Source organism: Pleurodeles waltl, chromosome 8 (genome assembly GCF_031143425.1).
Source record: "Pleurodeles waltl isolate 20211129_DDA chromosome 8, aPleWal1.hap1.20221129, whole genome shotgun sequence".
Lineage (NCBI taxonomy): Eukaryota > Metazoa > Chordata > Amphibia > Caudata > Salamandridae > Pleurodeles > Pleurodeles waltl.
The window spans coordinates 64,627,346-64,699,434 of NC_090447.1; positions in this window are offsets into that span (position 1 = coordinate 64,627,346).

Genomic DNA, 72,089 nt, shown 5'->3' on the forward strand with positions numbered 1-72,089 from the left:
ATTGTTAAATACTCATGGTGAGAATGGATCTAGGACTACCTTTTACTCACCCATAATTGCCAACTTCGTAATTAACAATTGAGAGTTTATCATTTCTAGAGGGCTCAATATAGTACTGTATTTTCCAAGATCATATATGCCTACAATAAATAATTATAATGACATGAATACGTTTAAATTTTTAGGCATAATCTTGTCTGAGGAAATGGAGCACAATACAAAGTTGACTATAGTCTCCTGTAAGGCTGGGAGGAGAAGGGTATCCCTCATAGGTCAGAATTCAACGTCTGAGTCTGTGGCGATCAGTCACGAGGGAAGTGGCTGGCATAAGCCCTATAAAAATGACAAGGGCTCTAGTCCTGCTCCCAGCAGGAAACCTTTTTAGTAATCAAACTAAAATTATTTACTGGAATTTAGTGGGCTGCTATAAAAGTATGAAGAATATGTTGAATCTTACCCCATTAAAACTCAGAAATAATACATATACAAGAGACATGGGTAACTGGTATACTCAGGGTGAAAGATTACGTTGTGATTAGCAGTCCTGCAAAAGGAAATAGGAAAGGGTAGGTTCACGGTGGTATAGCCTCATTGTTGAGTACCAACTATTCATGGTCCCATAAAGTATTCTATTATCCATCAAATCTACACCATTGTATATTGATTTGTAATAACAAGAGCACAGCATTTTCTATGTCTCATTTCACTCTGTCAAACATGTATATACCTTCTTGAAAGGTGAATGATGCCCTTCCTAAAGATTCTTTTCACTTGATTAAATCCATTGCTTAGCAGGTACAGACTATGACTATAATAGCCAATGATGACCTTAATGCTACTATTTCCAATTATTTTCTGAAAATGAATGGCAACTTTCCCATGAGGTTCCAGAGTAAATAAAAGAGGTTCTCATGGTTCATCGATAATTAATTATATCAAGGGCTCCTTTCTGGTTTTTTCCTTCCTAAAGGATGTGACAGTAACCAATAATACTTGGAGTGATCATAGCAATGTATCCTTTTCTATTGAGGGTAACCCTGAGACTATCTCTCAATGGCAGATTGATGAGGAGGAGGTGGTACATTTAAATGTTGTTAATGACAGGGTATCCTGGACCCCATCAAAAAAACTATCTCTATCTATCAATTTGGGAAGAGCTATAGAGGAAATTCCTGAACAAGGTTGGATTTTAGCAGCAGGATTATCCTTTGCATAAGATATGCAAAGATCTGTAAGGGTTAATTTGTTCTCACCAGTGAATATTTGCAGCAAAACAAAAAAGTGGGTGGAAAGCTCTAATAAGGGTTTTATTTTTAACAATTTGATTAATAAACTTTGAATGTGAGAATATATGTTTTACTCATTTAAGCGTAGTAAAATTATAAACTGTAAAAAAGCAAATAGGAGATGGGTAGAAATCGCTGAAGCTGTTAAACAAAAAAAGTATAGATCTTTCTGGAATATTATTGGGGAATGTAGTTATAGTACATGTAAGCCTAAAACTAATAAACTCTCTAGTGCAGAATGGTGCAACTACATCTCCTTCGAATAATTTGGAAAATAATTTAATGGGCTGTAGTCTATTGAATTCGAGACTTAGTGATACAGATTGTGCCACTCTTCCTTATCTGACTAGGTCACACATGAAGGAGATTCTACTGGGTCCCAGGTGTACAGGGGCAAGAGGTCCTGAACAGTTGCCTATTACAGCCATTAAGTTACAGGGTTAGTTTTTGGGCTATTTACTTGGCTGCTTTGTTTCTATTCTGCTACCTAATTCACAGAGATACCTGATTCCTGGAGGGGCAGTATTGTACTTCCACTCCATAAAAAGGGATCCTATTAACACTCACAGTAATTAGAGGCAAATCACACTCCTGGATGCAACTGGGAAAATCTTTGCAAAGAGTGTATTAAGTCAGCTACAGGACTAAGTAGAAAAAAGGCATACTGTGCCCTTAGAACAGACTGGCTTCTGACCAAGTTGTTCCACCCCGATAACATAACTGCATTGCACCTTATCATGGAAAAGTACAACCCCAAACTGGGTATGCTTATTTACGCTGCAGTTATTGATTCTTCTTCTACCTTTGACCTCGTTGACATACGTAACCTCTGGGGGAAAGTTAGGAATCTGGGTATTCCAGAAGGTCTACTAAAATTGATAATAGCTCTGAACACGGCCATGTGATGTTAGGTAATGCTGGGTGGTAATCGTGGCCTCACACTTCATACATGGAGAGTGCCCTGCCCTCACACAATGGACTGCCAAACCCCCTACTGGGACCCTGGCAGACAGGATTGTACTGAGAGGGGACCTTGTGCACTTCTAAGCCACTCTTTGAAATCGCCCAACACTTTAAAGGCACATTTGGGTATATAAACTGGGACCCTGACCATAACAACTTAGACACTTCTTGGGAAAACATTCTGCACCAGAACCTGCAACCTGCCAAGAGAAGTGGCCTGGCTGCCCAAAGGACTCACCTGGTCTGCTTTTCTGTAAAGGACTGCTTCCTTGATGTTGCCCTGTTGTTGCTCTGCTGCCTTGCTAGCCTCTGGCTCTGCTGTTTTCTGAAGTCTCAGGGCCAAAAAAGACTTCATCTCTGCAAAGAAACTCCTTGTGCGGTGAAAATCGATGCACAGCCTGCCAGAATTGAAGCACGGCCTCCCCTGTGGTGGGAAAATCACTGCATCACAGAACTGAATGATATTTCAGCGTGTACTTATCAAATCTTGATCTTTTTTACCTGCATTTAATCACATACATATTTTATATTTTTCTAAACCTGTGTGGTGTCTTTTTGGTAGTGTTCTCTCTGTGTTATTAGATGATTTGTTGCTCAAATACTTTACACATTGCCTTCTAAGTTAAGCCTGACTGCTCAGTGCCAAGCTACCAGAGGGTGGGCACAGGATAATTTGGATTGTGTGTGACTTACACTGACTAGGATTGTGGTCCCTACTTGGACAAAGGTGTATTCCTCTGCCAAATAGAGCCCCCATTTCTAACAATGTTCTATTTGTTTGCCCTGTTTTACAATCCCTCAGATGCTGTATCTTAAAAATCCATTTTTGTGAAATATGGTATTTAATCAGCGATAGCAGCCACTTAGTTGTTAAACAGCTCAGTTAATGAAGTGATGTGCTACTAAACACTTTTTTTTTCTAAAAGCTTTTTAAACTTTTAAACATGCATTGAATTTTGTATTGCATAGACTAATTGACCAAACACTGTTATAAATGTATCAACATTTAGGGCCAGATGTATCAAAAAACCCTTTTGCGATTCGGTAATAGCGATTTTTAAGAAATCGCTATTTCTGAGTCTCAAAATGGTATGTATCATATTTGCGATTCGGTAATAGCAATTTCCTAAAAATCGCAAATGCTAATACCAAATCGCAAATTGCGATACTGGCCCCATTCGCACCTATGGGCCTGTTGGAGCATATCTGCAAATTTTTTGCATTTCCAAAATTGCGATTTCTTAACCAGAAATCGCAATTTTGGAAATGCAAAACCTCACGGTGCTGGGGGCCTAAGGCCCCCTCTGCTGCACCCCAATCATTTTTTTGGGGACATGTAAGGCGCACACATGCCAAAAGGGCACGTGTGCTTTACATGCACATTTTAAAAGTGCATTTTAAATGCATTTTTAAATTTTGCACATGGTTACCACCAGGTTCAATAGCAATTCCTAAATGGCCAAATCGCATTTAGGAATGGCTTCATACATGTGCTAAGAAATCCTTATTTGAGATTTCTTATTTAGAGAGTCACAATTTGCGACTCTCTAAACAGGGTCGCAATTTTAAGGAATCGCTATTTTTGCGATTCCTTAAAATTGCGTTCAGAATGTCTTTCATACATTCTGAACTGGCTTTTTGCATTCACAAACGGGCATTCGCACCGTTTGCGAATGCAAAAAACCTTGATACATCTGGCCCTTAATGTATTACGTTTCTAACTCTTTTTTATTATTTTATTATTGATCTTTTCATAGATCTAAAACTTTAATACAAATCATGAAATCTTAAGGGCCTGATTTAAGAAAAGTGGCGCTGCACCCAGTGCAGCGCCCCTTTTCTTGCGCCCCTTAGTGTCCCCTAACACCACCATGTGTGCGCCTTGTGTAAGATGGCACCGTGGCGGTAGTTAGGTCAACTAGCATCAAAATCTTTTATGCTAGTTCCAAGCTTTGCAGGATTAGCGACAAAAAGTTTGAAGCTAATCCTGCAAAGCTCACTGAGGCGCATTGTAAACAAAGGTATGCCTCCTTTTAATACCTGCTCTGAGTAGGTCAGTCAGTCAGTCAGTCAGTCAGAGAACTGTATTCGGCAATTGCCATAAAAGTGCATACCAAAGACACATATTACGAATCTATAAATATTATAAAACACAATAAAAACTGTAAAACAAATTCTAAAAGCACCGTGTAAACATCCGGTCTAAATCCCCTTTCCATGTAACAGATAAATATACTAAAACATGATTAAAGATCACAAAACACAGGTTTACAGATATTGGCGGTCATTCTGACCGCGGCGGGCGGCGGTCGCCGCCCGCCATGCGGTCACCGCCGAATGACCGCCCCGCGGTGGCCATTCTGGCTTTCCCGTTGGGCCGGCGGGCGACCGCCAAAAGGCCGCCCGCCGGCCCAGCAGGAAAGACACAGCAACAATGAAGCAGGCTCCGAATGGGGCCGGCGGAGTTGCTGGGGTGCGACGGGTGCAGTGGCACCCGTTGCGATTTTCAGAGTCTGCAAAGCAGACACTGAAAATCTTTCTGTTAGGGGGCCCCACGACACCCGTTCCCGCCATCCTGTTCCTGGCGGTAAAAACCGCCAGGAACAGGCTGGCGGGAAGGGGGTCGGAATCCCCATGGCGGCGCTGCAAGCAGCCTGGGTTTCCCTGGGCTTTACCGCCGCGGTCAGAATGGCCCAGGAAGCACCGCCAGCCTGTTGGCGGTGCTTCCGCAGTCCCCGTCCATTGGCGGTCATGGACCGCCAAGGTCGGAATGACCCCCATTGTCTCAAAATAGAAATCTCTCACAAACATATAAAGATTAAAATAAAATAGACCTTTTCCTAATACTTAAAGAAACTGTAACAAAATTTAGTACATGGTAACAGGTTTGAATATCTGACAGTCTCTGAAAATATAATAAAGCTTCCTTATAATGGATAGGTCTAAGATGACATAAAATGGGTAAGATAAAAGTATTTCTAGGAGCAGCATATAAAGAGCAAAAGAGAAAAAAATGTAAAGTGCTCTGCTTTGACTTAGAATCACAGGGGCAGGGTTGTAGGTCCTTTTTCCAGATACATGGTTCGGGAAAGGCTACCTTAAAATGAATCAGATTAAATCTAAAAAAAGTTAGGAGAAAGGATTTTTTAGAACTTGAAAACCAGATCAAATAAGGTTCAAAACTTGGAACAGTTATAATCCGGTTATATGAATCAAAAGATTTCAAATTCAGGGAGCTATAAAATCTCAACTCTGATATGTGCTCACAATAAATTGACTTCAGGACAGACCTAGAGTTTGTGGTTAACAGATGGGGTTCCTCGAACATATACCTAAGCCCTAGCTTCTCAAAGGAGTTTCGCAGAATCACAATTCAGGGAATCCTATTTGAATTGTCCAATTGTAAGCAATCAGAGATACAATCTTGAACAAGTTTTGCCGCAGGATTCAGCCAGCATCTAATCCAGAGCAGTAGAGGAGCAATAGAGACCCTGTCCTCCAAAAAGCGTTGACCAGTTTCCTCATGGCTGATGATGTTTGCTATACATTTTGGAACCGTCAGTAGTCTACGTAGGAATTTATTTCCGACCCTTTGGAGAGAGGGTATTTTATTGTTGGTCTGTGACCTCATTTACTGGTAAAGCGAAAAATCGCTTCATTGTTCCTAGTCAACTGTTGGAACTTAAAATTAATGTGTGTCTTCCATGACAAAGAGGAACTCATGTACATAACTAAATAACAGAAGTCTTTTACCTTGTTTAAAGTATATCCTCCCATAATGAATTGTTTAGACTTTGTATTACGTGGGCCACATGTCATAACAAAAGTCTTAGGGTAGTTTACTTTCAAATCAAGGTTCAACATAAAATTATAAAATAGGTCCAAAAGTCCCTGTAAGCCATTTGCGGTACGGGCGATTAAAACTGCATCATCAGCATATAACAAAACTGGAATCGGTCTCTGGCCCATCTTTGGTACATCCTTCCCATGTTTTACCAGTGAATCGTAAAGCCCATTGATATATATCAGAAAACGAAATGGCACTAAGATACATCCCTGTCTTACGCCCCTTGTTGAAGGAATAGAAGGAGTTCTCTGACCATGTAAGCCAGTCTAAACTGAAACCGTTTAATCTGTATGTAGGCGTTTAATAAGCTTCAAAAGGGACGTATCACAACCTAAAGCTCCCAGAATTTGCCATAGCTTTGACCTATTAACCATATCAAAAGCACTAGTTAGATTGAATAATGCCATATGAATAGACTCTTTTTTGGCTGTCACGTATTTGCTAAGTATCAGATGCAGATTTAAAACTTGCTCAGTTGTGCCTACGCCGGGTCTAAAACCAAATTGAATTGGGGATAAAATCTGGGCCTCAGTCACCCAATCTTCTAGCCCGGATAAAATCACACTTCCTAAAATCTTTGCCGTTGAATCAATAAGAGAGATTGGTCTATAAAAGGAGGGATCTAGTATGTTCCCTTTTTTGAATATGGGAACAATGATAGCCGATTTGCATGAAATAAGTATATTACTATTTACCACACTATTCAACACATTTGTGACTAAAGGACACCAAAGGTCAATTTCAGATTTGAAAAGATCAGCGGGGACCCCGTCAGGGCCAGAAGCCTTTCCCTGCCTTAGCCGATTAATGGCGCTTAAGACCTCATAAAGATCAAAGGTAATGTCCAGGGCCTTGGTATTAGAGTCTGAAATGGAATGTGCAGTAAGATTATCTTCTGTATACAGGATATCATTGTCATCATTTCCTGGGCAAAATACTTTCCTAAAATGGGTCACCCATACGTCCTCTGTAATAAGACAATCATTGGCCTTAGTGTTGTTATCGGAAAAGTAAGGGTGATTTATCACCTTCCAGAATTTAGAGGTGTCCATCAGGTCAACGGCAACCAGAAGATCATCCCAAGCCTTAGACCTAATTTCTGATTTCCTTTTTTCGAGATCAGCCTTATACTCGGCTCTAGCAAGTTTAACTAATTGGCAGGAAGGGGGAACTGCTTTAAGAGCATCTTTAAGTTTTTTATGAGCAGAAGAGCACGCAAACCATCTATGGGCCACTGGCCCCTTCAAGGGCCTGTCCACCACCAAGGCAAGCGAGATATTAGTACTTAAAGATTCAAATTCATGAACTATGCACTCAGGTTCTAACTGCTGAGATAGACACTTATTAATAGAAAACAATGGTGTGCCTCCTTTTAATGCCTGCTCTGAGTAGGTGCTAAAAGTGCTGAAAAAAATTACACAAATAAATCCTTTAGATTTTTTGTGCCACTTTTTCATTCCCCCTAACGGGAGAACACATACATTTTGCCTGGTGCAGGTATTATGTAGCGCAAATGGGGTTACAAAGTGGTTCAATGCATGCATTACACCACTTTGTAAATTTGGGGCAGCGATTTTGGCCTTGTTGGGCCACATTAGCATAAAAAATAAATTATGCTAATGTGGAACAAGAAGGTGCAGGGGATCTTAAATCTGCCCCTAAATCTTGAATATCTCAGCCATGTGAAAGCAAAGCATTCTGTGAAAGAACATGAAATGATTGGAAAACAATTATGTTTTACAGCATAGCCATGATCACACAAAAGAAAAGAGGCAGCGATAAAAGAAACAATGACAACACCTCTGTACTATACAACTGAAAACTAAGGGCCCTTTTCCAAGTCTGGCTGTCACAAGACCGCCAGACTCGCGGTGGCAGACGGACCGCAGCAGCTGTGGTGGTCTGACGTCCACATTATGACCCTGGCTGTGGGACCGCCAAAAATCTGCAGTCTCCGCTAGCATCTTTCATCCCATTGGTTGAGATCAGCCACAGCAGTGCTAAAGTCAGTGCTGCCTGCTGGTTACAACCTTGTTCACTGCCAGCCTTTTCATTGAGGTTCAACCCCCATGAAAATTCTGGCAGATAACAAGTGCAAGGGTCCATGGGGGTCCCCTGCACTGCCCATGTGTGTGTCATGGGCAGTGTAGGGCCCCCCTCCCCAGCACCATAGGAATGCACTCTGTCCTCTGTACAGACAGTGTGCATTCCGAGAGTCCTAGGGAGGCCCCCTGTGCGACAGCATTCGACTCTGCTCCATGTCACCACACGTTGTCCACTGGTCTGACTAGCAGGAGCCCTGGAAAACATGTAATGGGGCTGATGGGGAACCCGCCAGCACTGTGGTGGTCTCCTCATCAAGAGTTTGCCAGTCGAGTTCCTCCGACTGCCAAACTCTTAATCAGCCCCATAAACATTTGTGATCAGAGTGGAAATAATTTCTTGCTTATCTCTGTTTTCAATCAGACAAATAGCAATAACATTATTATTTGTAATTATTCATATCTTTACAATGTTTTTTCTCTTCTGGACCCAGGAGAGGTCCGTCTGGCTCCGCCCCATGGTGTTAGGGGTTCAGGATATCCCTACCCTGCCACCTTATATATATATATATATATATATATATATATATATATATATATATATAAATAAAAATAAATCTTCAACAGATGGACTGATAGCCACCTGACGGCTGCACCGATCCCGTCGGATAAATCCCAGTTATCAAAATAGACTCATATCCAATAAGCTCGTATTCAGTTCACTGATTTATTTCTTTATGCAGGTAACACAGAGTCCTGAAATGCAATGTCAACGCGTTTCGGCAGAACGCCTTCTACTGGACAAATCTGGCTACAAAGCTGGCATCATTTAAATGCAAGTTAAAAATCCTTCATTTATTTCCATAACACCCTAGTGTGATCTAAAGCGGCGGCCATCTTAAAACATGCAAAGATCTATATTTAAATTCCACAATTGATAAAAGAATCACCTACATCCATGAAAATACTTTAAATAATTTAAATTCAAGAGACATAGATATCGTATATGTGTCACATAAAAAACCCAAATAGACAATACATATCATCGATTGATTCTGATATCGATCATAGATTAACTGTACAGTAACAGATAATACATGTTAATTCATCATTAAGACCACAGTTTATCAATTATTCTGGTCAGCCTATATTCGATCAGTTAATCAAATGTTATTTAAAGTATGTTTTTGAGTTAAGTTTCTATGAAATGTATTCTTCTCTACAGGTATATAAATATTTATTTATAGCTTTCTCAATTTGTAGACACCATCATCTAGTCACAGATTTTATAAGTATTACAAAAGGTTAAGAACTAGTATAAATGAATTATTATTGTACATGAATCAATCCTAAAAGTAGATAAATTGTAAAGAGTTAACTATAAACAATTAACTATAAAAGATTGTAAAAATTATTAAAGGATTATTAAATAATCAATAAGTTAATCATAGAAAACCCCAATTGATCATACATAGATTCCTCAATATAACATTTTTTCATATGTAACAACAATCAATTACATTGTATTCATATTCAAAACCTCTTCTATATCATCAATGCGACCTCATATTAATAATAAATTACAATAACTTTCAATAAATTATGATGTATGGTCTTGTGTTAAGATTACTCAATTAGACATGGGCCTACAATTTCCTTTTATTTTTTATTTGTTGTTTTTTATATATGTGTGGCCAGTTGGTGCCATACATCAAAATCATATTTGAATGTATTATGATACTTAAATATGTCTCTAATATCTGTATAATCTGGATTAATTCTTCTCTATCCTTATCTATATAGTGAGGGGCTCTATGGATGCATGTTAATAAACTGTATTTAAACAAGGCCTAGGCTTAAAGTGCATAGTGCTAAAAAATATATATATTAATAATATGTGCAAAAATGTGCATATAAAGTGCAACTAAGTGTTACAAAACTCTAATATTAATTAAAAAAATATTGTTTGTTTCTTTGTCTTTCATCCTATTTCATGTATATGTATATATATTGAATCATTTTTCTGCATTTTTTAGGTTACAAGGAGGTATGATTTTAAGACCAATAGCACAATGAGACATATATAGTCATGTAAATGACCCTTTTTCTACAAAGTTCATAAGACCTCAATTGGGGATAAGATAAATATAAATTCATAGATTATTACCCCTTTAAAAGTTTTTTTGAATTTTTTTTGATGATGGTTATAATCTTCTCATCTTCCCTCATAGACATGATAATTGTAAGTTGATATCGTATTCACAGTAGTATTTACAGAGATGAAGGGTATTCAGAATCTCTTTCTGAGTTCAAAATAGATACAATTGATGGTAATGGTGTCATCTGAGATGGACATATAACTCAGCATCAAGATTGTGCCCCCAAGGGGATTCAGAGCCTAATAGTAGAATCATCTTCGATTCCATTTGTCTGAGCTCTAATGTTCTATTTCCAGCTCTGGGATTGTTTTTAATGGATTTAATACCATAGAAAGATAATGTACTACAATCTCCTTTGTGTATGTCCCAGAAATGTTTAGCCAAAGGGTAGGTTCTATCTTGTTTTTTTATGGCTCTGAAGTGTTGTAAGAATCTGATTTTTAACTTGTGAATAGTACTTCCAATGTATTTTTTATGGCACCCACATTCAATGACATAGAACACAAATTCCGTGTCACATGTGATTCGATCTTTAATCTCACACTGGCGACCATCAAAAGTTTGATACTTATGCGTGTTATGAGCATAGTTACAAGCCTTACAATGGCCATATTTCCAAAATCCCAAACTTTTTTGGCTCAACCAGGATGTATTAGCTTTCAGCGAAAAATAGGTTCTGGTCAAATAGTCTCCCAGTGAACGCGCTTTGCGAAAAGTTATAGACGGATGTGCATCTATGTTTTCATTAATGATGGGATCATTCTGTAAGACATGCCAATTTTTTGGAAGTATGGTCCTTAGTGAATCATGTTGTTGATTGTACTGAAAGAATATTCTAGGTGATGATTGCTTAAGGTCACTGCTAGTCACTGTGTTGTTAAAGAGTAACTCATCTCTACTTTTGTTTTTGACCCTGTGTTGTGCATCCATCAAAATTTTGGGAGTATAACCTCTACTTAGAAATCTATCCACCATTGCCCTGGCTTCCAAGTCATATTTGTTCTCATCCGAACATATTCTGCGAGCCCGCAGTAACTGGCTGTAGGGTATACTCCATTTCATTGCCATGGGATGTCCACTATTGGCATGTAATATGGAGTTGCAGGCCGTGGGCTTGCGATATATAGTTGTCTCTAGATGATCGTTTTCTACTTTCAGTAGAACATCTAAGAATGAAATAGTGTCTCTACTGAAAGTGGCTTCCAAATAGATGTTAAATTTATATGTGTTTTTTTAATTTTTTTATTCAGTGCAGGGGACTAAGTCCTAGACTCTTGTAATGGTTGCAAGTAACATTTTTCTCATGGCAGTCAATGATTGCGCTCACACTTGCAGGAGCCTGACTTCCATGTGAGCAAGATTGCCCAAGGGAAAAAGCTTCCTATGCCAATCAGAATGCTCTATTTTTTAAAATTTGGGTTTTGGAGACTTTCAAAAGAATCCATTGAACCCAACCATCAAGATATACAAATATGTTTGGCACTGAATATTTCCAAAACTACTGAACAAATCTATACCAAGCCACAATGGGCACAATCTGAAACCAAGATATAAAATCCTGTCAAATTTGATGTGATTTCATTCAGCAGTTTTTGCAGTAGCACTGTCTAAAAAGTATATGGAAAATGCATGGGGATTTTGCATTTTGGTATCCCATTTTTCTCTGTATCTTCTTGACGGAGCTCCCCAAAATTAAACTAGGCAAAAAGGAGCACTTGTTTCGAAAGTTCACTGAGATTTGTCAAATGCTGCCAAAGTTATTAGCAATACAAGAACCGTATTTCGTATGGAAGCTCTGTACCTATAATTTATACTCATTTTAAGGTGGTGCATAAATTATAAATTGAAGTTATAAGTATAACTTTACAATTTTTAATTTGTGTATTTTAAGTTGGGTTTGTATAGAAAGAATGCATAACATATTTCTAACTATAAATTATCCTCAACCGTTGTTTTTTTTTATTGCATGTTAATTGTTTTTACTTTTTTTAATAAAAATGTGTTTCAAATCACAGTGTGGAGGTTTATTGATTGGAGTGTTTTGAAAGTGGATAGAGTGGAGTTGTGTAGTGTGGATTGAAGTACCATACAGAGGAATAAAGTTTTAAACAGTGGTGTGGCGTGGCATGTTGAGTCGTGGGTCGGAGTATCGTAGACAGGAGCAGCATGTTGTACAGTGTGGTGGCATGGTGAACAGTAGAGCTGAGTGTTGTACAGTGGAGTGTTGTCAACTGGAATGTCATGAAAATGAGTGTGGTGGAGTGGAATGTCATCAAGTAGGGTGTCATACAGTGGCACAGTCTAGCAGAGTGTTGTGCAGTGTAGCAACATATAGTGGCGTTCAGTGGAGTAGAGTGTTGTATAGTTCAGTGTTGTAGAGTGTAGTGTTATGTAATAGAGAGTGGGGAGTCTTGGACAGTATAGTGTTGTACAGAGGAGCATCATTATTTGTGAGAACACAGTTCATAGTAGAGTGGTGAGTTATAGTGAGTGTTGTCAGGTTAGCAAGCTGAAAATAGTATTTAACGAGGTACAATACTTCTAATAATTTGATGTTGGAGGATAAATTGTAAATTAAAGTTATACATTCAGAATTTTAAAAGTGTGTATAGTTTAAACTTTTTTTTGTACAGGGGAAATAAGTTTTACTAACTACAAGTGAGCTTTAACCTTTGTTTTCTTTGTTGAATTTAAATGGCTCTTGCTAATTTTGAATAAAAATGTGTTTCAAATCCTAGATTTAGTGTTGCAATTGGAGAGTTTTTATGTGGAGTGTCATAACGTATAGTGGAGGAGAGTGTTGTAAAGTCTACTGTCATAGACTGGAGTATTGTAGATTGGAACTGAAGAGTGTAGTAGTGTATCATACAGTGTAGTAAAGTGTTATATAATGTATTGGCATGGTATCTCATATGCTGGAATCAAATATCATAGACTCGAGCAGTGAGTTGTAAAGTGGAATGGTGTGTTGGACAGAAGAATTTGGTGTAAACTACAGTGTCATAGAGAGAAGAACATCAAGTGGTTTGTTGTAGAGTACAGTGGAGGAGAGTGTCATAGAATGGAATGCCTTGTCATATAGTGGAGTGTCGTATTGTAGAGAGAAGTTGAGTGGCATGATATTGAGTGGTATATGGTGTAGTATAGTGGCATATAGTGGACGGGCATAGAATGGAGTAGAGTGTCATAGAGTGTGGTACAGTGTTGTAGAGGGGAGTTGCATGCAGTGGAATAGATTGTCAGACAGGTGAGCAGCGTAGAATGGAGTATGATACAGTGGCATACATTGGGATAAAGTGTAGTAGGCTGGAGTATACTGGAGTGGAGTACACTGGTGTGGTGTAGCATAGACTGAAGTAAAGTGTCATGGAGTGGAGTACAGTGTTGTACAGTGGAGTGGAGTGGGGTACAGTACAGTATTGAAAAGTGCAGTAGACTGCAGTAAAGTGGCATGCAGTCTAGTTGATTTTTAGACAGTGGAGTGGTGTACAGTACAGTACAGTGTTGTAGTGTATGGTACTGTTGACTGGCATACATTGTTATAAATACAATGGCATTGAGTGGCATAGAGTGGAGTGGCGTACAGTAGAGTTGTGGGGTACAGTGGAGTACCCTGACAGAGTAGAGGGGAGTGAAGTAAGAATCAGCGGCATACAGAGAGTTGCGAACAGCGTTGTGCGGTGGGCTAGAGTATCATAGAGTAAAGTGGAGTCAAGTGATGTACAGTACCATATAGTATAGTACAGTGCTGTAAAGTGGAGTGAAGGGTTATAGACACAAGTAAAGTGTTGGGGAGTGGCATACAGTGTAGTAGAGTGTTGTAGGGTGAAGTTGCAGAATACAGTAGTGTGTGAAACAATGGAGCTGCATAGAGTGGAGTAGAGTTGAGTGGAGTAATGTAACAGTGTGGAGTAAAGTACAATAGAGTGTATTGGTGTGTCTTGAAGTACAGTGGCGTGAAGTTCAGTGTACTGCGCTAACATAGGTAGTAAAGAGTTATAAATGAGAGTGGGGCTCATACATTAAAGTTAAGTGCTGTGTCATACACAAAAACCTTGTATAGCGGAAAAGAGTGTTGTACATTGGAGTGTATGGGCATAGAGTGGAGTATAGGGTTGGACAGTAGAGTATACGGGTTTAGAGTAGAGTTGATTGTGTATTGTGCCATGAAGTGTGGTAGACATATACAGTGGGGATACTGTTATTCAATGGAGTGATGTAAAGTGGAGTGGCATACACTGTAGTGGTGTAGAGTGGATTACCATAAAGTGGATTAGCATTCAGTGGAATAGCATACAGTGCAATACTCCACAGTGGAGTGTAGAAGAGTTGTCTGGCATAGAGTGGTAAAGCTTAGAGTGGAGTGGTGTACAGTGGACTGGCATAGAGTAGAGTTTAGGAAACTGTTATGAATTGGAGTGGCACCTCATACAGTAGAATGAAGTATTGTGTCATAAAGTATTGGAAACTGTCATAGAGTATAGCGTTGTACTATTGAGTATACAGGCATAGAACTGAGGTCAAACTTGGGCAGTGGAGTGTAGAGGCATGTAGTGGAGTAGAGTGTAGTAGAGTGGCATAGAGAATAGTAGATTTTGTAGACTGGAGCTATATAAAGTGGAGGAGAGTACACTGGAATGGCATAGAGCGGAGTAGTGTACAGTGGAGTGATATAAAGTAGAATAATATAGAGTGGAGCAGTGTAGACTGCAGTGGCATACAATGGAGAGGTGTGGAGTGTAATAGAATATAGTGTAGTAGTGTACAGTGGAATGGTGAAAAGTGTAAAAGTGTATAGTGTAGTAGCGCACAGTGGAGTGGCATACAGTGAAGTGATTTAGACAGCAGTGGTGTGTATTGTGGGGTGGGGCAGCGTGCAATATCATACAGTGTGGTAGCATACAGTGGAGTGGGGTAGAGTAGACTATCACACAGTAGAGTGGCAAAGATTAAAGTTGCGTAGAGTGTAATAATATAGAATGGAGTGGTGTACAGTGGAATAGCATAGAGTGGAGTACAATGGACTGGCATAGAGTAGAATTCCATAGAGTGGAACAGCGTAGAGTGTAATGGCATACAGCAGAGTGGTGTAGACTGGAGTAGTGTAGAGTGGAGTCGGGTAGAATAAAATAGCAGATAGTGAAGTGGCATCCAGTGGAGTGGTGTCCAATGGATTAGTAGAGAATGGAGTGGCATAGCGGAGTGACATACAGTAGAATAGCCTAGAGTGGTATGGTGTACAGTAGAGTGGTACAGATTGGAATAGCGTATAGTGGAATAGTGTACAGTGTAGTGGCGTACAGTAAAGTGGCATAGACTGGAGGTGTATGCACTGGAGTGGGGTAGAGTGTATTAGCATACTGCGGACTGGCATATAGTGGAGTATTGTCCAATGGAATAGTGTAGACTGGAGTGGGGTAGAGTAGAGTGACATACAGTGGAATAGCATAGATTAGAGTGGCATACAGTGGAATGGCACACTGTAGAATAGCATGTATTGGAGTAGTGTATAATAGAGTGTCATACAGTAAACTGGCTTTCACTGAAGAGGCGTAGAGTAGAGTTGTATACAGTGCATTAGTGCCAAGAGGTCTGGCATAAACTGGATTTGTTTACATTGTGATAGCATTCAGTGGCGTGGCATAGAGTGGAGTGTTGTATAGTGGTGTGGGGTACATTGTAATAGCATACAGTGAAATGTTGTACATTGGAGTGGGTTCCAATAGAATAGCATAGAATGAAAGGGTGTAGAGTGGAGTGCCATACACTGGAGTGGCATACAGTGAAGTAGCGTACAGTGGAGTGGAACACAGTGAAATATCATAAAGTACACTGACATACAGTGGAATGGTACAGAGTTGAATACTACATACTAAAGTATTGTACAGCGGATTGACATACAAAGGAGTAGCGTACACTGAAGAAGCAAAGAGTGGACTGGCACAGTTTGGAGTTGTTTACAGTGTAATAGTTTAGAGTGGAGTGGTGTAGAGCAGAATGTAGTACAGTGGAGTGTCATAGAGTGTAATAGTGTATAGTGGAGTAGTGTACAGTGGAGTGGCATACAAAAGGTGTAGACTGAAGTGGCCAACCATGCGAAAGGGTATAGTATAATAGCATACAGTGGAGTGGCAAACACTGGAGTGAGATCCAATTAAATAGCATAGAATTAAGTGATGTAAAATTAAGCGCCATACACTGGAGTGGCATACAGTGGACTGACGTTCAGTTGAGTGTTGTAGAGTGGGGGGGCATACAGTGGAATAGTGTAGAGTAGAGTAGCATATACTAGAATGGCTTTGAGTGGAATAGTTTATGGTAGAGTAGCGTTCAGTGGAGTTTTGTAGAATAGAGTGACCTAGACTGGAGTGGCATACAGTGGGGTTTCACACAGAGTAATAGTTTAGAGTAAAGTAGAATAGAGTGAAGTATCATACAGTGAAGAGGTGTAGAGAGGAGTGGCAAGGAGTGGAATTTCATATAGTGAAGTGACTACAGTGAATGTGCTGCCTTGTGTTTCTCCAAATTTACCAATCAATGCAGGGCATTGTGAATCTTGCATTCCTTGCATTCCTTTGTGAATCTGACCTAAGTATTGCATTGTCCACGCAACAACATGGGTGAAGGAAGGGTACCACAATCCAATAATACAGTTAGGCCTTAGTTATATTTTATGTCATGGTATACCGTGATAACTTTGCAATACTCCATGGTACAAGATGATGACAAGCCAGTATATAGTTGGGTAAAGGCTGTTATATGAGAATGAAAAGGCAGCCATATATTGTACTACATTTTGGCTGTGCTCAGAGTTAGAGCCTTAGATATAGGTGAAAGTAGCACTGTGACAGATCTCACTGTTTAAATGCCTCGTAAATTCCAAATATCTTACCATCCTTAACTACAGTGCCCGATAAGCATAATCTCTGCAACATAATGTATAATTCTGCGAAATTTCATGGAAATCCATTGACCCATTTTCTCACTTCCTCACAAGTCATATCCTATGGAAAATGCATTGATGGAAAAATATGTTTTGGAACCCCCGTTCATCTTTGCACCCCCTTAACAATTCACCACAGAAATGTACATCTTGTCAAAATTTAGAAAATGCTACAGTTCTGGAAAATGTAGTGGCAATTTGTCAAACTGATGGAAAGATATTAGTGAGGTGACATCAGAAGAGTTCCTATCTTTGGGAATAATAATTATAACTAAAGAGGGGCAATTAGATTAAATGTATTTTTTTTTTAATCTATTGCATTTTTTTAAATTTGTTTACATAATCATGTGACCATAAATGTGTCTTTTAGTTGTTCATGTAGTAATTCTGAAAATGTACATATGCAGTCCAGTTTTTGGGCTTCCTTTCTGCTTTTAGTAGAATTGTGCTACATATAAAGCCCAAAATGAATGAAAGTCAATCATTATTGTTCTGAAAACGAAGGTCTATATTTAAGAGGGCCTAGCGCCATCTAACAACCCATTAGCGTTTTTTTATGCTAATGTGGCGTTAGATGGCCCAAACCTTCATGCCAGATTTACAAAGTGCAAAGATTGCACCACTTTGTAATCCCTTGCACCACATTATGCCTGTGCCAGGCATAATGTATGCAAGAGGGGCGTTCTGGCGTTGGGGGGGGCTGAAAAAATGGCACAAGGAAATCTAAGAGATTTCTTTGCGTCATTTTGCCCAGCATTTCTAATGGCTGTTCAGAGAAGGGCTTTAAAAGGAGGCTCACATTGGTTTCAATGGGCCTATAAGTGCTTTGCACAATTACCATCAAACTTTTTGACACAAATCCTGCAAAGCGCTGAATTAGCATCAAAACTTTTGATGCTAGCCCCGTAACTACTGCCATTATGCACCATATATTAAAGACAGCACACACATGGTGGCGTTAGGGGGCGCAAGAAAAGTGTTGCTGCACTAACGCCAGCGCCACTTTTCATAGTTCTTCCCGCAAGATATATATATATATATTTCTAATCGCCAATTATCGTGTTCTCAATATAGTAGTTTGTGTAGCTCATTGCTGGTCACTTCTCCATTCTGTTGCATTGGAGTCCATAGGGAAAATCGTTTATGTTTGGCTTATTGGGCACAGTTTATTCTTGTGAGCCAGAGAGCATACAAATAAAACCTTCGTAGATTAAGATGTAGTTTATTTGTTATGTATTAGTTTACTGGTTTCCATTACCATGTGACCATAATGGGTCTTTTACTTCTTCATGTAGGAAAGCTGAAACTTTACATATACACTCCAGTTTATTATTTGGCCTTCCTTGCTACTTTTAGGAGGATTATGTTACACATGAGGGCCAAAGTGAATGAAAGGCAATCACTGTAATTGGTATAAAAATTTAGATTATTATTTTTTTCTGGTGGCTGTGAGAAAAGGCCTCATTTGGCATGGTTAGCCCCCTCCACATTTTGCCTGGTATGTAAAAAAGACTCAAAATTGTTAGTGCCCAGAGACCATTCTCAGCAGGCTCCCTGGGCAAATCTCTTTCCCTAAAACTTTTGTAATACATTGGCACAATTGGCAACACCTTTAGCTGCCACTATAAGTCCCTTGTAAATGTTACTCAGGTACCCAGGGCACAGGGTACTAAGGGTAAGCCCCTGAGGGCTACAGCACAGATTGTGCCACCCTCGAGGCCAATGCAACCAGAGGCACCCAGGACTGCCATTGCAGGCTGAGTGTTCTGGGGCAATCCTTAAAGACAGACTTGACAGGGCACACAGCCTGTGTGCCCTGTCCACTACACACTGCATGGCCTGTCGATAAGTCACCCATCTGGCAGGCCTTCCAGTCCTAGGGCAGATTGCAATATATGGTATGTGAGGGCATAATTGCATTAGCAATATGCCCCTACTGTGTCCTTGCCAATCCTTGGACATAGTAAGTGAACAGGGCAGTCATTTTCGTGTGCTGGACACTGGGCAGAACGAGTTTCACAGCTACATGATGGCTACCCTGAACCATGGGTTATTTGGTATCAAACAACTCAGAATGATAAATCCAAACTGGTACCAGCATTGGAGTGATTACAAAATGTACCCAGAGGGTCACGTTAGCGGTGCCCCCTGAAAAAACTAACTACCCTGGCATGGTTGCTGGCCGGTCACAACCAGTCTGCCACTGCCAGACAAGATTTGGAGTCCCTGGGGTGAGAGATCTTGCTCTCTAGGATTCAGAACAAAACCCTTCCTGGGTGGAGGTGCTAACACCCACTCACTCAGGAATGTGCACTGCCCTGTTGGTGAGTTTCAAAAGGCACACTGCCCTTGAAATTTGACCCCAAGTCTGCTGCTAGCAGCAGATGGCCACACCAGTTGCAAACCCTCACTTTTGGCGGTAGCAACAGCGGGAAAACAGACAAAGTGTAGTGGAGTGGTCACCCCAGCTTGCACCACCCCTTAGGTGTTGCATGCTAGGTGGTCCCCTGCATTTCATTTTCCTCCATCTTGGTTGAAAGGAAAATAGCCTATCAGGTGTAGGGAAGTGACCTCTGCCCACAGGAAGGGGTCACCAAGTGGGTGTAGCCACCCTAAGGTAGGTGACCCATTGGTCACTACCTGGTACCACCCCAAAATGCCCTTTAAATACAGTATTTAGTGGGCCTACCTAGAAATCCAGTTGTTAGTCAACGCGTTTCGGCCCTTTAATGGTACTTATACATAATTAACCCCTTCTGTGCCCAGGACGTAATGGTTACGTCCTGAGGCACAGTGCTCGTGTGCCCAGGATGTAACCATTACGTCCTGGGCACAAAGCCCAGAGGGAGCGCTAGCGCTCCCTCTGTGGGGTTCCCCCGACCCCCCTAGGCAGGGATGGAAGGGGAAGACCTTCCCCTTCCACCCCCGACCCCCCCCCGTGACATCAGCGCGTGATCGCGCGCTGATTGTCACAGAGGGCCTCCTCCAACGCTCTGGAAGCTCAGCTTCCAGCGCGATTGGAAGAGAAATACAAAGCATTTCTCTTCCGATCACGTGGAGGAGGCAAGAGAGGCTTCACAGGGAATGAAAGAAATTTCCTTCCCTTTGAAGTCTCTCTCAGTGTTTCAAAAGCCGGATTGTAAAGCAATCTGGCTTCTGAAACGCCCACTAGACACCAGGGATTTATTTTTGTAAATGAAACTGGCTTGAGGGAGCAACCCCTTGGGCATGGGTCGCTCCCAGGGGGGCTTTTTTTTTAAGGCCTTTTCTGCCCCCATTGGGGGCAAAACGGCCTTTTATTAGGCCGATCTGTCCCCAGGGGGGGCAGAAACCTCTAGGCACCAGGGATAATTTTTTTTGTTTTTGATTTTAGAGGTGGGGAGCGACCCCTTAGGCAAGGGTTGCTCCCATAGGGGGCAAATTATATTTAAGCCATTTCTGCCCCCCTTGGGGGCAGATTGGCCTACTTTATGAGGCCAATCTGCCCCCAAGGGGGACAGAAACCACTAGACACCAGGGAGTTTTTATTTTTTTCGTGAATTTCACTCAAGGGGAGCGACCCCTTAGGCAAGGGTCGTTCCCCTGGGGGGCAAATTTATTTTAGGCCATTTCTGCCCCCTTGGGGGGCAGATCAGCCAAACCACTAGGCGCCCAGGGATTTTGTTGTTGTTGTTGTTTTACAAATGGGGAGCGACCCCTTAGGTAAGGGTCACTCCCCTGGAGGGGCAAATTGTATTTAGGCCATTTGTGCCTGCTTTGGGGGCAGACTGGCCGATTTTAGGTCACTAGGCACCAGGGATCTTTTTTGGGCGCAGTCACGCAAGGGGAGTGATCCCGTAGGCAAGGGTCGCTCCCCAGGGGGGATGGGGAGGCAAATTTATTTTACGCCATTTCTGCCCCGCCCGGGGGCAGATCTGCCTATTGTTATTAGGCCGATCTGCCCCTGGGGGGGCAGAAACCTCAGGGCGCCAGGGAACATTTTTTTTTGTGGTTTTTTTGTTTGTTTGTTTGTTTTTTTAGAGATGGGTAGCGACCCATTAGGCAAGGGTCGCTCCCCTGGGGGGCAAATTGTATTTAGACCATTTCTGCCCCCCTTGGGGGCAGATCGGCAGATTTTAGGTCAATCTGCCCCCAAGGGGGGCAGAAACAACTAGTCACCGGGGATTATTTTTTTGCGCCAATGTCACGCAAGGGGAGCGATCCCGTAGGCAAGGGTCGCTCCCCAAATTTATTTTAGGCCATTTCTGGCCTATTGTTATTAGGCCGATCTGCCCCAAGGGGGGGCAGAAACCTCTAGGCGCCAGGGCTAAAAAAAAAATTTTGTTTTTTTTTGTTTTTTGTTTTTTTAGAGATGGGGAGTGACCCATTAGGCAAGGTTCGCTCCCATGGGGGGCAAATTGTATTTAGACCATTTCTGCCCCCTTGGGAGCATATCAGCGGATTTTAGGTCAATCTGCCCCCAACGTTGTGTTTTGGGCCATTTCCTTTCGTGGGCGCTAGGCCTACCCACACAAGTGACTTACCATTTTTATCGGGAGACTTGGGGGAACGCTGGGTGGAAGGAAATTTGTGGCTCCTCTCAGATTTCAGAACTTTCTGTCACCGAAATGAGAGAAAAAAGTGTTTTTTTGTTCAAATTTTGAGGTTTGCAAAGGATTCTGGGTAACAGAACCTGGTCAGATCCCCACAAGTCACCCCATCTTGGATTCCCCTAGGTGTCTAGTTTTCAAAAATGCACTGGTTTGCTAGGTTTTCCCAGGTGCCGGCTGAGCTAGAGGCCAAAATCCACAGGTAGGTACTTTGTAAAAAACACCTCTGTTTTCTGTGAAAAAATGTGGTGTCCACGTTTTGTTTTGGGCCATTTCCTTTTGTGGGCGCTAGGCCTACCCACATAAGTGAGGTACCATTTTTATCGGGAGACTTGGGGGAACACTGGGTGGAAGAAAATTTGTGGCTCCTCTCAGATTCCAGATTTTTCTGTCACCGAAATGAGAGGAAAAAGTGTTTTTTTGGTCACATTTTGAGGTTTGCAAAGGATTCTGGGTAACAGAACCTGGTCAGAGCCCCCACAAGTCACCCCATCTTGGATTCCCCTAGGTGTCTAGTTTTCAAAAAGGCGCTGGTTTGCTAGGTTTTCCCAGGTGCCGGCTGAGCTAGAGGCCAAAATCCATAGGTAGGCACTTTGTAAAAAACACCTCTGTTTTCTGTGAAAAAATGTGATGTGTCCTTGTTGTGTTTTGGGCCATTTCCTTTTGTGGGCGCTAGGCCTACCCACACAAGTGAGGTACCATTTATATCGGGAGACTTGGGGGAACGCTGGGTGGAAGGAAATTTGTGGCTCCTCTCAGATTCCAGAACTTTCTGTCACCGAAATGAGAGAAAAAAGTGTTTTTTTGTTCAAATTTTGAGGTTTGCAAAGGATTCTGGGTAACAGAACCTGGTCAGATCCCCACAAGTCACCCCATCTTCGATTCCCCTAGGTGTCTAGTTTTCAAAAATGCACTGGTTTGCTAGGTTTCCCCAGGTGCCGCCTGAGCTAGAGGCCAAAATCCAAAGGTAGGCACTTTGTGAAAAACACCTCTGTTTTCTGTGAAAAAATGTGATGTGTCCACGTTGTGTTTTGGGCCATTTCCTTTCGTGGGCGCTAGGCCTACCCACATAAGTGAGGTACCATTTTTATCGGGAGACTTGGGGGAACGCTGGGTGGAAGAAAATGTGTGGCTCCTTTCAGGTTCCAGATTTTTCTGTCACCGAAATGAGAGGGAAAAGTGTTTTTTTGGTCACATTTTGAGGTTTGCAAAGGATTCTGGCTAACAGAACCTGGTCAGAGCCCCCACCAGTCACCCCATCTTGGATTCCCCTAGGTGTCTAGTTTTCAAAAATGCACTGGTTTGCTAGGTTTCCCCAGGTGCAGGCTGAGCTAGAGGCCAAAATCCACAGGTAGGCACTTTGAAAAAACACCACTGTTTTCTGTGAAAAAATGTGATGTGTCCACTTTGTGTTTTGGGCCATTTCCTTTCGTGGGCGCTAGGCCTACCTACACAAGTGAGTTACCGTTTATATCGGGAGACTTGGGGGAACGCTGGGTGGAAGGAAATTTGTGGCTCCTCTCAGATTCCAGAACTTTCTGTCACCGAAATGAGAGGAAAAAGTGTTTTTTTGGTTAAATTTTGAGGTTTGCAAAGGATTCTGGGTAACAGAACCTGGTCAGAGCCCCACAAGTCACCCCATCTTGGATTCCCCTAGGTGTCTAGTTTTCAAAAATGCGCTGGTTTGCTATGTTTCCCAGGTGCCGGCTGAGCTAGAGGCCAAAATCCACAGGTAGGCACTTTGTAAAAAACACCTCTGTTTTCTGTGAAAAAATGTGATGTGTCCACGTTGTGTTTTGGGCCATTTCCTTTTGTGGGCGCTAGGCCTAACCACACAAGTGAGGTACCATTTTTATCGGGAGACTTGGGGGAATAATGAAGGAAGGAAATTTGTGGCTCCTCTCAGATTCCATAACTTTCTGTCACAGAAATGAGAGAAAAAAGTATTTTTTGTTCAAAGTTTGAGGTTTGCAAAGGATTCTAGGTAACAGAACCGGGTCAGATCCCCACAAGTCACCCCATCTTGGATTCCCCTAGGTGTCTAGTTTTCAAACATGCACTGGTTTGCTAGGTTTCCCAAGGTGCCGGATGAGCTAGAGGCCAAAATCCACAGGTAGGCACTTTGTAAAAAACACCTCTGTTTTCTGTGAAAAAATGTGATGTGTCCACGTTGTGTTTTGGGCCATTTCCTTTCGTGGGCGCTAGGACTACCCACACAAGTGAGGTACCGTTTATATCGGGAGACTTGGGGGAACGCTGGGTGGAAGGAAATTTGTGGCTCCTCTCAGATTCCAGAACTTTCTGTCACCGAAATGAGAGGAAAAAGTGTTTTTTTGGTCAAATTTTGAGGTTTGCAAAGGATTCTGGGTAACAGAACCTGGTCAGAGCCCCACAAATCACCCCATCTTGGATTCCCCTAGGTGTCTAGTTTTAAAAAATGCGCAGGTTTGCTATGTTTCCCCAGGTGCCGGCTGAGCTAGAGGCCAAAAGCCACAGGTAGGCACTTTTAAAAAACACCTCTGTTTTCTGTGAAAAAATGTGATGTGTCCACGTTGTGTTTTGGGCCATTTCCTTTTGTGAGCGCTAGGCCTAACCACACAAGTGAGGTACCATTTTTATCGGGAGACTTGGGGGAATGATGAAGGAAGGAAATTTGTGGCTCCTCTCAGATTCCAGAACTTTCTGTCACCGAAATGAGAGAAAAAAGTATTTTTTGTTCAAAGTTTGAGGTTTGCAAAGGATTCTGGGTAACAGAACCTGGTCAGAGCCCCCACAAGTCACCCCATCTTGGATTCCCCTAGGTGTCTAGTTTTCAAAAATGCGCTGGTTTGCTAGGTTTCCCCAGGTGCCGGCTGAGCTAGAGGCCAAAATCCACAGGTAGGCACTTTGTAAAAAACACCACTGTTTTCTGTGAAAAAATGTGATGTGTCCACGTTGTGTTTTGGCCCATTTCCTTTCGTGGGCGCTAGGCCTACCCACACAAGTGAGGTACCGTTTATATCGGGAGACTTGGGGGAACGCTGGGTGGAAGGAAATTTGTGGCTCCTCTCAGATTCCAGAACTTTCTGTCACCGAAATGAGAGGAAAAAGTGTTTTTTTGGTCAAATTTTGAGGTTTGCAAAGGATTCTGGGTAACAGAACCTGGTCAGAGCCCCACAAGTCACCCCATCTTGGATTCCCCTAGGTGTCTAGTTTTCAAAAATGCACAGGTTTGCTATGTTTCCCCAGGTGCCGGCTGAGCTAGAGGCCAAAATCCACAGGTAGGCACTTTGTAAAAAACACCTCTGTTTTCTGTGAAAAAATGTGATGTGTCCATGTTGTGTTTTGGGCCATTTCCTTTTGTGAGCGCTAGGCCTAACCACACAAGTGAGGTACCATTTTTATCGGGAGACTTGGGGGAATGATGAAGGAAGGACATTTGTGGCTCCTCTCAGATTCCAGAACTTTCTGTCACCGAAATGAGAGAAAAAAGTATTTTTTGTTCAAAGTTTGAGGTTTGCAAAGGATTCTGGGTAACAGAACCTGGTTGATCCCCACAAGTCACCCCATCTTGGATTTCCCTAGGTGTCTAGTTTTCAAAAATGCACTGGTTTGCTAGGTTTCCCCAGGAGCCAGCTGAGCTAGAGGCCAAAATCCACAGGTAGGCACTTTGTAAAAAACACCTCTGTTTTCTGTGAAAAAATGTGATGTGTCCACGTTGTGTTTTGGGCCATTTCCTTTCGTGGGCGCTAAGTACCATTTATATCGGGAGACTTGGGGGAACGCTGGGTGGAAGGAAATTTGTGGCTCCTCTCAGATTCCAGAACTTTCTGTCACCGAAATGAGAGGAAAAAGTGTTTTTGGGGTCACATTTTGAGGTTTGCAAAGGATTCTGGGTAACAGAACCTGGTCAGATCCCCACAAGTCACCCCATCTTGGATTCCCCTAGGTGTCTAGTTTTCAAAAATGTGCTGGTTTGCTAGGTTTCCTCGGGTGCCCGCTGAGCTAGAGGCCAAAATCCACAGGTAGGCACTTTGTAAAAAACACCTCTGTTTTCTGTGAAAAAATTTGATGTGTCCACATTGTGTTTTTGGCCACTTCCTTTCGTGGGCGCTTGGCCTACCCACACAAGTGAGGTACCATTTCTATTGGGAGACTTGGGGGAACGCTGGGTGGAAGAAAATTTGTGGCTCCTCCCAGATTCCAGATTTTTCTGTCACCGAAATGAGAGGAAAAAGTGTTTTTTTGGTCAAATTTTGAGGTTTGCAAAGAATTCTGGGTAACAGAACCTGGTCAGAGCCCAACAAGTCACCCCATCTTGAATTCCCCTAGGTGTCTAGTTTTAAAAAATGCACTGGTTTGCTAGGTTTCCCCAGGTGCCGACTGAGCTAGAGGCCAAAATCCACAGGTAGGCACTTTGTAAAAAACACCACTGCTTTCTGTGAAAAAATGTGATGTGTCCACATTGTGTTTTGGGCCATTTCCTTTAGTGGGCGCTAGGCCTACCCACACAAGTGAGGTACAATTTTTATCGGGAGACTTGGGGGAACGCTGGGTGGAAGGAAATTTGTGGCTCCTCTCAGATTCCAGAACTTTCTGTCACCGAAATGAGAGGAAAAAGTGTTTTTTGGGTCACATTTTGAGGTTTGCAAAGGAGTCTGGGTAACAGAACCTGGTCAGATCCCCACAAGTCACCCCATCTTGGATTCCCCTAGGTGTCTAGTTTTCAAAAATGTGCTGGTTTGCTAGGTTTCCTCAGGTGCCCGCTGAGCTAGAGGCCAAAATTCACAGAGAGGCAGTTTGTAAAAAACACCTCTGTTTTCTGTGAAAAAATGTGATGTGTCCACGTTGTGTATTGGGCCACTTCCTTTCGTGGGCGCTAGGCCTACCCCAAACAAGTGAGGTACCATTTATATCGGGAGACTTGGGGGAACGCTGGGTGGAAGGAAATTTGTGGCTCCTCTCAGATTCCAGATTTTCCTGTCACCGAAATGAGAGGAAAAAGTGTTTTTTGGTCACATTTTGAGGTTTGCAAAGGATTCTGGGTAACAGAACCTGGTCAGAGCCCCCACAAGTCACCCCATCTTGGATTCCCCTAGGTGTCTAGTTTTCAAAAATGCACTGGTTTGCTAGGTTTCCCCAGGTGTCGGCTGAGCTAGAGGCCAAAATCCATAGGTAGGCACTTTGTAAAAAACACCTCTGTTTTCTGTGAAAAAATGTGATGTGTCCTTGTTGTGTTTTGGGCCATTTCCTTTCGTGGGCGCTAGGCCTACCCACACAAGTGAGGTAACATTTATATCAGGAGACTTGGGGGAACGCTGGGTGGAAGGAAATTTGTGGCTCCTCTCAGATTCCAGAACTTTCTGTCACCGAAATGAGAGAAAAAAGTGTTTTTTTGTTAAAATTTGGAGGTTTGCAAAGGATTCTGGGTAACAGAACCTGGTCAGATCCCCACAAGTCACCCCATTTTCGATTCCCCTAGGTGTCTAGTTTTCAAAAATGCACTGGTTTGCTAGGTTTCCCCAGGTGCCGGCTGAGCTAGAGGCCAAAATCCACAGGTAGGCACTTTGTGAAAAACACCTCTGTTTTCTGTGAAAAAATGTGATGTGTCCACGTTGTGTTTTGGGCCATTTCTTTTCGTGGGCGCTAGGCCTACCCACATAAGTGAGGTACCATTTTTATCGGGAGGCTGGGTGGAGGAAAATTTGTGGCTCCTTTCAGGTTCCAGATTTTTCTGTCACCGAAATGAGAGGGAAAAGTGTTTTTTGGTCACATTTTGAGGTTTGCAAAGGATTCTGGGTAACAGAATCTGGTCAGAGCCCCCACAAGTCACCCCGTCTTGGATTCCCCTAGGTGTCTAGTTTTCAAAAATGCGCTGGTTTGCTAGGTTTCCCCAGGTGCCGGCTGAGCTAGAGGCCAAAATCCACAGGTAGGCACTTTGAAAAAACACCACTGTTTTCTGTGAAAAAATGTGATGTGTCCACGTTGTGTTTTGGGCCATTTCCTTTCGTGGGCGCTAGGCCTACCCACACAAGTGAGTTACTGTTTATATCGGGAGACTTGGGGGAACGCTGGGTGGAAGGAAATTTGTGGCTCCTCTCAGATTCCAGAACTTTCTGTTACCGAAATGAGAGGAAAAAGTGTTTTTTTGGTCAAATTTTGAGGTTTGCAAAGGATTCTGGGTAACAGAACCTGGTCAGAGCCCCACAAGTCACCCCATCTTGGATTACCCTAGGTGTCTAGTTTTCAAAAATGCGCAGGTTTGCTATGTTTCCCCAGGTGCCGGATGAGCTAGAGGCCAAAATCCACAGGTAGGCACTTTGTAAAAAACACCACTGTTTTCTGTGAAAAAATGTGATTTGTCCACGTTGTGTTTTGGGCCATTTCCTTTCGTGGGCGCTAGGCCTACCCACACAAGTGAGGTACCGTTTATATCGGGAGACTTGGCGGAACGCTGGGTGGAAGGAAATTTGTGGCTCCTCTCAGATTCCAGAGCTTTCTGTCACCGAAATGAGAGGAAAAAGTGTTTTTTTGGTCAAATTTTGAGGTTTGCAAAGGATTCTGGGTAACAGAACCTGGTCAGAGCCCCACAAGTCACCCCATCTTGGATTCCCCTAGGTGTCTAGTTTTCAAAAATGCGCAGGTTTGCTATGTTTCCCCAGGTGCCGGCTGAGCTAGAGGCCAAAATCCACAGGTAGGCACTTTGTAAAAAACACCTCTGTTTTCTGTGAAAAAATGTGATGTGTCCACGTTGTGTTTTGGGCCATTTCCTTTTGTGAGCGCTAGGCCTAACCACACAAGTGAGGTACCATTTTTATCGGGAGACTTGGGGGAATGATGAAGGAAGGACATTTGTGGCTCCTCTCAGATTCCAGAACTTTCTGTCACCGAAATGAGAGAAAAAAGTATTTTTTGTTCAAAGTTTGAGGTTTGCAAAGGATTCTGGGTAACAGAACCTGGTTGATCCCCACAAGTCACCCCATCTTGGATTTCCCTAGGTGTCTAGTTTTCAAAAATGCACTGGTTTGCTAGGTTTCCCCAGGTGCCAGCTGAGCTAGAGGCCAAAATCCACAGGTAGGCACTTTGTAAAAAACACCTCTGTTTTCTGTGAAAAAATGTGATGTGTCCACGTTGTGTTTTGGGCCATTTCCTTTCGTGGGCGCTAAGTACCATTTATATCGGGAGACTTGGGGGAACGCTGGGTGGAAGGAAATTTGTGGCTCCTCTCAGATTCCAGAACTTTCTGTCACCGAAATGAGAGGAAAAAGTGTTTTTGGGGTCACATTTTGAGGTTTGCAAAGGATTCTGGGTAACAGAACCTGGTCAGATCCCCACAAGTCACCCAATCTTGGATTCCCCTAGGTGTCTAGTTTTAAAAAATGTGCTGGTTTGCTAGGTTTCCTTGGGTGCCCGCTGAGCTAGAGGCCAAAATCCACAGGTAGGCACTTTGTAAAAAACACCTCTGTTTTCTGTGAAAAAATGTGATGTGTCCACGTTGTGTTTTTGGCCACTTCCTTTCGTGGGCGCTAGGCCTACTCACACAAGTGAGGTACCATTTATATTGGGAGGCTTGGGGGAACGCTGGGTGGAAGAAAATTTGTGGCTCCTCCCAGATTCCAGATTTTTCTGTCACCGAAATGAGAGGAAAAAGTGTTTTTTTGGTCAAATTTTGAGGTTTGCAAAGAATTCTGGGTAACAGAACCTGGTCAGAGCGCAACAAGTCACCCCATCTTGAATTCCCCTAGGTGTCTCGTTTTAAAAAATGCACTGGTTTGCTAGGTTTCCCCAGGTGCCGACTGAGCTAGAGGCCAAAATCCACAGGTAGGCACTTTGTAAAAAACACCACTGCTTTCTGTGAAAAAATGTGATGTGTCCACATTGTGTTTTGGGCCATTTCCGTTAGTGGGCGCTAGGCCTACCCACACAAGTGAGGTACAATTTTTATCGGGAGACTTGGGGGAACGCTGGGTGGAAGGAAATTTGTGGCTCCTCTCAGATTCCAGAACTTTCTGTCACCGAAATGAGAGGAAAAAGTGTTTTTTGGGTCACATTTTGAGGTTTGCAAAGGAGTCTGGGTAACAGAACCTGGTCAGATCCCCACAAGTCACCCCATCTTGGATTCCCCTAGGTGTCTAGTTTTCAAAAATGTGCTGGTTTGCTAGGTTTCCTCAGGTGCCCGCTGAGCTAGAGGCCAAAATTCACAGGTAGGCACTTTGTAAAAAACACCTCTGTTTTCTGTGAAAAAATGTGATGTGTCCACGTTGTGTTTTGGGCCATTTCCTTTTGTGGGCGCTAGGCCTAACCACACAAGTGAGGTACCATTTTTATCGGGAGACTTGGGGGAATAATGAAGGAAGGAAATTTGTGGCTCCTCTTAGATTCCAGAACTTTCTGTCACCGAAATGAGAGAAAAAAGTATTTTTTGTTCAAAGTTTGAGGTTTGCAAAGGATTCTGGGTAACAGAACCTGGTTGATCCCCACAAGTCACCCCATCTTGGATTCCCCTAGGTGTCTAGTTTTAAAAAATGCACTGGTTTGCTAGGTCTCCCCAGGTGCCAGCTGAGCTAGAGGCCAAAATCCACAGGTAGGCACTTTGTAAAAAACACCTCTGTTTTCTGTGAAAAAATGTGATGTGTCCACGTTGTGTTTTGGGCCATTTCCTTTCGTGGGCGCTAAGTACCATTTATATCGGGAGACTTGGGGGAACGCTGGGTGGAAGGAAATTTGTGGCTCCTCTCAGATTCCAGAACTTTCTGTCACCGAAATGAGAGGAAAAAGTGTTTTTTGGGTCACATTTTGAGGTTTGCAAAGGATTCTGGGTAACAGAACCTGGTCAGATCCCCACAAGTCACCCCATCTTGGATTCCCCTAGGTGTCTAGTTTTCAAAAATGTGCTGGTTTGCTAGGTTTCCTCTGGTGCCCGCTGATCTAGAGGCCAAAATCCACAGGTAGGCAGTTTGTAAAAAACACCTCTGTTTTCTGTGAAAAAATGTGATGTGTCCACGTTGTGTCTTTGGCCACTTCCTTTCGTGGGCGCTAGGCCTACCCACACAAGTGAGGTACCATTTATATCGGGAGACTTGGGGGAACGCTGGGTGGAAGAAAATTTGTGGCTCCTCTCAGATTCCAGATTTTTCTGTCACCGAAATGAGAGGAAAAAGTGTTTTTTTGGTCAAATTTTGAGGTTTGCAAAGAATTCTGGGTAACAGAACCTGGTCAGAGCCCAACAAGTCACCCCATCTTGAATTCCCCTAGGTGTCTAGTTTTAAAAAATGCACTGGTTTGCTAGGTTTCCCCAGGTGCCGGCTGAGCTAGAGGCCAAAATCCACAGGTAGGCACTTTGTAAAAAACACCTCTGTTTTCTGTGAAAAAATGTGATGTGTCCACATTGTGTTTTGGGCCATTTCCTTTAGTGGGCGCTAGGCCTACCCACACAAGTGAGGTACCGTTTTTATCGGGAGACTTGGGGGAACGCTGGGTGGAAGGAAATTTGTGGCTCCTCTCAGATTCCAGAACTTTCTGTCACCGAAATGAGAGGAAAAAGTGTTTTTTGGGTCACATTTTGAGGTTTGCAAAGGATTCTGGGTAACAGAACCTGGTCAGATCCCCACAAGTCACCCCATCTTGGATTCCCCTAGGTGTCTAGTTTTCAAAAATATGCTGGTTTGCTAGGTTTCCCCAGGTGCCCGCTGAGCTAGAGGCCAAAATTCACAGGTAGGCACTTTGTAAAAAACACCTCTGTTTTCTGTGAAAAAATGTTATGTGTCCACGTTGTGTTTTGGGCCACTTCCTTTCGTGGGCGCTAGGCCTACCCACACAAGTGAGGTACCATTTATATCGGGAGACTTGGTGGAACGCTGGGTGGAAGAACATTTGTGCCTCCTCTCAGATTCCAGATTTTCCTGTCACCGAAATGAGAGGAAAAAGTGTTTTTTTGGTCAAATTTTGAGGTTTGCAAAAAATTCTGGGTTACAGAACCTGGTCAGAGACCCACAAGTTACCCAATCTTGGATTCCCCTAGGTGTCTAGTTTTCAAAAATCCACTGGTTTGCTAGGTTTCCCCAGGTGCCGGCTGAGCTAGAGGCCAAAATCCACAGGTAGGCACTTTGTAAAAAACACCTCTGTTTTCTGTGAAAAATTGTGATGTGTCCACGTTGTATTTTGGGCCATTTCCTTTCGTGGGCGCTAGGCCTACCCACATAAGTGAGGTACCATTTTTATCGGGAGACTTGGGGGAACGCTGGGTGGAAGAACATTTGTGGCTCCTCTCAGATTCCATATTTTTCTGTCACTGAAATGAGAGGAAAAAGTGTTTTTTTTGTCACATTTTGAAGTTTGCAAAGGATTCTGGGTAACAGAACCTGGGCAGAGCCCTCACAAGTCACCCCATCTTGGATTCCCCTAGGTGTCTAGTTTAAAAAAATGCACTGGTTTGCTAGGTTTCCCCAGGTGCCGGCTGAGCTAGAGGCCAAAATCCACAAGTAGGCACTTTGTAAAAAACACCAATGTTTTCTGTGAAAAAATGTGATGTGTCCACGTTGTGTTTTGGGCCATTTCCTTTAGTGGGCGCTAGGCTTACCCACACAGGTGAGGTACCATTTTTATCGGGAGACTTGGGGGAACGCTGGGTGTAAGGAAATTTGCGGCTCCTCTCAGATTTCAGAACTTTCTGTCACCGAAATGAGAGGAAAAAGTGTTTTTTGGGTCACATTTTGAGGTTTGCAAAGGATTCTGGGTAACAGAACCTGGTCAGATCCCCACAAGTCACCCCATCTTGGATTTCCCTAGGTGTCTAGTTTAAAAAAATGCACTGGTTTGCTAGGTTTCCCCAGGTGCCGACTGAGCTAGAGGCCAAAATCCACAGGTAGGCACTTTGGAAAAAACACCTCTGTTTTCTGTGAAAAAATGTGATGTGTCCACGTTGTGTTTTGAGCCATTTCCTTTCGTGGGCGCTAGGCCTACCCACACAAGTGAGGTACCATTTTTATCGGGAGACTTGGGGGAACACAGAATAGCAAAACAAGTGTTATTGCCCCTTGTCTTTCTCTACATTTTTTCCTTCCAAATGTAAGGCAGTGTGTAAAAAAGACGCCTATTTGAGAAATGCCCTGTAATTCATATGCTAGTATGGGCACCCCGGAATTCAGACATGTGCAAATAACCATTGCTTCTCAACATCTTATATTGTGGACATTTTGGAAATACAAAGGTTTTCTTGATACCTATTTTTCACTTTTTATATTTCAGCAAATGAATTGCCGCATACCCGGTATAGAATAAAAACACATTGCAAGGTGCAGCTCATTTATCGGCTCTGGGTACCTAGAGTTCTTGATGAACCTACAAGCCCTATATGTCCCTGCAACCAGAAGAGTCCAGCTGACGTAACAGTATATTGCTTTAAGAAATCTGACACCGCAGGAAAAAGTTACAGAGTAAAACGTGGAGAAAAATGGCTGTTTTTTTCCCCTCAATTTCAATATTTTTTTATTTCAGCTGTTATTTTCTGTAGGAAACACATGTAGGATCTACACAAATGACCCCTTGCTGAATTCAGAATTTTGTCTACTTTTCAGAAATGTTTAGCTGTCTGAGATCCAGCATTGGTTTCTTACACATTTTGGTCACTAACTGGAAGGAGGCTGAAAGCACAAAAAATAGTAAAAATGGGTTATGTCCCAGTAAAATGTCAAAATTGTATTGAAAAATTGGGTTTTCCAATTCAAGTCTGCCTGTTCCTGAAAGCTGGGAAGATGGCGATCTTGCCACCACAAACCCTTTGTTGATGCCATTTTCAGGGAAAAAAACACGAGCTGCCATCTGCAACCCTTTTTTCCAATTTTGTTGAAAAAACAAAACAACATTTTCACTGTATTTTGGCTATTTTCTTGGTCTCCTTCAGGGGAACCCACAAAGTCTGGGTACCTCTAGAATCCTTAGGATGTTGGAAAAAAAGGACAGAAGTTTGGCGTGGGTAGCTTATGTGAACGAAAAGTTATGAGGGCCTAAGCGCGAACTGCCCCAAATAGCCAAAAAAAGGCTCGGCACTGGAGGGGGAAAAGGCCTGGCAGCGAAGGGGTTACAAGATGTATGTCTTCATTGTAGTAATCATAAATAATCTCTAACACCGCCAGGGTCACAGTACACCCTGTTCACCAAACAAACATGTGTTACCACACCCTGTGAACATTTTTGAAGCACTAGTTTTAGTGGAGGAGTGTTACGAACTCATGAATTTAGAGACTATGATATATGATTATACCGCATTTATGTAGACTTGAGTAATTATCCATCACAGACGGTATAAATCATCACTACCTCAATTTGAAGTCTACTTGTGAACTTCTCATGTTGAAGGCCACATAAACACTTCTGTTTATAGTACCACTGTGTATTGATCCACTTGGGTTCACAATGCTTACAATCACTTTGGCACAGTTTGATTAAGTACAGTTCTCAGGATTGCCACTGCAAGGCATCCAGAATGCTAGAGAAAAACACTCTAAATAAGGATCAAGATAGTTCTTCACCCTCTAGCTTATTGGAGGCAAATTGACTACCAGCTCTATGGTCGCCTGTTTTTATTCACACTGGTAGTTAAAACATCCAACAGGGTATGCATACTCTCTCACACTACTGCTCTGGTAGATCAACTTAGAGGCATTTCATAGCAGGGACACTAATAATTAATCAAGATCAGACACAAGTTGATGTCCCATTTCTTTTGGAAATCTGTTTGACAGGCAAACACTTGTTCTGGTTTCCCAGCAGTGCTTTGGATACTTTGGAGAACTTTCCCCTCCTTCGATAAAAAGATCTTTAGGAAAGAATTATTAACAGTTTACACTGGTTCTGTGTCATTAAAAGTGATGCAAACCTGAGAAAAACATTAATTTGGGACTTACTTCCAGTGTAAAACTTACTTTGCAAGGAAAGTAGTCCTGATGTAATACAAACAAGCAGTTTGTGATGGATTGCTCTGGTTTGCACTACTTCGAGTTAAACGACCTTTCAATGAGTGATACATGCGCATTTCCCAGTATCTACCCATGGGTTTTTATATAAAACATTTATAGGCACAGTTTTTCACCAAAATTTACATCTTCTTGAAACAGGCATAATGTTTGATAACATTTGTAATTTCTCGAAAGGTTTCAGATTTTCCCTGCAAGCTGGACTGTATAACACACACATAAAAAGTGTGTAAAGTTTTTAAGTTTGTCTAAGCATATTATTTTGCATTTGAAAGGTGTTCTTACAAATGTATGACAGGTTCACACAGACACCATTGCACTCTGGTGCATAGGTGGGTGGGTGGCTCTAGGCAAGCAGAAAGAGTATCGGAGCAGGGGGGCGAGAGCAACAATACCATTTCTTATAAGATGTGGCACTGTTCTGCTCCCTCCCTCTCATGCAACGTACTGCAGAACGTTTTGTATTTGCTCTGCATTGAGTGAATTAATAGTAAATATTTCCCTTTGATTGTAAACAGCAAGTGAATAAGTAGCTCCTTTGTAATAGATACATCTGACAGGGTATGTGTATTCTCTCTCTGCACTTTCATAAACATATTTGTCCTGATTTCCTTTCATGTGTCCCTTCCAAGCTGCCTTTTAGACACAGCCTTTGTGTAGAGTGATGCTGCTCACAGTAATACCATCTTCCATGTAGAACCCTTGCAACAGATGCACAAAGATGTGAGAGTATTCTGCACCACACTAACAAGTGGTACACCTAACATTGACAATGAACAGATACAAATGGCTGGTGTCACCTAAACAGATGCACTCTGAACAACATAAAATTAATTAACTCTCTTCACCACCTCATTGGTAAAATGACAGGGCTAAGGAAAACTATTCTGAAGCTCCTGTTGTTAAAAGTTCATAAACATTATAAAAAAAAACAAGCCTATCTCCATTTCTAATATTCATTGTCCTTCTATCAGCATTTTGAATAACAGCAATACACTCACACTCTCTCTGAAAACTAACATACCTTTGTACCAGTTCTACCTTTAAAGCCACAGTCCTCCATTACTCTCTTTCACTCATCTACCTATTGTATGCATCATGAAGATCACACATAGACCAATATGCAAACATATACATGGATGCTCACTCTAAGACATGGGCTAGTGCATAGCATCAGAACTTTGAACAAATAGTCCAGTATTCCTCCACTCATTTGGAACAGATAAAATGGTATGATGTCAACTTCCGATTAACAACAAACATTGTTTTGCCATCACTGTGCTATATACTAACCTAATGTCAGGGACACTAATCAACTGTCTGACCAATGAGAGCACACTTTGTGTGACCCTTCCTTTCCCACACAATTTGAGGCTGACCTCAATGGGGAGCATGTTGCATATAGACACTAGGTTTGTGGTTCGAGGTTTTACCTTCGGACTTGGAATGGAAGTCAACAATCCTCAGCTGGGCACGGCAGCATGTTGTGGCTGAGGATGGCTCCACATCAGCAGATTGCCATGGGACAAGGCCTCAGTGAAACACTTGACTTTTGGAGGGAACGCTCCACGGAGAACTTTCATTTTCACATCCAGAGAAGACTCCTCACTGTCTGGATACTTTTAGCACCTTTGCCCAGTCAAAATTTCTGCACTCACAGTTTGTCACTTTTTTAGAGCTTGGATTCTTCTAGTGGGGCAAGGCGGAAGGCTGTAGCCGAACAGGGCTCTGCAAGGCCAGATGCCTTCTCTGTGAGGTACCCTTTCATCATATTTCCTGCTGTGGAAAAGCTCCATGGGGGAGCAACCTGAATCTTCAGCCCGGCGGCAATACACCTTCATCTGATCTACTTGACATGTTGGTCCTGGTCCTCTGGAGGTCTTTAGAGCTAAAATGTTTCTAAGAACCAGGTTTCAGGAAATGTTAGGAGGAGTACACTTTGACACAGCCCAGGGTTGCAGGACCTCAGAAACAGCACTTGGGTATCAAGGCTCACTCTAGAAGAAGCCAGCAATAAGCTTCAGAGAAGATCCAGCTAGAATTGTTCACCTATGAAGTTGCAAGAAAAGTATCTTGTAGCTTGCTGTGTTCCTGTAGCTTGAACAGGTAGTCAGCTTTATGAGTCTTGAATTCAATTTCTTTGCATGGGATCAAGAGGGAGAGCATGTCTTGTCTTTGTTGCTCTTCTCAGGTCACAAACAGCAGCTTTAGTCCTCTTCTGATCTTCCATAGGTCTAGGTTTAACCCTACCCACCATTGCAGCATTTCCTATGTACCCTACATCAACCAATCCTGCATTGCCCCTTTCTGCTTAAATCCAAGATAGCAAAACCTGTATACCCCTGTGCAGAGCCTATCTGCCTCTCCCCAGAGTATTAGTATTGCCAAGTAACGAATCAACCCTCCCCTGTCATCAACTTAAACCAGTTCTGAGGACACCTTCTCTCTCACTGTTATTTGAGGCTGCCTGGCTAGGGGAACAAAGAATGGCCCTGCCCTGGTGTCAGCTAATATGTGCCTCTGGCAGTTAGGCCTTCTTTAAAGTTAATCAAGTTCCTGGGCACAGCCGAAATGGTCACCCTGCCAGAGGAACAGAAACATCTATACACACTCAAGCTACTGTCTTCTGCTCTGGGAGATGTCTTCATACCTTATTCAGGACTATGCACTCAGAGGGCTGCAGCTGTAGGCTAAGGCAGAGAAAAGGAGACTTTCTAAAAGTACCTTTTCTATAATATTTATTGAGACCCACTTTCACAGTAAGGACATGTGCAAAAATAGATTTTGACACATCCTACTTTTTAAATACCATGTAACCAGATTTATGGGCAATAAGGCTTATTAAGGGGTATGATTTTAGTAGTTAAAAATATGTTTGTGTCCTGCCAAAAGGGTTCATTTTACAAGTAGAATTTTTAGGTTAAATTGCCAGACTACAAACTGTAGTTTTGCCGTAATGTTATCACTGTAGTTGATGTTACCATGGGCAGGGGTAACATAACCCCTAACCCTCCTATTTCTACACCTCAACAATGTTGTGATTGCCATACACGGGTCCGCCTCCTCAATGCTCTTTAGCAAGATCACACTTCACAACAGAGCTTACTTTTTCACATTCCTTGGTTTCCATGCTAATTGTGCCACATAATTGATGTTGAATAGCCATATGGAATTTAGTGATATCAAGTGCTGTGTGCTCAAGCCCTGTATAATGGAGCCACACCATTAAATCACCTGATGATAACAGTGCTGCCTTTTACTCAGTCCATCTTCAGTATTTACTTGACGACAAGCATGCCAGGCAATGACAATGAGAAGATGAAGATGTTTGGCAGAGATGCCTTATAAAGCATTGATCAAAACACTTTTAAATGCAGCTGGACTATGTGCATGTGTATTTCAAGATGCATGCAGACTGGTACCCTGGTGAGTTTATGAAGCTGTGTAACTGCACTATATTCAGTAGAAGGTGTGAGCCAGTGCCATTCTGAATAGCACTGCTTAAATGTTGTCATTTATATTAAAATAGGAATAGTATTTCTCTTCAGTTTGCGGCATCTAATTCCAATGTATTTAAAGGTAACAGTGCCAACTTCTGGAACTTGTGTTCAAGAGATTTTAATGTATCATGTATTAATTTTTAATTTGTAGAATGAAATAATGTATTTAGGTGTGCTGCCTGAAGTGTAGGATTGTGTATTTCAGTATATTGTTATCAAGCCACTTTTAAAAAAATAACCTCCTGAGCCCTTCTACATGAGTTCATTGCCACTTGCTTTGTTCCCTCAAATTCTTTGAGAGTATTTACACCACCCCACTTTCAAAGATCAACAGCCACCACTGGCAACGGGTACTGCAGCCTATTGGTGACATTTAACTTACATGACCTGTACCATATTCTAGAGACCTATAGGTAAGTTAAATGTGGCAATAAGAGGTATACAGGTTTCATCATGGTTAAAAGAGGTGCACAGGTCCTTTCCCTTGGCTAATAGTTCTAGAGCCAACATAAACAGACAAAATATGGGGAAACACCAGGCATAAATGGTCATTTCTACAACCACGTATTTTTTATCTTCTATGGTTGCTATTTGGGATGAGGGAGGGTTTTAATTCTAAAGTATTAGTTTGTTTTCAGATATAAAATAATTTAATTTTTGATAGTTTCAGTTAGATGGAATTGTATTATTAATAGTAAAGTTAGAGATTGTGGGAATGAGGGAAGAGGAGGTAACTCTGTCGGTGGGGAGATGACCCGTTGATGTCTTCCACTCTACGTCCACAGTACAGAGGATGTCAATAGGGTGTCTTTCTCAGAGGGTGTCAGGGAACCTCCTGTTCGTCCACTGAAGGATTCCCCACATGTAGGAACCTGTGGGGGTTGTCACAGAATTGGTTCTCATTTAGCCCCTACGCCTCCCCAGTCCATCAGTGATGTCAGGGCGCTGCACAGTGCACTCAAGTCACAGATCCCACAGAGCAGTGCTAGCGGACCGGCTGAGTCCACCTCCTTGTGCACCATAGCATACCTTCTGCCAGCCACCACCTCTAAGTTTGAGAAAGGCTTCGCTCCAAAGGGGAGAGGCTCGCCTTTCTAGTGATGCCTTTTTTAAACAGATCACTACTTGCGGATTTACTGTGATTCATGAGCAGGAATCCCATTTGGCACCAGGGATTTCTGTTTAATATAGAATGGTTAGCCTCCCATGCATAGATTACTTCTTCCTGAAGCAAAATTGTATGTATTGATTTTCCCTTCCCTGGATGGCTTATCGGCCCCGAGGTGGGGCATAATTGAACACTGCCAGGTAGGGGAACATTTGGCAACTATTTGTCCGTGGCTTCAAGCTGCCTGTGGCCTTTCTGATGCCCCCTAGCAGAATTTCATTTCCAGCAATGACGTTTCATAAACTCACAGCAATGCATGAACACAGATCCCATTAAAAACAAGGGATTTTTTTTTTGTGTGAAGAGAGGTTGCCTTACTGACATGGGGCAAAATAAATTGCATTGATTTGCTCTTCCCAGGGAAAAGGAACTTTGGCAATCAATTCTTTTTTACTTTTCTACTTTATTTTTTAACACCTCAGACAGCACAGTGGACATAAAAGATGGGACTGTTGAGGTTGTAAACTGTGAATGGCACAGTAAATGCTCAATAGTAGATGAGGGTACAGCTGATCTCCCATCATGAATGCCATGATGGATAGAGGTAACATGTGAATGGCATAATAATTAGTCAATGGCCGAAGTGTGCACACCCAACTCTTCAGCGATATAGGCTATGATGTGTGGAATTAAAATGTGAATGGCACAATCATCAAACAGTTGGTGAAGTAGGCTGGCACATTTCCCTTGGGTGTGGTAGGAGTAAGCAAAATTTGTATGACTCAGGAAATATCAATAGATGAAATGGGTTCAGCCATTTCCCCATGAAGGATGCCATGCTGGATAGAATTAATATGTGAATCGCACAATAAATAATCCATGGCTAAATTGGGTTAATCTATTTCCACATGAAGTCCCAGATTTTATGAGATTTTGCATCTGGGTTACATCATTTTTTATGATGCAGACCTGACATAAATTCAATGTTGGTATTTGCTAAGCCAAAGAAAGCAATGCTTTTTGTTACCTTGAATTGGGAAGGCATGGGTGTAGCTTGGGCATTCCTGTGCATACACCCATGTATTTTGATGCAAACCCATATTTATTAATGTCAGTAAAAATTGATTTGCTCCAAAATAGTGCATTTATCTGAGACTGGTGTAATGAGGTAAAACACCTTTATTTCTCCTTGTTATTTCCTTTTTGCATGTGTGCTGCAGGACTATACCTCTCAGAACAGTTTTTGTGTGGGGCAGTATCCCTTCATGCACAAAAACAATTTTCACCACAATGCAGGAATCTTTGTGTCATGGTGTAAGGGTGCCTGCATTGACGCCAGGCAGCCAGAAGTACCCCAGCAGTACGAGACTGCACAACTGCACCATATCTTGGTAGATATGGCACATTTCTGCCACTCCCTATTACACAACGCTAGGTAGGAACTTTCCTTGCTGTTCTGTTTTGTGAAATGTTAATAAATATCCCACAAAATATGTTGTGGGGGTCAGAAGCAGAGCATGAATTAGTGAACAACTGACCAGTGACTGGAATTGATTCACTCATTGCTCTATGATGTATGCTGTCCCGAGTGAAAGTAAAATATGAATGACACAATTACTGAGCAGTAGCTGACATGGGCACATAGTGCACATGCCTAACATGATTTTGAGTCATCTGCATTCTGTTCTTACACAAGGAGAATGTCTTACAATGAAGTTTCTCCTGGTACCTGGGATATATTTGACACAGTGTTATTTTGCCTTATATTGTAGTATTGTAACTTGAACGTATTTCCCTTTTTATTCTTTTTCTCTTAGCCTCTCTGGAGAAGGTATTTGCTGCATTGATCTTTTTTGGGAGGCTCTTTGAAACATTGATTTAGATATGTGCTTTTCCATTTTGAGACTGTTGTTTGTGTTCTTGGGGGTCACAATTTACTACACTTTCAATCTCACAACAGTGTGCTCTATTCTTTCAGTTCACAGCGTACACAAGATATGAATTTCTATGAGTACGTCTGCGTTCTACCTAAGCCAGATACTATTAGATAGAAAAAACAGTGGCATTGTGTTGCATGGCTGCTTCTGAGGCTCTAACTCCTATAAAGAAGGAGAGCTTTAAGGCAGGGTCGAATACCGAGACAGCATCTGAGGGAGAGGTTCATTGAGCACAATTTGGAAACGATTTTTCCATTTGACTTCCTTCTGTTGAAAACTTGTCTTCCAGTGAAACTGAGAAATATGCTGTGATGTTTGTTTGCATGCACAATTTGAGCTGTGACAGAGTAGAATAATCCAAAATGCAGACAGGAACTGTGCTGAGCACAGGCAGAGTCCTCACTCCTAATTTTCTTCAGTCATAAATTTGCCCATTCAGTGCAGACACAGGATAAAAGGCCAATAGTGCAAATGTGTTGCCTATTGAATACTTCCATATTTTTCTGGATGAACACATCCTTGATGAAAATTGTTCATCAAACAAATTTGCATGTCATACAGTTGCTGAGGGAGTATGGAAATACTCTGATCCTACACCCTAGGTTACACATTTGGAAACCCGCTTCACTTGGGGAGTTGAAAACATTTTTGGACCTAACAGTGAACATTGGAATAGTTCACAAACCAACGCTACAATACTACTGGTCTGTTCATATGGTTTTGGCAAGACCCCATCTTCGCCCCTGTCATGAACAAAGACAGTTTTTTTTATTTTGCAGATAATGCAGCATTTAAATGAAAATTCAGCTGATTTGCCCCAAGAACATTTGTCTGCAAAGTTTACATATATTTATATTTCAATACCGGTCATCAAGTCCTTGATCTAGTACAAAGAGCATTCATGCAGTACATACCAAACAAAAGAGCTTGTTACTGCATCCAGATGTACATGTTGCAGGAGAGCTTTGCTGGATATGTGTACATCCTTACAGTATACATCCAGGGAAGGACTCCACAATAATTCTTGCAGGTTACCCTTCTATGTAACTCTATATCAGAGTCCAACTGTTTAGTCAACTGTACCAAGCTGGCACTGTGACTTGTACTAGAATTAGAAAGCACAGCCAAGGATTCTCTTTGGAGCTTGATTGTAAGGGTGAGGCAGATAAAAATTATCAGGCTCATCCATTACATAATGTGAGTCATAAAACACACATGGTATAAGAAGTTAGCTACTCATCTGATACAATTGGCAACATACAAAGCATATGTTGTCTATAAACAGACCTCAACGGGAAGACTGATGTCCTTCCTTGACTTTCAGTACACTGTTAATGAAAGTGTTACTGTTGTAAAAGCAGAAGCTTGTGCCTTGTGTTGTGGAGGACATTGCAAGGCTGCCGAATTGGAATTTAGGTGACTGTATTCCTGCAACACAGCTAGAAAGTCACCATTATCATCAATTCAGAGTTTGTCTACAGCAAAGATCGAAGCAGGAGAATAGATGGTACTGTCTCCAGTGCCTTTCTCAGGATGCCCTTTATTTTCCTAGTTGCTTCATTTCGCACTACACACTTGTAAAACTCTAGGAATTTGACTCAGAATAAGTAAACAAGTTAAGATTTGCTATTTACTCCAAAATGCTAACAAAGGATACATGCCCTCCATAGACCATTACTTGAGTAGCTTTGTAGCTTTTAAATTTTTTTTGAAAGAATAACTCTATTTCAAGAGCTTTTATTCCTAAATTAGATTTGAGTCCAATTTAGGAATAAAAGAGGATCCAATAAAGAGGCACACATTGTTCTTGCTTTTGGGTGCTTGCTACATTCATTCTCTGTCAAATGTTCTGTCTGACATGTTACATGTGCATTACAATGAATGGATAGGATATGAGCCAAGGTTTGACTGAGTACCTGGTCCATCAAACACTAAAGCATTAGACTTTCTAGAAGTGCTCTTTAAGGAACAAAGTCGAGTGAGTGAGTGTGATTTGTTTTCAAGTTGAGCACTGCTTAGAAGGCAACATTTTGGAATGGTTCACATTCTTTCTTTAAAATGATCAGAATTTGCAACTCCCTGTCTAACTCAGTAGCTGCTTCTTAAGGCATCCCACAAAGGTTGATATTAGACCCCACTTTCTTCAATCTCTTCATCAAAAACTTAGTTGATATTGAAAAATAATATTGCTTATCTTGACTTCAATATGCTGACAATACGCAATTATGCAGAAAGTCTCCATCAAAGATGATATCTCATATTTCTTTTTTTTATTCTAGCCAAAATGCATCCCTAGATGACTGCTCATCACTTTATATTCAATAACTTTCTATGGGCCTCATCACTGACATCTTCTATCTCTGTAAAATAGAGACTGGATTTCACTAACTTCATTGAGTGTTCTCCAACCATCGTCTAAAGTGCTGATCACTTTGTTTCATTCCTGATAACAGAATTTGGACCTGATTTAGGGTTTGATGGTAAGTTAGTACATCACAATTGTGACAGACATCTTGTCCGCCGACATCTAAATCCCATAGGAAATAATGGGATGATAATGAGGGTTACTGGGAACAAGGCGGCTGGCTAGCAGAGGGCCGGGAGCAGCTGCCCGGGAAGTATGACACTGCAGGCACAAAACAACAATAATCCTCACCTTATTGAGGTAGACGAGGAGGGCCCCCGACCTTCTTTTTCCTTCCTTGATGTTGGTTAAGTGAATGGTTCCTCTGGGGATGCCGTGCTGATCTAATGCGGAAGGGGTGCTCCGGGAACTCCGAGCTGCACTATGGTTCCTGCCACATCGAGGTTATGATGGGGGAAGCGCTGCCAGAAATAGCACAAGTCGGGATGCCCAGGGCAGCGGGATAGTAATCAAAGGAGAGAGGACGTAGACCAAGTTTGCCTCAGCCTTAGTTAGCAGGCAGTACCACGTGTTAATGGAGATTGATGGACGGCGGTCTGACGGTGAACTTGGTTTGGGCACAGGTGTTAGTTTAGGCTCTCAACGCATTAGATGGGCAGCCTACAAGCAGCATGGGAGGGAGACCACATATAAAACTGGGCTTCTGCAGGACAGTGTTAGCAGATACACTTTAAGGTCCCACAAGTGCCAGTGGGCAGTTGGAAAGGACGATGCATAGCTGGACCAGGCAAAAGTAAAGGCGTCTGCAAGACAGGTAAAATATCTGGCTAGGATTCCCTCAGCCAAAGCCTCTCATTTTATGAAATCCTCTGCTAAAACAGTGGCAGCTGCCCCTGCAAATCAGAAACAAGCCCCCTTGGTTAAGAAATCCCAAAGAATTACACCTTCATTTAAATCTTACTTTAAAATACGGTCCGACCTAAGTGGGGCCTGTTGAGTGGATGAGCAAAGAATTACCTCCAGGTTGGGTAAGGTGAGGCAGATGGAAGTAACAACGGTTCTTTGTGGAGGTAAAATGAGCAAGAACAGTAATGAAACTAGGAGCATGGGGACTGACAGTATGGAATCTTGTAGCTCTCCCAGTAGTATCAACCTATAATACATTTTAACACCAGTCAGTGTGAGACCCGGGCTACTGAGGGCTCAGATACAGGGGATGGCAGACCTTATGGATGGGATGGGTTTCAGCAGATATTTACCCAATTAACCAAAGAGATTGAAGAACGTTTTTCAATATCTGAGGCAAATCAAAAAGAGCTACAGGTGACCTGCTCTAGTTTAGAAACAAAGATAGAGAGCCTAACCCAATGTACATGGGATTTGGAAGGTGGGCTCCAGGACCTTCAAACTGTGGCGCAGGAAAAAATCAGGAGGTGGTGCATCAGAACAGAGTGAGAAGGCTCTGTCTGCAAGACTTAAAAGAATGGAGAATAATGCTAGAAGGAACAATGTCAGAGTCATGGGGGTGAAAGAAGGGATGGAAGAGGCAGATGTTAAATCTCTTGTAACTCATTTACTGATTAGTACCTTTCCACAGGAAGGTTTTGCGATTAATCTTGAGGCAGAAATCCAGCTAGTGCACAGAGATCCTTTTAAAATGCACCCTGGGTAGAAAAACCCACAAAAGACTTTGCTGAATTTTCTGTCATACTCTGTGAAGGAGAAAATGTTGGGGTTAGCCCTGAGAGTGGGATTGTTGAAAGCACTGGAGACCACCTTTAGGATTAGATCTGACATCTCTAAAGAGACAGCTGATAGGCAGTGGGAGCTGGGAAACAGATTGGAGGAACTAAAGATGGTGGGAGCCACGGCACAACTAAGGTTTCCTGCCATCCTGAAGGTTATGTGGCAGAATAAGATGTGCAATTTTTCTGACCCAGAGGACCAGAATAATTGTATTGCGCAGGTGAAGAATGGGGGGCAGCCAAGCAGAAATGAAACCAAGAAGCAGGGCGGTGTCAGCACTCCCAAGGGACTGGGATGGAACGGGCATTAGGAAATGCCTAGTAATATAGTTGGGAGGGTTCCCATTGGGCAGCACTTGTGGTAGGGAGCATGGGGGGAAAATTTAAAAAAGCCATTGTCCTCAATTTAAGTCGGGTGATAAACACACATGGGGGAACACCAACTAGATATATAGGGGGTGATTCTGACCTCGGCGGTAAAAGGCCCTTACCGCCGGTCAGAAGTCCGCCATTATACCGCCGCGGCCGCGGTTAACCGCCACGGTCATTCTGACCTCCAACTGGCAAACCGCCAAAAACCCGACATCCACGGAAGGCCGCCTCATCAGCGGGCAGCGATAAACTGGAGATGACCAAACCTCCACCGTCACGCCAACACAAACACGCCCATGCCATTACGACCCACGAATCCACGCGGCGGTCTTTCAACCGCGGTATTCCATTGGCGGTACACACCGCTGCGCTCAAAATACACATACCCTTACAAAACACAGCCACATTGGACAATTCCAAATACACACACCTGATACACATACACACACCACTCCCACACACCCTTTACAATATAAAACACACACCCACATCACTCACAAACCCCCATAAATCGAAAATCAGAGACAAGGCCCAAGACACAGAGAGAGAGCACAGGGAACGCAAACCACAACACACACAGGAACCCAACTCCATCACCCACAATACATCTACGCACACATCACCACACACCAACACTCACATCACCACAAACACTACCCCACACCTCATCCACACCACCCCATGGCACCCCAAAGACACCCCAGGTTCTCAGACCAAGAACTCAGGGTCATGGTGGAGGAAATAATAAGGGTAGAGCCCCAGCTCTTCGGCACACAGGTGCAGCACACCACAATAGCTAGGAAGGCGGAGCTATGGCAAAAGATCGTCTACAGGGTCAACGCTGTGGGACAGCATCCCAGAAATCGGGAAGACATCCGAAAGCGCTGGAATGACCTACGGGGGAAGGTGAGCTCGATGGTGTCAAGACACAACATCGCTGTGCAGAAGACTGGCGGCGGACCCCCACCCACTCCACCCAAATTCACAGCATGGGAGCAAGAGGTCTTCAACATCCTGCATCCTGACGGCCTCGCTGGAGTACCCGGAGGAATGGACTCTGGTAAGTCGAATCTCAACTACTTCACCCCCCCCAACCACCAGCATGCCAACCCACACCCCCACCCTCACCCCCAACCCCCAGCACACATCCTCCCTGCCAATGTCTCACCAGCACAACCCACCCAACCCAACACCAATCCCTGAATGCCAACACAAATCATAGACACCCATCACCTATGCATGATCACTGCACATACCCATCCACCCCCCCAAACCACCCTCACATCTCCTCCCACAAGGGAATGCCAGCACTGGGGGACAAGGGCACCCACAAATCGCACGACATGGCACACACAATAGCAATAACCATACCCTTTTACCCCTGCAGGGCCCGAATGCCAACACACCGCCACGGAGGGTCCAGATTTGTCCATCCCACCCCCACAACAGGCCCCCAGTGATGACAGCAGCTCTGTCGACCTAGAACCTGATGACCAGCCCGGACCATCGGGGACCTCTGGACAGTCGGTTCCCCACACACAGACACAGGCCACAGCAGACCCAACCCCCTCTGGGAACACCAGCACAGCTCCCACCCAGCGGGCCCATGCCTCTGTCTCCAGGACGCGTCAATCAGCGGTGTGTCCGCCACTATAGGGCACCCAGGCTGACCCACCAACCCAACAACAACAGGGACCTGGGGGCAGTGGTAGTGGGCACACGGTCCAGGGGACAGAGGCCCGGGGAAACAGGGGAACTGGGAGGGCTGCAGTGCAACAGGGGGGGGAGGACAGGCCCAGGGAACCCACTCTCCAAGAGGCCCTCACCACCATCATGGGAGCATACCACCACTCCCAAGAGACGATGGCGACGGTACTGGCCAGGTTCCAGGAGATCCACGCATAGCAGGAGGAACGGTATATGGGGTTCAGAGACAAACTCAGGAACATCGGGTCCCCAATGGGGACCATCGTCCTGGCCCTCAACCGGATAGAAACCACATTGCGGGACCATGTGGCACCACACAGGGCCCCTGTCACTAGCCAGGACCAGGAACAGCCTACCACCTCCGCCGGCGCTAGTGGACAGGAGGCCCCCACACAACGACAGGCCACCAGAACCCCACCTCCTGCTGAAGAACAACCACCCCGCAAGCGGAACCTGAGATCACAAAAGAAGACAGAGTAGGAGGCCAAGACCCCCGCCAGCATAACATACCCCCTGATGTCATCCCACTGTCCCACATTGTCACCCTGTCCAACCTTAAACTGCCCCTGCTCCATCCTTCCACAGGCATATGGACAATGCACCTGTGAAACTGAGAACTGGACTCTGCCATGGACATTACTCCACCCCCACCCATCACCGTTTTACTATCATGGACCTATATGTAGCACTAAAAATAAATCACTATTTGCACTGAAAATATTCTGGAGTCAGCTTGTATTCTTAACAAATGTATCACACACAACGGTTCAATTATGTTCAGTTCAATTGTGATGACAACATACCAATGTCAATAAGCTTTAGTCCATGGGCAAACAAAGCAGTAGTCACGCACTGGGTCATACAGCTCTGAAAAGGGAAGGCAAAGTCACAAATCAGTTAAAATTAACTGGGGGGAAACACAGAAAGTAGAGATGCAGGAGGCCTTAAGTAAATGTAAAATGTCGTGGGTGATTCTTACCTGTGTGCTACTGAAAATACTGTTGTATAACTGTGTCCCTGTTGTCTGTCTCGTCCCCGTCGTCTTCCTCCTCTTCACTCTCCACAGGCTCCACAGCTGCTACAACACCACCATCTGGACCATCCTCCTGCAGAAAAGGCACCTGGCGTCGCAATGCCAGATTGTGAAGCATACAGCAGGCCACGATGATCTGGCATACCTTCTTTGGTGAGTACATGAGGGATCCACCTGTCATATGCAGGCACCTAAACCTGGCCTTCAGGAGGCATTTAGATGGGATATGTACTGGTCAGCCAAACAGACCACCTGGACATTCATAGAATGGTAATTTTTCCGATTTCTGTACACCTTCTCATTGTCTTTTGGGGGAACTAAAGCCACATGGGTCACATCAATGGCACCAATTATGTTGGGGATATGTCCAAGGGCATAGAAATCACCCTTCACAGTGGCCAAATCACCCTCCTCAGGGAAAGCAATGTAGCTCCGCATGTATTTCAGCAGGGCAGACAACACTCTTGACAAAACCTTAGAAAACATAGGCTGAGACATCCCTGATGACATGGCCACTGTTGTTTGGAATGATCCACTTGCCAAAAAATGGAGTACTGACAGGACCTGCACCAGAGGGGGAATCCCTGTGGGTTGGCGGATGGGGGACATCAGGGCTGGCTCCAGCTGGGCACACAATTCATGTATAGTGGCTCGGTCAAGTCGGTATCGGAGTATAATATGGCGTTCTTCCATTGTCGACAGGTCCACCAGCGGTCGGTACACGGGAGGATTCCTCCTTCTCCTCGCAAGTCCCAGCGGACGGTGCCTAGGAAGGACAACATGGAGTATAGAGTAAAGAAACCCACAGGTACGTAACCACAGCTTGCACAGTACAAGAATCGCTAGTCATTGAAAGGCTTGTATGATTGGCAATGCAAGGCCTAGGCCTGTGTGACGCAGTAGAAATTAAGCCATGTGGGCCCTTGAAATGGCGGCTGCCTGACCTGTGAAGTGTGACAGTGGGATGTAAGGTCAATGCGCTGGCGTGGCACACCGTGGCGGTAGGCGGTCGAAGACCGCTGTGCGAAGCCGCATTGGTTAACATTGAACCCTATGGGTTTCAGGAGCCAATGACGAGGTGCGCCGGCGGTCGCGGTACGCACCGCCGCGGACGTGACCGCCATTTTCTATCTGATTAATCACTCGAGACCTGATCATCCACAGGAGAGGACCTATACTGCAAGTGCTGCTGTAACCTCGGTCTGGAAGAGACAATGGCTGCTGCGACTGGGGAAAGGACCCCTGCCTTCACTTCTGAAGAGTTGGAGAAACTAGTGGATGGGGTCCTCCCCCAGTATGCGCTACTCCACGGTCCTCCAGACCAACAGGTTAGTACACAGGGTGCACGTTGAATGGGCTATGCCTGTGTTGAGTGGGGTGGATATAAGATGGTGGGGTGGGGAGAGAATGACGAGTGCAAGGCACGACAGATGAGAGCATGTGCCACATGGCAAGGTTGGGGAGGGGGGGCCAATCACATCTAAGATGCAGAAAAATGATGATATTTCCTATTCCACCCTGTACATGTCAAATAGGTCAGCGCCCATCAGAAAGTCGACATTTGGCGTGCCATCGCCAAGGAAGTCCGGACCCTGGGGGTCCACAACAGACTGGGCACCCACTGCCGCAAGAGGTGGGAGGACATCCGCCGCGGGACCAGGAAGACCGCTGAGTCACTGCTGGGGATGGCCTCCCAACCTAGGAGGGGTGCCAGTCGTACCCTGACCCCCCTGATGTCCCGGATCCTGGCGGTGGCCTACCCCGATTTGGATGGGCGCATGAGGACATCACAGCAGACACAAGGGGGTGAGTACCAGCACATTCAGCTATCTTTACGCGCAGTGGAGGTGCCTGGGTGGGGGAGGAGGGCGGTGGGTGACATTAGGCCAGGGTGCTTTCTGTAGTGTAGTCCTCTCCTTTAGCCATGGCCCTGTGCCCCCGCCCCCCACCTCTGTACGGTGACAAGTACAGCTATCCATGGTCCTGCATCACCCATGTGCGCATTTGTTGTCCCTAGACCTGTTGGCCTAGTCACAAGTACTGAGTAGTGTACCCCGATTGCGCGGCTTAGTGCATGAGGCTCCTGTGTCTGTCCTCTCCGCCAACAGTGTTGACAATGCATCCACTCAACCTGTTTTTATTTCTCCCCCCACCCTTTTTCTTTATCTACTTTTGCATGTGTGCATTAGCATCATCAGGCGGAGGAGAATTGGCACCGGGGCACGAGCGAGCTGCAACTCACAAGGCCCCGGTGGGCCATGGCACAGACACCGAGGCCACCAGTGATACAGAGGGCGAGGGGAGCTTCACAACGGGGACCCGTGGTGACACCAGCGACACCGACACGTCCTCGGATGGGAGCTCCCTAGCGGTGGCGGCAACATCCGTGCCCCCGCCTCTACAGGTACAGCCGCCACCCAGCCCACCAGCTCCGCCCTCCCAGCAGCCCCTCAGCCTTCGCTCCGTGCCCGCTCGCCCAAGAAGGCGGGCATCTCCTTCGCCCCAGGCACCTCAGCCCCTGCCCCTGTTACCCCTGCTGCCCTCAGTGAGGAGGTCATTGACCTCCTACAGACCATCATTGCTGGGCAGTCTACCCTTTTGAATGCCATCCAGGGGGTAGAGAGGGAGGTGCATCGTAGCAATGCATACCTGGAGGGCATTCATTCGGGTCAGGCTGCCCATCAACGATCGTTCAATTCTCTGGCCTCAGCACTGACGGCAGCCATTGTCCCTGTTTCCAGCCTCCCTCTTCTAACTGCCTCCACCCTGTCTCTGTCTCCTGTTCCTCAGCCTATCCCATCCACACCATCAGACCAGCCTGCACACACCTCAACACCCAAGGGCAGCTCATCCAGACATAAGCACCACAGATCACACAAACATTCACCCAAGCAACACCCAGATGCAGACATGCCAACAGCCACTACCACCTCTGTGTCCCCCACCTCCTCGTCTCCCTCCTCCCTCCCTGTGACGTCTCCACTCACACCTGCATGCACACCACCAACAGCCAGTACTTCCATCACCAGCACACCCTCCAGTACAGTCCGCACACGTGCAGTCACCACCCCCACTGCCATTTACACGTCCCCTGTGTCCTCTCCCACTGTGTCTGTCACCCCATCTTCCAAGACACACAAACGCAGGCAGCCACCCACCCAACAGCCAACCACCTCACGACAGCCTCCAGCCCATGCACCTTCACCCAAGGACAGCACACCTGACTCTCCTACAACCACCTCCTCTTCCTCCACTCCCATAACCACTACACCTACCCTTTACCTTGGGCCTAAAAAAGTTTACCTCTCCAATCTTAACCTCTTTCCCTCACCTGACCCACCCCCTCCATCTGCTAAGAGTCCCAAGAGCACCTCAGCCACCACCAGCCCGGCTTCAAGTGTCACCGTAGTGCATGGATTTTGGAGTCCACCCTTTGCCAGCAGTGATACATCGGTCAGCAGCAAGGGGACAGCCAGCCCCCCGCTGGAAAGAGGACCCGTAAAGTAAGGGGCCACCGCGAGAAGACTGACACGGCTGCCCCCAAGGACCAAAGTTCTGCCACTTCACCTGCCACAACATCCAGGGAAGGCAAGGCCCAGAGAGCCACATCGAAGGAGGGCAAGGGCAGCAGGGCGGAGAAGTCAGCCAGCAGGAGCGCGGACCAGGAGGGCCCCACAAGCCCCATCCCGGGTGTGAGGGAGGACACCCAAGGGCCCAGGACACCGTCACCGAAGGGTCCAGCAACTGCACGGTCGGAGGGCGACTGAGCAGGGAGTCCTGGCCAGGTCTGACTCCCTTGAATTACTGGACAAGCACCGCTGAACAGGGCCCCGCCGACCAGAAAGGCACCGCTGAACAGGGCCCCGCCGTGCAGAAAGACACCGCTGAACAGGGCCCCGCCGTCCAGAAAGGCACCGCTGAACAGGGCCCCACCGTCCAGAAAGGCACCGCTGAACAGGGCCCCGCCGTGCAGAAAGGCACCGCTGAACAGGGCCCCGCCGTGCAGAAAGGCACCGCTGAACAGGGCCCGCCATGCAGAAAGGCACCGCTGAACAGGGCCCGCGGTGCAGAAAGGCACCGCTGAACAGGGCCCCGCCGTCCAGAATGGCACCGCTGAACAGGGCCCCGCCGTCCAGAAAGGCACCGCTGAACAGGGCCCCGCCGTGCAGAAAGGCACCGCTGAACAGGGCCCCGCCGTGCAGAAAGGCACCGCTGAACAGGGCCCCGCCGTGCAGAAAGGCACCGCTGAACAGGGCCCCGCCAAGACAGGCACCACTCCTCTGGGCCCCGCCGTCTCAAGCATCGCTCCGCTGGGCCCTTCTTCTCAAGCACCGCTCCGCTGGGCCCTTCCTGTCAAGCACCGCTCCGCTGGGCCCTTCATCTCAAGCACCGCTCCGCTGGGCCCTTCCTGTCAAGCACCGCTGGCCCAATGACAGTGCCGGTTCTGTGTCGAGCTACTGTTCACGCTGCACTCGGGCCACCCTGCCTCCTCCATTGCCTGTGGAGACTGTTATCCACTTGAGAGACTGTGGCTTTGCACTCCCCAGGATTGAACAGTGGGCAAGCCACCCACTGTAGAGACTTGAGAGACTGTGGCTTTGCACTCCCCAGGATGGTACAGTGGGCAAGCCACCCACTGTAGAGACTTGAGAGACTGTGGCTTTGCACTCCCCAGGATGGTACAGTGGGCAAGCCACCCACTGTAGAGACTTGAGAGACTGTGGCTTTGCACTCCCCAGGATGGTACAGTGGGCAAGCCACCCACTGTAGAGACTTGAGAGACTGTGGCTTTGCACTCCCCAGGATGGTACAGTGGGCAAGCCACCCACTGTAGAGACTTGAGAGACTGTGGCTTTGCACTCCCCAGGATGGCACAGCGGGCATGGTGGCCCCTTCGTGGATCTAGCATTGTGGACTCATGTGGCTGTGGTGCCCCCCTTCCCTTCCCCCTGAGGTGCCTGTAGTTTTATCATCTGCAGTGTTCTCTCCAACGGACTCAGGTCTCCTGTGTGGGCTTTGCCCATGTGTTGATACACTTTGGCCAACGGACAGTTGGAATTTCTGTGACTGTGCAGGACTTATTGCCTCTATTTATCGGTTACGCAATGTTTTAACTTGATTTTTTATAATTCATTTACCTATTTTTCCATGACTTCAATGAACCTATTTTATACATAAATTTAGTTTCTCAATTTAATTATTTATTTTCATTATTCCGGGGGGTTTGGGTGGTGTCACTGTGACTTGGTGCTCTGCATTGGTGTGTAGATAGTTGGGGGGTGGGTGTATTGCGTATGTGTGTGCCCGTAACCCTTCCTCCTCCCCCCTCCCCTGTGTCGTAGGTGCGGTACTCACCGTTGTCGTCTGCGCCGGACTTCGTACTCGTGGTAGATGAGCAGGTAGACGAGAGCAGGTAGGATGTTCAATTCGGGTTCCATGCTGTCCTCCGTCCTCGTGGAGTGTATAGAGGTGAGCGTTTTCCCGTTCGTAGTCTGTTTCCGCCGTGTTTTTATCGGCGGTGCTCCCGCCCCGGAAAAGGTGACGGATTGGTGAGTTGTGATAGGGTGGGCGGTACGTTGTCTGCCGCCTGCCTGTTGGCGGTGACCGCCGCGCTGTTTGTCTGTCCCGCCGTGGCGGTCGGAGTGTTAAAGTGGCGGTCTGTGTTGGCGGTTCCCACCAGGGTCAGAATTCATTTTTTTTTACCGCCTGCCTGTTGGCGGGTTGGCCGCCGCTTTATCACCGACCTCCAGGGTTGGAATCACCCCCATAGTCTTCAGGAAAAACGGAGTATGGGATGGATGGGTATAAGAGAGGCAGGCAGGGCGCAATCTTTGGCAGTTCTTTGCTGGAATGCAAAAAGGCTGCGTGTAGCAAAAAGGCAACAATTAGGTTCACACCACTTAAAAGAGTGTAAATCCCAAATAATTATTCTCGAAGAAATGCATCTCTTGAGACAGGAATGCAGGGATCTTTTTCTGAAGCAGAGATGGGTGGAGAACATAGCAGCTGTGGTTCAAGCACACTGTACTAAAGGGACAGCCCTGGTATTTCAGTTAAAGTCAGGTGTGGACTTAGTTCGATATAAAGCAGATGAAGTGGGGCGTTGGATAGGTGCAGAAGTAAATCTTCATCAACTCCTGTATACCTTAGTAAGTTACTATGGCCCAAACGTGGATGATATCACCCCCAGTCACAGCTTTTTTCAAATCTCCTCCACTTTAAAGCCCCTGTCATCTTAGGAGGTGATTTTAATGTCCTACTAGACAACACTCATAATAGATCCTCAGTGAGGATACAAATCAGTTCCCCAAGGATGAGGGCATATTTGATGGATATGATAGAAAACCTGCGTGACATTCTATGGAGTATCAAAGGGAATTGAATGGATTATACCTTCCATAGTAAAAAGAATGGGCATTTTTCAAGTTTAGATTATTTTTTTGTGGATATGAAGGAAATACAGAAAGTGATGGGAATAGAACATCTCCTAATTTCTTTATCAGACATTGCAGTTTTGCTGTTTAAAATTGAGTTGAAGAATGTATGGGAGGAATGGAGGTGGAGCCTTGATAGGAGGATTTTGCTCCAGGCAGAGTTCGTAGCAAAGATACAACAACAGACAGATTATACTTTTTCCTGTAACTTGATATCTGCTCCAAGGCTTGTGGTTTGGGATACGTGTAAGGCCTGGTTAAAGGGGGCTCTATAATACATATTGGTATACTGGGTAAAGCAGAAGAAACTACAATTCTCTCAAATGGAGGACGAGATAGTGAGAATGGAAGACATGTTAAAAACTAACCTATCAAATAAGGCAGAAAGAGTGAAGATGTTAGAAGATCTGTAGGACCTGCAGCTAAAGTTTAGAGTGAAGGTGGACGAAAGAGTGTCACAGCAATGAAAAACTAGAAGAGCAAGGGATATAATGCATGGGGAATGTTGTGGGAAGCTGCTTGCCTGGAAATCAAGGCTTGAAATGAGCCAGGATATCATTAGGAAGGCTATTGTTGAAGATACAGGGGTGGTTACTGAAGAAAGTAGTGGGATCAAAGCAGCTTTTAATACCTTTTATCAGGATTTATATACAAAAAATCTGGAGGTAAATATGGAGCAGTAGAAATGTGGCTTCAGAAGGACATCTCCTGAAACCATCAAGTGATCAGCAACAATTCCTGTGCCAGGAAATCACTGGCAGTGAGATTTTGACAGTAATATGTCAAAAAAGGGAAAGGCTGCAGGGCCTGATGGGATTCCTAGTGAACTTTATTCCACAATTGCGGAGGGGATTATCCCAGTCTGGGTGGAGTTTTTCAATTCCTTCCTGGTAGATGGTGATCCAGTTCTAGGGTTGTGGAATGCAGAAGTTATTTCAGTAAAATTGAAGTCAGGTATGAAACCCCTACAGTGTCAATCTTATCATCCAATCTTGTTACCTAATTGTGAGTACAAAGTCTTTACCAGTATTTTAGCAGCATGTTTAAATAAAGTGGTGGGGAACTTGGTACACCAAGATCAAAGGGGATTCCTGCCGGATTGCTCATTGGGTTACCTCGCTAAACCTCTAAAACAAAGTGGTGTCACTAGATGGGGGCAGATGGTGAACGACCGGAAGAGGTTACCCTGGGAGTATTATGCCAATAAGACAGAGGGGGCTGTCTCTAGATTAAAGATTTATCAGGTGAATGAGTGGCTCAAGAGCTGGGGGGGAGGATGGCCCTAAATCAGGACAAATGGAAATGGATCTTCAAGATCATGGGGTCACAAAGTAAGATGTGGCACAGTGGTACCAGCATTTCCTGACTGCAGTTGAGGAAAGGATGGAAGCGTTGTATGCTGTGTAGCGTGGATACTTGCCAGATGTGGAGGTGGAAGAGTTATGGCAAATATATTTTTCTACATTATATTCAGTAGCTTAGCCTGTCGTACTAAAGAGAAACAATTTTGTCACCCTTCACGGAGCGTACGAAATTGCCAAAGATAAGAGCGAGTGCATCCTATAATTGTTAGTGGTGGGACAGCAGCGAGGGAGACGATGTGCACGTTTGGAGGAATTTTTGACAGTGGTGGGTAAGACCATTTCTCTCTCTTTGGGCGTCGCTATGGAGGTAAGCCCCTCTTTAATTTAGTTTGGGCAAGAGCATCAGGATTGGGTGGCCTCTCTTCCACTGCACATTATCAAGGCTTGGGTTTTACTTGATACTGCTCACAAGAAAGGAACTCTGCAAGTGTTGGGCTCAGACCTCTGCCCTACTTGGCATGCATGGAAAAGATCAGTGTTCTTCTTTAAGAAGATAGAAAGGAGAGGAGTAAATGAGAGAGGGGAAGGTGGATTTTGGGAATTGTTGAAGATATTAAATACTATTCCTTCCAATGATTTTTCACTCTTGAGTCAGTAAGACTTGGAAGCATTTCTCATTCCATGGCCCAGTGAACTGACAACGGGTACGACCATGAGTGCATGGGATGGTGGAAACCTAGTGGGTGCTCAATGGCGGTGCAATAAGGCCCAAAAACATTATAGGATTTAGATGTTGGCAGACAGGATATCTGTCGCCTCTGCCAAACTCTAAATCAGTCCCTAAATCTTCAAAAACACATTAAAATCATGGCTAACAATGCAAACCATCAGATTGGAATAAGCTACACAAAGTAACCCAGTAACCCAAGGCTGAGTTCCATCCAGATTAGAATATGGAACGATTGTCTTTTGTGGCATTCCTAAAAGTTATCTGGTACTTCTCAAGACTTGCCACAAAAAAACTGCCTGACCTCTGAAGTAAGATGCACCAAGCATATTATCCCAGTCCTCCAAATGTTCAGTTGGCCTCATATTAATCACAGCCCCTGATATACCTCCATAAAAAAAAATTTGTCCACAGGTTCTCATTTTTAAATTCTGATTTTGGATCATTACAGAAGTAATTTAGTTTGGGTAGACATTGTTGATCTATGCTGAATTTTCCTGGACAACAATTTGAAAAATAGCAGATGTTTTGCAGTGATGATGTAATACTTCAGGAACCATGAGACCTATATACTTCATTTTGGTGTCAAAACATAGGTTTTTGGGGTCCTTTTGTGATACAGAGTCAGAATATAACTCCTCAGGACCCTTTCACCATTTTCCAAAATGGCGACTATAATAGAGGAAGAAGAGACATGTATAGAAATGAAACAAATAATAATGGCTTTTAATCCTTTTTTGTAAATACCAAACAATGTTTATGATCTGAATGTGAAAAAATAATGTTTATCACTCCTGTTTTTAGACACATTTTCATAGTTCACTTTATATCTTTGTTTAGGCAATTGCTCAAGGTACATTTGCGGAATGCTCAAAATTTCAGAAGAGCATATTGAGGATGTCTTTTTGTAGCACAGTTTTTTGAGTACATGTATGTGTAAGTTGTGTAGGGAGAGGCTTTACAAATTTTGTAGGTTTTAGCATCCCATCAATAACTTTGCAACCAAATTATCATGGATCTTTCTCTACATATGCATGATCCAAAACATTTACACACCTTCTGATCAGGTAGAACGTTCTTTTAATGTGTCCATACACAGAATATGACATCAGTGGAAGGCCACTTAGCGGGGCCGATCTCATGAACTCACTGTACCGAAGATTGTCACATGTGTGACAGCCACAACTTGTTTTCCACATACGAACAAGGTGTTTTGCTACATCTTTAGAGTCACATTCTTCTTCTATCTCAGCAAATCTTTTTAGAAACTTCACAGATACAGCAGGTAAAGCTCCAAGCTTTGTTACAATTTTGCTCCTAATGTCATTAGCTGTAAGAATATGTGCCTTGATAAGAAAACTGGCCATCTCTGGGTCAGGTTTCTTGTACAGAATATGAAGCGGGATTAGGTTTATTTTCTTGTCTGTTCCATAACAAATCCATAACTCTGACAATCCTTGGTTTATGAACATTGCAGGAAATCCAAGTAACACAATATTAACATCGGTGCCATTTGACAGTAAACTGACTCTATTGGAACCATTTCAGCCCACTCAACATGTGGCACAACATGAAGGTCAGCTTCCTACAATTTCTTCTAAAGTTCTTGAATAATATGGCCCAAACCTTTTGAATATATCTCTGCAAGCACCAACTCATTATTGACAATCAATCCACTTGCAATTTTCGGAAATTCAGTTAATTGCAGCATCAGCAATGTTTTGGTAAGTTAACATTTTTTTCATCTTGTTCAATATTGTTGATCAGAATTTATCAAGTTGCACAGATATAGGTATCAAATTGTTCATGCAAACAAGGTCAATTATTCCACTTGTAGACATCCCAGCTGGTTCTCTCACATTTTGTGACAGATAGTTCAAGGTGACTGTCGAAGACAATATGCAGTTCTTGCAAAGTGCACTCTGACTTTGATATCTGTAGAACAGTCTGAACAACCTCTCCAAAGTTTTGTATGGATGAAATCTTGAGCATTCACAATTGTGACATATAGTCCACAACAACAGCAGTTTTCAATAAGGACACCCTTTCAAATTTAAATTCTTTAGGGGAAAGTGTTTTTCCAAGCACTTGTATGAGTTTTTAGTTTGTGTTTCACTGGTTTGGTTGAAGCATCTCCCTCAAATAATTTGTTTGTAGGAAGATCATGTGACAGAATGTCCTTGATAAATTCACCCCTTCTTTTTGCTACATCCATCTCTGTACGTGCTTGCGAAAGTTGGTTTTTGTAACCTGTTTTGTAGTAGCTGGTCAAATGAAACTCTTACTATGGCAATTAAAGTACAGAAGTTTAGCTTTTGTTATCATGTCAAACAGCTTTTTATCCTTCAATACAAATCTGTCCTGCTTCCGCTCTATGTATAGTTCCGATCCATGTTCCAGGACGTCTAGTAGACATGTCTTTATATCATTATCCACATATTGTTTGGTCACTAAGTTGTGCAGTCGCACATGCTCAGTCATTTCAAAGGAGTTTCCTTTTCCTTGCTGCTGCATGAAATAAATCAATCAATCAGGGATTTGAAAGTGCACTACTCACCCGTGGGCATTTCAAGGCACTGAGGAGGGGGGGAGAGGGTATGGGGGAGATGATGCTACTGCTCGAACTGCCAGATCTTGAGAGGTGTCCTGAAGGTAAGAAGGTCTATGGTCTGGCACAGGTGGGTGGGAAGAGTATTCCACGTTTTGGCGGCAAGGTGTGAAAATGATCTACTGCTGGTTGTAGTTCTGTGGATGCATGGGCCGGTTGTGAGGGTGAGGTCAGTGGAGCGGAGATGCCGGGTCAGAGTGTAGAAGGAGGGTCGTTTGTTGAGGTATTCTGGTCCGGTGTTGTGCAGTGCTTTGTGAAGAAGGCTGTCAACATGTTCATTAAAATGTTCCCCTCTCTTTCCCACAAGTTGGTGGTGAGGAACAATTTTACAATGGTCCATTAATTTTTAATTTGTCATCTCTCTGAAACCATTGCAAACAGAAAGAGCTTCATGGCGAATTAGCTGCCATTGAGAAACATACTCAATTTTACGTGTCTGACCAACAAGTCCCTTGGAGCATCACTGTGATCTCTGGATTGTCTGTTCCAATTTCATATCTAGGCCACAACATTGAGCCTTCTCTCTCTGTCTATCACCACAAAATGTCTTTCGATGAATTTTCTGTAGAGGAATGATTTTTCACCTCTAGCTTATTTTCTCTTTCCAAATTCTAGGACCTATATCTCAGGTGGTTTATGCAATGAAGCTTGTGAAACTCAGTAATCAGTGACTCCACAGTCTTCACATGCAGCTCCCAATCACATTCCCAATCAGCATGTACAAAAAAATTCACTAGAGTTATCATGTGTAACACTTTTCCCCAGTACTTACAAAGTTCTGATTTTTTTTTAAATTCTTTGACAAACTCTATGAACTTGGTTTTCAGGTTTTCTGATTTTGAACTGAATGTATTGAACATTGCCTGGCTCTGCATTATGGGGGTCATTACAACATTGGCGGTAAAAACCGCTTTCCGCCGTGCAGAAGACCGCCAATACACTGCTGCGGCGGTGGGAGACCGCCACAGCTATTATGACACACATCACGGATTCCGCCGAAATTCAGACACCCACACAAGTCCGCCACACCAAAGGTCAGCGATAAATATGCGGAAAAAAATCCTCCAGCTCCACGCCAACAGAAACACGCCCATGGTATTATGACCCACGAATCCACGCGGCGGTCTTTCAAACGCGGTATTCTATTGGCAGTACACACCGCCGCGCTCAAAATACACACACAGCTCCAAAACACCGCCACATTGGACAATTACAAATACACACATCTGATACACATACACACACCACTCCCACACACCCAACACAATATAAAACACACACCCACATCACCCACAAACCCCTACGACCACAATTTCTGAGAGAAGGCCAGAGAGAGACAGCACAGAATAGATAACACCATCACACAGAGGCACACTACACCATCACTCACACAACATCCACGCACAAAACACCACATACCACTTCACTCATCACACTCATCAACACATACACCACCCCACACATCACACACACCACCCCATGTTACGCCAAAGACACCCCCGCTTCTCCGAGGAGGAGCTCAGGGTCATGGTCGAGGAAATCATCAGGGTAGAGCCAGAGCTATTTGGCTCACAGGTACAGTACACATCCATAGCCAGGAAGATGGAGCTATGGCAAAGAATAGTGGACAGGGTCAACGCTGTGGGACAGAACCCAAGAAATAGGGAGGACATCAGGAAGAGGTGGAACGACCTACGGGGGAAGGTGCGTTCCACGGTATCCAGGCACCACATCGCGGTACAGCGGACTGGCGGCGGACCCCCACCTCCTCCCCCACAACTAACAACATGGGAGGAGCAAGTCTTGTCCATCTTACATCCTGAGGGCCTCGCAGGAGTCATTGGAGGAACAGACACTGGTAAGTCAAATCTTCACTATCATATCCCCCACCCTACCTGCATGCTATCACACACCCCCACCCTCACACCCTCCCCTATCACCCCAAATCCTCACTAATCTACCCATAACACCAACCACCCATCCCAACCCCAAGACCTGCATGACACAACTAAGCATGGACACCCATCACTAAAGCATGCCACTGCACAGACCCACAACACCCCCCAACCATCACCACACAAGCCCCCACACAGGAATGCCTGCACTGGGGTTCACGCACACCCAACCATTGCACACCATAAAACACACACATGCAATAATCATGTACTTATACCCCCGCAGGAACCCGAAGGAACGTCACCACACCAGAGGGTCCAGACAACACCACTCCACCCCCAGAAGAGGCCCACAGGGACGACAGCAGCTCTGCCCTACTAGATCTTGATGACCAGTCCGGACCATCGTGGGCCTCAGGACAGTCGGTTCCCCTTGCCCAGCCACAGCCCAACACCGAGCTTAAGCCCTCTGGTAACCCCAGCACAACACCCACCCAGCGGGCCCATACCTCCCTACCCAGGACAGGTCAATCAGCGGTGTGTCCACCACTACAGGGCACCCAGGCTAACCCACCACCCCAACAACAACAGGGACCTGGGGGCAGTGGTAGTGGGCACACGGTCCAGGGGACGGAGGCACAGGAACACTGGGGAACTGGGAGGGCTGCTGTGCGACAGAGGGAGGACAGGCCAAGGGAACCTACTCTCAACGAGGCCCTATCCTCCATCATGGGAGCATACCACCACTCCCAGGAGACGATGGCAACGGTCCTGGACAAGTTGCAGGAGACCCTGCGTCTGCAGGAGGAGCAGTATTTGGGGTTCAGGGCGGAGCTCAGGACCATCGCCTCCGCCCTGGGCACCATCGTAGGGGTGCTGATTGACATTCAAAAGACCTTGAGGGACACCGTGGCACTCCAAGGGGCCCCTGACACTAGCCAGGACGATGAAATGCCCACCACCTCCGCCGGCGCTAGTGGACAGGACGCCCCGCCACAGGACCAACACACCAACACCCCACCCCCCCCTGCAGACGGACAACCACCACGAAAGCGGGCCCTGAGATCCAGGAACAGGACAGAGCAAGATGGCAAGACCCCTGCCAGGAAATAAGACCAGCCTGATTGTCCCCCCACTGTCCCACTTTGTTACCCTGTCCAGCTTGGAACTGCCCTAGCTCCACTTCCAATGGCCAGATGTGCAATGTACCTGTGAGACTAATAGACTGGACTCTGCCATGGACATTCTTCCACCATGACCTCTCCCCATTTCACAACCCCCCTACATTTTTATGCACTTCAATAAACACCCTTGAAACCTCAATAATATTGGAGTCAGTCAATGATTGTGAACTTTGTATTGTCAATTACAGTGTTAAAAAAGGTTACCCATTTGAAGGTCAACATACCAATGTCACACATCACAAGCCTTTCAAGGGTGCAAGCTGTTGACACGTAGGTTACCACATTACTGAAACTGAAATGGAAGGGGACAACTCAGTTACCAAATAGGGAGTGAAATGTAGGTACAGGATAGAGGTAAACGTGTGAAATGTAATATAATGTGAAACATGAAATTGTACTCACCTGTGTCTCATTGAAAATATTGCTGTATGACTGACTCCCTGTTGTCGTTTTCATCTTCATCAGCTTCATCCTCATCACTGTCCACAGGCTCAACCGCTGCAACAACACCGTCATCTGGATCATCCTCCTGCAGAAAAGGCACCTGGCATCGCAATGACAAGTTATGGAGCATGGAGCAGGCGATGATGATGTCGCACACCTTCTTCGGTGAGTAGAATAGGGACCCACCTGTCATATGGAGGCACCTGAACCTGGCCTTCAGGAGGCTGAAGGTCCGCTCGATCACCCTGCTAGTCTGCCCATGGGCCTCATTGTACCGTTCCTCTGCCCTGGTCCTGGGATTCCTCACTGGGGTCAGTAGCCAGGACAGGTTGGGGTAACCAGAGTCCCCCAATAGCCATACACAGTGCCTCTGGAGTTCACCCATCATATCAGGGATGCTGCTATTCCGCAGGATGTAGGCGTCATGCACTGAGCAAGGGAACATTGCATTTACCTGCGAGATGTACTGGTCTGCCAAACAGACCATCTGGACATTCATGGAATGATAACTCTTCCTGTTCCTGTACACCTGTTCATTCCTGCGGGGGGGGACCAGAGCTACAGGGGTCCCATCAATGGCACCTATGACGTTGGGGATATGTCCAAGGGCATAGAAGTCACCTTTCACTGTAGGCAAATCCGCCACCTCAGGGAAAATGATGTATCTCCTTACGTGTTTCAGCAGGGCAGACAACACTCTGGACAACACGTTGGAAAACATAGGCTGGGACATCCCTGATGCCATGGCCACTGTTGTCTGAAAAGACCCACTTTCAAGGAAATGGAGCACTGACTGCACCTGCACGTCAGGGGGGATTCCAGTCGGATGGCGGATTGGTGACATCAGGTCTGGTTCCAACTGGGTACATAGTTCCTGGATTGTGGCAGGGTCAAACCGGTAGGTCACGATGACATGTCGCTCTTCCATTGTCAACAGGTCCACCAGCGGTCGGTACACCGGCGGATTCCGCCATCTTCCAATATGTCCCAACTTACGGTGCCTAAGAAGGACAACAGCGAAGAAACTGTCAGCATTCCTCCAGGTATGTACCCACAGTCACACACAAGACTACAACAGACAATTAACCCATCCGGGAAAGGTTTTGAGTGTAGGCCTCGGTATGTGTGACGCAGTAGTAATTGAAGCCATGTGGGCCCCTGAAATGGTGGCTGCCTGACCTCGAAACTGGGACAATGGAATTGTGGGGTAATTGCGCTGGCGTTGGACACCATTGCGGTAGGCGGTCGTAGAGCGTGGCGCAATGCTGCATTGGTTAACATTGGACCCTATCGGTCCCAGGAGCCAATGAACAGGTGCGCTGGCGGTGATGATGCGCACCGCTGAGGACGTCACCGCCGCAGACGTCACCACCATTTTCTATCTCTTCAATCACTAGATACGTGACCTTCGACAGGAGAGGACCTACACTGCTAGTGCTGCTGTGACCACGGTCTGGAAGCGACGATGGCTGCTGCGTCTGGGGAAAGGGCCCCTGCCTTCACTGCACAGGAGTTGGAGAAACTTGTGGATGGGGTCCTCCCCCAGTATACGCTACTCTATGGTCCTCCAGATCAAAAGGTTAGTACAGAGGGAGCACGTTGTATGGGCTAGGCATGGGTGGAGAGGGCTGGGTGGATGAGGGAAGGGGGCAGAGTACATAGAACAGTCATGCATGGGGATGAATGGGCCACAGGGATAGAGTTGGGAGGGGGCCAATTACAACGACGGTGCTGTAGGTAATGACTGTTCCTCTTTCCTTGTGCATGTCATGTAGGTCAGCACCCACCAGAAGAGGGACATTTGGCGTGCTATCGCCAAGGAAGTCCGGACCCTGGGGGGCCCACCCGAGACGGGGCACCCACTGCCGGAAGAGATGGGAGGACATTCGCCGCTGCAGCAAGAAGACGGCGGAGGCTCAGCTGGGGATGGCCTCCCAACGTGGGAGGGGTGCCCGTCGCACCATGACTTCCCTGATGTTTCGGATCCTGGCCGTGGCCTACCCGGAGTTGGATGGGCGCTTAAGGACATCACAGCAGACATAAGGGGGTGAGTACAACCTCATCCTATGGACTTTGCGTGCAGTGGAGCTGTCTGGGTGGGGGTGGTGGGCTGTGGGTGTCCCTAGGACAGGGCGAGTTAGGTAGGCAAGGCCCCTCCATTATGTAGGCCATGTGGCAATCTACCCCAGCTAAAAAAAAAGGCAAATTGATGTATAGTTGCCCCTTTGCCATCCATGTGGGCAGATTTCTACCATTGCCATGTAGGCCATATCCCAGAAATTGCATGTGCAGAGGGCAGGAGCACGGCGTAAAGCAGGGGCCTGCTGCGTTTGTCTTGTCCGCCAACGGTAGCGGTATGCCATGCACTAAAACTCTCTTTCTTCTGTCTCCACCCTTTTTCTGCTCTCCCTGTCCTTCTGTACATCAGCATCAACAGGCGGAGGTACAGTGGCACCGGAGCACGAGGGAGCTGCATCCCACATGGCCATGGAGGGCCACACCACAGATTCTGAATTCACCAGTGGGACGGAGGGCGAGGGGAGCTTCACGTCGGCCATAGGATCACCAAACAGCGACACAGACTCATCCGCCGATGTGAGCTCCCCTGTGGTGGCGGCACCATCTGTGCGCCCCACTTCTACAGGTACAGCCACCACCTCCCCTACCAGCACCGCCCTCCCAGCACCCCCTCAGCGTTCGCCCCGTGCCCGCTCACCCAGGAGGGTGGGCATCACCTTCTCCCCAGGCACCTCAGGCCCTGCCCCAGTCACCCCAGCTGCCCTCAGTGAGGAGGCCATTGACCTCCTCAGGTCACTCACTGTTGGGCAGTCTACCATTGTGAATGCAATCCAGGGTGTAGAACGAGAGTTGAAACACGGTAATGCATTCCTGGAAGGCATTCATTCTGGTCAGGCTGTCCTTCAGCGAACCCTGCAATCTCTGGCCTCAGCACTGATAGCAGCCATTGTCCCTGTGTCTAGCCTCCCCCCTCCAACCTCCTCCACCCAGACCCAATCCCCTGTACCCCAGCCCATCCCAAGCACACCTACAGACCAGCATGCACACAAGTCAACACACACAAGTAGCTCAAGCAAACATAGGCACCACACACACCACAGGCACTCACACAAGCATCAGACCCATACAGACACAGCAACATCCACTGTCTCCACTGTGTCCCCCTCCTTCTCTTCTCCCTCCTCCCTCCCAGTGTCGTCTACACACACACCTGCATGCACCACATCGACAGGCACTAGGACTCGCACCAGGACACCCAGCACCACAAGCCGCTCACCTGCACTCACCACCTCCACTGCCATATACACGTCCCCTGTGTCCTCTCCCAGTGTGTCTGTGATGCCCCCTCCCAAAGTACACAAACGCCGGCAATCACTCACCCAACATCCATCCACCTCACGACAGCCCCCAGTACTTGCACCTGCACCCAAAACAGCTAAAGTGACACCTCCTACAACCACCTCCTCTTCCTCCACTCCCAGAGCCCCTCCAGCTCCCCATCCCAGTGTACGTCAGAAACTGTCCCTATGTCAAATTGACCTTTTTGCCCCCACCCCGCCCCTCCAAATCATCAGTCCTGTTGTAGCGCCTCAGCCAAAAAGCCTCCAGTACCAGTGGTGCGTGTACCAGGTTTTTGGAGTGACCCGTCCACCATGGCAGGCAGTAGGACCCGGAGCCAAGGCATTGTCAGCCCACCCCGTGTAAAGGCTCCGAAATTGGAGAGTGGACGACGGGACCGTGTCAAGACTCCTGGTGGGACAAACAGTGAAATGGGATCCAAGGCGATTGGTGAGTCATCTGTAACTCAAAAAAAGTAGGGGAAGGTGCCAAGGAAGTCTCCCCAACCTGTTGTGAGTGTCACGGCGGAGAAGTGCGCCATCATTTCCGGCGGTCCAGACACAACCGCCAGCACCGTCGTTACTGGTCAGGAGACCACCGCCAGGGTCATAGCCCAGGAGGGCACAAGTATCGTAACTGGTCAGGAGACCACCGCCACCGCCAGAGTCATAGCGCAGGAGGGCTCAAGTATCGTTACTGGTCCAGAGACCACCGCCAGAGTCATAGCCCAGGAGGGCTCAAGTATCGTCACTGGTCCAGAGACCACCGCCAGAGTCATAGCCAAGGAGGGCCCAAGTATCGTAACTGGTCAGCAGACCACTGCCAGAGTCATAGCCCAGGAGGGCTCAAGTATCGTCACTGGTCCAGACACCACCGCCAGAGTCATAGCCCAGGAGGGCCCAAGTATCGTTACTGGTCCAGAGACCACCGCCAGAGTCATAGCCCAGGAGGGCTCAAGTATCGTAAGTTGTCACGAGACCACCGCCAGAGTCACAGCCCAGGAGGGCTCAAGTATCGTAACTGGCCAGGAGACCACCGCCAGAGTCATAGCCCAGGAGGGCTCAAGTATCGTAACTGGTCAGGAGACCACTGCCACCGCCAAAGTCATAGCCCAGGAGGGCTCAAGTATCGTCACTGGTCCAGAGACCACCGCCAGAGTCACAGCCCAGGAGGGCTCAAGTATCGTAACTGGTCAGGAGACCACTGCCAGAGTCATAGCCCAGGAGGGCCCAAGTATCGTTACTGGTCAGGAGACCACCGCCACCGCCGGAGTCACAGCCCATGAAGGTCCAGGGTGCCATAGACCCGCTGGGCAATGATGGAACGTCCACACACCAACGTCCAGTGTGGAGTTCGTCATGCCACACACCAACGTCCAGTGTGGAGTCGTCATGCCACACACCAATGTCCAGTGTGGAGTTCGTCATGCCACACACCAATATCCATACCAGAACCGCCATGGCAAAGCACCGCTGAACAGGGCAAAGACCGCCATGGTGAAGACCGCTGAATAGGGCAAAGACCGCCATGGCTAAGCACCGCTGAACAAGGCCAAGACTGCCATGGTGAAGACCGCTGAACAGGGCAAAGACCGCCATGGCTAAGCACCACTAAACAGTCCATAGCCAGCCATGGCAAAGCACCGCTGAACAAGGCCAAGACCGCCATGGTGAAGACCGCTGAACAGGGCAAAGACCGCCATGGCTAAGCACCGCTGAACAGTCCATAGCCAGCCATGGCAAAGCACCGCTGCACAAGGCCAAGACCGCTATGGTGAAGACCGCTGAACAGGGCAAAGACCGCCATGGCAAAGCACCAATGAACAGTTCATAGGCAGCCATGGCAAAGCAACGCTGAACAAGGCCAAGACCGCTATGGTGAAGACCGCTGAACAGTGCAAAGACCGCCATGGCTAAGCACCGCTGAACAGTCCATAGCCAGCCATGGCAAAGCACCGCTGAACAAGGCCAAGACCGCTATGGTGAAGACCGCTGAACAGCGCAAAGACTGCCATGGTGAAGACCGCTGAACAGGGCAAAGACCGCCATGGTGAAGACCGCTGAACAGGGCAAAGACTGCCATGGCAAAGCACCGCTGAACAGGGCAAAGACCGTGTGGGTATGAATAGTCCGGCACATCAGGCATCCTTCTCCCATGTGCAGCTGGGACTGTGACAGGACATGTACTTTCACGGGGAGACTCATCCAGTCTGGGCACCAGTCCCACCCAGTACCAGTAGAGAACTGCATCTACCTGCGAAGATGTGTCTTTGCACTCTCCAGGATGGCACAGAGGGCAACCCACCCACTGTAGAGAGTTGAGAGACTGTGGCTTTGCACTCCCCAGGATACATCAATGCGCATGGAGCCCCGTTGTGGATCTGGCTTTGCATTCATCTGGCTGAGTGCCCCCCCTTCACTTTCCCCTGAGGTGCCTGTATTGTTTCTATCTGATGCCCCGGCAGTGTTCTCTCGGATTTTGGTCAGGTATCTATTGTGGGCGTCGCCCATTCATTTTTGGACTGTTGGTGCACGGACATTGTTGTGTACATATATACACTACTTCTTGTATTGTACATTTATTTTTGACAGATTTCGTGATATATATATCCGTATATTTTTTAATGAGTAGTATATTGGCACAATACGAAGTTTGACCGCTATTCGCTTTGTCTTTGCATTCTTCCGGGGGGATTGTGGGTTGTTACTGTGATATTTTTGACTGCATTGGTGTGTATGTTGTGATATGCGAGGGTGGGGGTGTTTGGTGGGTGTCCCTGTAACTTTTGCCTGCCCCCTCCCCCGTGTCGTAGGTGCTGTACTCACCGGTATGTTCTGCGCCTACATCGCTGTTGGTCGTAGATGAGCAGGAATGCAAGGGCAGGGAGTATTTGTAGTTCCGGCTCCATGGTGTCCTCGTTCCTCGTGGGATGTGTTGAGGTGAGCGTTTTCCCATAGCATAAGCTGTTTCCGCCTTGTTTTTATCCACGGTGAATCCGCCCCGGAAAAGGTGGCAGATTGGTGTGTTGTGATAGTGTGGGCGGTACATTGTCTTCCGCCTGTCTGTTGGCAGTGACCGCTGCGCTGTTTGTCTGTACCGCCGTGGCGGGCGATGTGTTAAAGTGGCTGTCTTAGTTGGCGGTTTCCGCCAGGGTTGTAATTCCCTTTTTTTGTCCGCCGGCCTGTTCGCGGTATTACCACGGCTTTAACACCGTCCGCCAGGGTTGTAATGACCACCTATGTCTTTTGATTGAAGTGCACTCTGTGCCTTGTTCACTTCTGAGATAAGGCATGCAAAACCTAATTGTTCATTCTTGTTCCAGAAAGCATTCCATAGCAATGTTTCTATAGCCTCAGGTATGATGAGCATATTTTGTAATAAATTAACATAATGAGTTCCACTCAATACTGATGGGATGGTTTTGCTTCCAAAGATTTCATTTCAGCCTCATTAAGTGCATGGTCTGTGCACATCCACTGACATAACTTTCTGTGCACTGCAACACAATTTTTATCAGGTGGAAAACATCAATCATTGGATAAAGATCATTTAACTCTACGTGATTGCTCATAGAAATGTTTGGAAAACACCTTCATCGCAGAAAGTTAGCAGGATAGGCTTGTCTTCATGCTGAGCATGCACATTTGGGAAATTATTTTGAGCTGTATATATTGTTGCGTAGTTTGTAACTGGAGATGGTGTTTGTTAAAAATGGGGTCTCTGGTTAGCAGTCAGTTTGCACTCTGTCCAAGCAGGGACCCTCACTCTAGTCAGGGTAAGGGAAATACACACCTAGGATAAACCTTGCTCACCCCCTCGGTAGCTTGGCACAAACAGTCAGGCTTATCTCAGAGGCAATGTGTAAAGTATTTGTACCCACACACAGTAATACAGTCTTTGAGGGCCCTGAGACTTCAGAACAGGGTGAAAGCACAGTCCAAGCACTTGGAGACACCAGTCTTGGTCTTCCCTCAGGCAAAAGCAGCAACTGCAGGCCAACCCACAAAACCACACTTACATGGAAAGGGTCAGTGTCCTCTTCCAGCTCTTCAGCTCTTCTCCTTGGCAGAGGTTTCACTTGGTCCCAATAGTAATCTAAAACTCTGGGGGTTTGGGTCCACTACTTACACTCTATGCTTTTGAGGTAGGCAAACTTCAAAGGAAAGTCTCTGTTGTTACCAAGATCCTGCCTTGCCCAGGCCTGGTCACAGACACAAACCAGGGGGTTGGCGACTGCATTGTGTGAGGACAGGCACAGCCCTTTCAGGTGTGTCAGCTCCTCCCTCCCTACTGTAGCCCATGAGACTCATCAGGATATGCAGGATACTCAACAGATCCCTTTGTGTCACTGTCTAGAGAGACTTCACAACAGGCCAACTGTCAGTCTGACCCAGACGTGGAATACATAAGCAGGCAGAGGCAGAGAATGGTTAAACAAGAAAATGCCTACTTTCTAAAAGTGGCATTTTCAAACTAACAATTAAAAATCAACTTTACCAAAAGGTGTATTTTTAAATTGTGAATTGAGAGACCCCAAACTCCACATCTCTATGTGCTTCCAAAGGGAAACCGCACTTAAAGGATATTTAAAGGCAATCCCCATGTTAACCAATGAGAGTGATAGGCCTTGCAACAGTGAAATCTGAATTTGGTGGTATTTCACTGTCAGGACATATAGAACACATCAGTACATGTCCTACCTTTAACATACACTGCACTCTGCCCATGGGGCTACCTAGGGCCTACCATAATGGTGACTTACATGTACAAAAAGAGAAGGATTGGACCTGGCAAATGCGTGCACTTGCCTGATCAAATTGGCAGTTTAAAACTGCACCCACAGACACTGCAGTGGCAGGTCTGAGCCATGTTTATGGGGCTAGTCATGTCGTGCACAATCAGTGCTGCAGGCCCACTTGTAGCACTTGATTTACAGCCCTAAGCACCTCTAGTGCACTTTACTGTGGACTTACTAGTAAATCAAATATGCCAGTCATGGAAAAGCCAATTAGACATACATTTTACACAGAAATAACTTGCACTTTAGCACTGGTCAGCAGTGGTAAAGTGCCCAGAGTATCAAAAATCAACAAAAACAAAGGCCAGCACACAGTCACAACCTAGGCAGGAGAAGCAAAAAGACAGAGGAGACTGCACTAAGAATGACAGGTCTAACAGTATTACTGGTAAAAACACAACATTCTTCAGTGGGACGGCATTCTGGGAGGTCACAGCATGAATTCCAGCCCATGGAGGAACTGGCTTTACTTCATCCTTCACTCCACACCGAATAAGTGATATGATAAATTTGGTTAAATCAACTTTGTGGACCGCAGCATCCGGTAGAAGAAGATCCATGTCCTCAGCCACTTTGAAACTTTCTGGTAGACTGGAACATGTTGATGGCTTGGTAAGACAGGTGGGTTATAGGTTTGCAGCTTTGTTTGATTATGCCTACAGCTGACGCAGCTTGTTTTCCGGTAGGTACTTCATTGGTCCAGTCTTGAAAAAGCCTCATGGCAGTAACAAATGTGCTGGATGTTACAGAAAAAGAAGAGCTGTCTTCAAAACCAAAATGATCAAAAGC